The following is a 72,089-nucleotide window of genomic DNA, read 5'->3' as shown; positions in this document are numbered from 1 at the left end:
GGTGGTTTATTTAATTGGCTTATTCCAGATCCCACTTGTTTGAAGGTACCTTCGTGATTTTGAAATTGAGACGATAGGACTGAAGGATACTCCAAGGCGTTGTTCTGATAAGAACTGTGGAGCTAGATTAAAAGACACAGTTCTTGATTGGGAGGTACGTTTCATATGTGCTGGACTTAAGTTATATTTATATTTCTTTGTTAGTGGGCCATACTTGCTTAGCCCTTTAGCCCATCTGCAACAGATTCTTGCTTTTGTGTTTTTTCCAAAAATTGCCAAGGTGGGTGGTTCATTCGTTGGCAATTTGGCCATAAAAGCTGGCTTTCTCCAATTCAACACAAATCAAATTTACAAACAATGCATGCTTAGGGTATTCACTGTGAAAAGCTTTAAGCTGTTTTACAGACTATTATGTTTTTCTTACGACTATTATTCAACATGATATCCTCTGTACGTTCACTATAACAAGAAAATAAATAGAGAAGTTGGTTAGTGATGTGTTTGCCTTGTTATCAGTTAAGTAGTGGTGTTCTGAAATGCTATCTTGTTCTCATGTCTTCGCTCGCTGATAGATAATGAATAAGTGGGTAAGGACATTTTGCAGGATGCTTTACCCCCTGAGGAGATGGATGCTGCCAAGGAGCAGTGTCAAACAGCTGATCTTGTCCTATGTTTAGGAACTAGGTATTGGCCATGGTACCTGTACACACTAGCTAGAATTGCTTTCACGTGGTTTTATTTCATTACTGAAATTAGTGTGTTTACACGCAAGTTCTGTGATTCTATCTCCTGCAAACTTAATTTTAAGAATTTGGTACTTCCGTACTTTTGCGAATGGCGGTATTCTGGTGTGATGTGATATCATTGTAAATAGTGGCAAACAAATAGCTGTCACATCATTGTGTAGAAAAAGTGGCAAACAAATAGCTGTAATTGCTTTTTTAGATGGCTTTTCTAATACTTTTAAATTAGGGAAATTTGCCATGTACAACTTGGTTCTAGCTGTTTAATAAACATACTATTATAGAAAAGATTGGACCCACAAATACCACAATAGAACCACATAGTGACCTTGTTCACCAGTATATGGATTTATGGATGTCAAGTTGGACTACCATAGCAGGGGAAATATGTACTGGAAACCACATATCAGGTGGGTGGACGACTGCCAGGTGAACGTCCATATTGTTCCTGCCACTGTTGCCTGATCCAATACATTACCTCCTTTCTCAACAACATTTTAACTTTTTAAGAAAGGATGACTGTTTGCTTTATTATTATTTTTATTTTTGTAAAATAAATGGAAAGAACATGTTCGATACCTCTGTTAACTCCACAGCAGGGGCATAGTTATGTTGGGCAATTGGCTGTCTGGGTGAGGATAACTTTAGGATTACTATTCAAAATACACCTTAAATTTTGAATTCTATACTAAAATGTGGTACAGTTTTTCTATGTTTGAACTGGAAGATCAATGGCTAGACAAATATTTCTTTGTATTATCTTTATGTTAGAAAATTATTACCTGATCAAATATGCACTTGATGACATGTCATAAACTACCATGTAGTTCTTCAATAATTGGGATCCATTTACTCTAGATGCATGGAAGTGTGGGTTTTGCATACTGCTCCTTTTATGGAATGCTTGGCACTAGGAGTGAGCCCCATGATGCTGCAAAAGCAGTAAAAGCATGTGTATATTCTACTCTACAGTTGCACAAATATGGACATGTAACACAAGACTCAATATTTCCTTATAATGCCTATGCGACATCATGGACTCATTGCTGTAAGACAAGAAGTATTCCATTCACTAAATCATCTCAACTTTGAAAAACGGATCATTCCATGAGGAGTGGTAGGTCGGTGTTGTAGTGTCTCTTAAGGCTATTGTAAATTGGTTTGTGCATCCATAGCATAGTGAGTCATCTGGGAATGCTTTATAGGTGGGAGCTGTAATCTGGATTGGTCCATAGCCAGATTCAGGGCTCAGAAAACCAGGGTAACTTGCTGGTTAGCACCCTGCAAACCTTCAATCGGGCTGGTTCATTTTTTTTCCTAATCTGAGCAGTTCACGCTTTACTACTCACTCAAATTAACTTCAGTTGGAATAGGTACATATAGGCTTCTAATAGATTTTTCTCGAGAATCTTAAAAAAAAAACTTAAATGGTTTTCGCCTAATACTTGCCAACCAGTCAAGTTCCAATTTCAGTACTGATTCTGTTATCTCAAACCCTGTTATTAATATGTTATGCAGCTGCTTGCTTTTGATTTGTTAAAAAATCAAAGGAGTGATCTTTGACTTGTCTTAATGAACTGATCAAAATCGCTTTGATATGAATTCATTAGTAATGCTCTTGATATACCGGTAACCATTCTTCAATGCCCTAACTATTTGACATTTTTGTTGAACAACTTTATGTTAATAACGGGTGATGTCTCTTTGTCCCTATCCTTTTCTGATTTCCACTACTGTGCAGTCTGCAGATTACTCCTGCTTGTAATATGCCTCTGTTGTCACTGAAGAATGGGGGGAGGGTGGCTATTGTAAATCTTCAGGTACGTGCAACTAAATAACAATATTAAGTCTTGAGAAGCACTAAATTGAATGCACGTTATGGTTCTTCCTTCGTAAGGTCTTTCTATGTAGCACTAAACTATGACTCAACTCATGGATGTTAGTATTTATGGCTACATATAAATTATTAAAATATCTTTTGGCATGTTTTGGAAATTTCAAGTTTGTTATATGGCTGTTTCTTTATGCTTCTGACAAAATTTGTAGTTTGTACTGCTTCAACTTGTATACTTAGACTTGGGGTTTATAATTGGATTCCTGATTCATTATAAAGTTAGAAATTGCAAATATGGTATTAACATGCACATGGTGTACAATTGATGCAACTTTTGCTCTCTCCATTTTTGAATATTTGCATTCTAGGTTAATATTTTGTTCCCAGATATAAATCATACCATCACCTCAAGACAACTTTTTACTTGTCTGTCCTATATACCCCTTCCTTCATAATGCAATGTTATTTGAATTTTACCTTCCCAAGCATAACCATCCAAAGGGCATTTACTAGTATAGACTTAATCAGGTTATGTACAATCCAAAGAACCATAAATACATGCTTTCCATCCATATTTCTCAAATATTCGATTACACATGCTCATGGGTTCATTCATGTGCTAGTTTTGAATGTGCAGCCAACTGTTCATTTCAAATAGGCATATGACTGAGCTAATGTCACGACCCAAGGCCATGGTGAGATAACCACCGCCGGGAGGATAACTGGGTGGCGTCGGCTCGTGGAGAAGGGATGTAGATTTAGGCTAGGGAGAAGAACATTACAGGAAGGGAGATATTAGACTAATTGATATTCATTGCTTAATTGATAATAGACATAATCCCATCCTTTTATAGATGGTACAACTTGACCCCTAAGTAAGATTCAATCTTATCTTATCTCTAACTTAACTGGTATGGGCTATCCATGGGCCTTGGCCTCATGACCTAATGCCCGTGACAGCTAATGAATGAATTAAATGATGTTTTGCCATGGCTGCATGGAGCCATATTAGACGGAGCTATATGAGACATGGTGCAGTAGGAGTTATCACACAGTAACCAGCAGAGGTGTTATGCCAGTTAAAGGCAGGAGAGAGGGCGAGTAAGTTAGAATTTAGAGACCAGTTATTGCTTTATTATATATTTTGGTTAGTTATTAGTTGCACTTGCACAAGTTGTTACCATTCTTCTTTGATTTGGAGATGCCTAGGACAGAAGGTTATTGTGACACACTTTTGGGTAACAAGGAATGATGGATTCTAGTTTTCCTCTATTCTCCAATACGGTCTAGTGCCTTTAGCTGGTGACTAGTGGTTTGGAAGAGCTCCTGGCTGGCTGAATGGTTGACCAAGGGCAAGAGCCCTAATTCTAATCTCGGTCTTCAGACCCTAACCCTATGATGCTCATAACAATGAAGACAATTTGGTCTTTTACACAGGTGTCTTGGCTGATGAGCAAAATCCTAATACATCATCTATTAAGGATTGGAGGGAGTATTTTTTAAAATGTGAAATCTACTAAGTGGTTATACTTCCAGAATTTTCAAAATACAACATTGGCCATTTTGCTCATCTTAAAAAAATGAGCCTTTTAATGGTCAAGATTGTAATATAATAATTAATAAACATAGATTACATTGTCATATATGGATATATGTATATTTGTAATGTAGATAAATATTGAAAGTTTACAATGACATGTGATAAATCCCCAAAAGAGATGCAGACAGATATTTTTTTTTTCATTTCTTCTCTCCTTCGTATTCAGGCAACTCCGAAGGATAAAAAGGCAAGCCTTGTCATTCATGGATTTGTGGATAAGGTAGGTATGTTAGTGAGTTTCATTTGTTTCTATTTCATCCCCTTGCGGTAGCTATTTAACCGTGTTAGTGCAGGTCATTGCTGGGGTTATGTATATGATGAATCTGCGTATCCCTCCATATATTCGTACTGACTTTGTTCAAATTAGTCTCCGGAACTCGGTCAAAAGTACGATCATCTCACCATCTCTCGCATTGTCATTCTTATCTAGTTTTGAACATTGCTTTTAGTTACGTACAACAAACTGAGGTTAGTTAATAAAGCTGAATACTGTTATCATTAAAGCTGTATCATTAGTTAGATGTTGAACAACAAGAATTATCAGGTTATTTCGAACTATAGTCTCAATATCATAGGCATACTACCAAATGTGATACACGGTTATTTTATGTTGTGTCCATCCATAAATAATAGTATTTTTTCATAGGATCTTCCTTAGCAACTCTCGGTATCATCTCAACAACTCGATGGACAAAATGATATTTTAGCCTGTTTTATCCTAGAAGATAGATTTGAATTGCTTATTAACTCAAACCGCACCACTGCTTTTGTTTTGCAGAAAAATGCGTGAGATGGACTCTCCGAGTAACAAGCATTCATGGCTTGCGAGCACCTTTGCCATTTCTTCGATCAGTTGAGGTTGTGCAATTATTTAACTGATAGTACATCAACATACTCTTTGATCAATCGAGAACAAATAGATTATGGATAGCTACTCCGTTCTCATTGTAGACTTATTCATAAGGATAAAAAGGGTAGATTAAATGAAATTTTGGCCATTCATTTATACCATGTTGGAGAAGAAAGATCATTTGTTTATGACTGAGAGCATTTGTTTAGCAATGGCAAGCAAAGTTCTAAATAGCATATAGCAGGGTCATAGCAGATTGGGGTTGATATAGAGGCTAGCGGGTAGAGGGTACTATATTCCAGTGGTGGAGTTAAAAGAAAAACTCTAGATTAGATTTTGAGTTATTCATGAATATACTCATGACTTACCTTACCTCAACATAGTAAAATAGTGTATGCAAGTTTACAACACAAGGAAAAGATAAAAATGGACATGTATTATGCTAATTTATAACAAGCCAACAAGGTGTTCAAATGAACAATCAACACAACTCAGCAAGGTAACACAAATTCAAGTTTCAAATTTCATTCTAATATTGCAAACTTAGTAGACAAACAACTTTCGGAGAATGAACTCTCACATTAGTCTATTTTGCTGTAAGTTGTAGTTTCATGGTTGTTAAGGCGTTCGCCTTAGTGTTCCTAAGGCGGTAAGGCACTGCCAGGGTGTAAGGCGTCCGCTCCACCTCACGTTGCCTCCGCCTTGCGGGAAAAACTAGAGGAGAAAGGCAAAATCAAGGGGATAAACCGGTCCTGGAGAAGCAGGCGGTAGTAGGGGAAGGGGTAGGAATGAAAAGAGCTGACCTACATCGTCGTCGCTGACGTCCCCAACCACTGGCAAAGCCAGATCCACTCTTAGAATTGTGTATTACTCTAGGTTAGAGGCATAAATTATCTTCGAAATAGAAACTAGTCACTAAAAGTAGATGGTTATATAACTACATAAGGAAGAAGTAGTGAACAGCCATCTTGAAATTTCTAGACTGACATATTTGGGAAGAAAATAGCAAGAATGACATGTATCTAGTGATGGTAGAAGTATATTTTAGTAGCTGATACTAACAAAACCAGTCATTTTCTTCTGAAATAGCATGGATGTTAGAAGCTAATTCTCAAATTACCAAATATATATGTGTAAAATATTTCTCCATTATATTATATGGATATAGTGATATATGATTAAACTATTCTGACTTACCAACAGGTTTCCTTTCCTGAAAGACCTGACATGAAGCCTGTAGTACTAAAGGAGCAACCATTTTCTTTGCAGAGGTATGTTGGAGCATTCAAAGTTCCCGAGTAGACATTTGAGGTCTGTGGCATATTTCACAGCAGGACACTTGTTACTTTTGTAGAGAAACATCAATGAATAGACCGTTTGTCATGCTATTGACATTCAACTTTAGTGATGGTTGCGGCTGTTCGAGCTCTTCCATTGAATGGCCTGTTGATTTTCTGGTAAGGAGATTCTGGCAAACCTTCATCTTCAAATTTCTGTTGCCTGCAGTTGGCAATATGTTAGAACCTCCAATTGAACTTTATTTTGTGTAGGGTGGGACCAATAGAATTTTGTTCAGGCATCTGTCTAGGTGGTGATGGTTGACGCTAGATAGTATTTGACTTTTCCTATATTTTCAAGTTTTGGTCTTATTATGAGAAATAGCTACATAGTACCCTGCTGTTCATATGGACTGGATCTGTATTGTTGTAACGTGCTAAGCATTGCATGCATTAGAAACTCGATTTCTTCCATTTCTGATAGCTTGCCAGGTGCTCAGAATTGGCCAATTTAGGGTGTCTCATCACTTTTTCCTGTTTCTGTGATTTTTCAGCAATACTTTGAGTCTTAGTCTTCTCCCATCCCATATGACTGTTAACATCATCTTAGGGTGTGATTGTTTTGAGGGTGATAGGATGGGGCGATCCATAGTTTTTGGGGCGATCTATGTTAGATGTTTTGGTTGGGTGGACGGGATGAGCCAGTACCTTCTGACTTGGATTGGGAAGGCCTGTAACTGGTTGTGAAGCAGGAACTGGCTGTTTTTTTTGCCTTTTGCTTTATTCCTGCATATGTGACAAATAGATAAATCATACAATGAACCAAGCTGTTATGATATTCAATACGTGCTAAAATATACTATACTGGTAACATGAAGAGGACACCTTTTTGTTCTTGTTCCTTCCGATGAACTTGAAGTGATGGATTAGCCATAGAAATAGAAGTTATTATGCATTTACTTCTGTCCTCAGTTAATTTGTACCTTCTGCATATTATCCTCTTAAGACATGCATAAAATCAGCTCAACGTGTTAATTAACATCATTGCATCAGATACACGTCTTTCCTTACCATATTTCTCACTTCTCAAAAATGTCATTATACAGAAGCAAAAAGACAGCTTTGTCAGGGATAGAAGTCTAGTCCTGCAAGAGTTGCAACATGCTGCAGAGCATCGATCACGTGCAGGGCAGCATGCAATTCTGGAGAGGGAGGGTGTGCCAAGAGCTGAAACGTCAATTCATGCACTTGTGACCAACATCGTCAGGTATGATACTGAAGATAGCAAGGCGGCAGTTCCCATGGCTACATGGATGAACAGCAACGGCAGCCTTTCGAAACGGCATATGGATGCCATTGGTTGCAACCCAGCATCGTCAAAAAAGCAGAAGTTGGTTGCTACTCGTCATCGGCGAAAGGGCTTGAACCCTGCTACTCAGAAAGTTTGATGGCTGTTTGTTCTAGTTGTCAGACTAGAGTTAGGATAGATGCATGAGATGTTCACAGTAGCTAGAGTAAGGTGTTAACAACTTCTAGTGCATGTGAAAGCTGGTAGAATTTTAACTTGACAAGCCCAACGTAATTCAGCAACCATCTCAAAAGAAACTGGTTGTGGGGCTTGATGGTATGTTTTGTAAAGCTCGGGAAGATGAAGAAACCTCTAAATCATTAAGGATGATCTGAGGAACTGGAGGTAAAGTGAACCGTACAAAGAAAATAAATGGAAGGCGAGACAATTTTTTATTGCTGCAGAGAAAGTTACTTTCAAGTGGTTGATATCTCTATGGTTCGTGGTTGTATCTGTGGACGGTGAGTGCCTGATGTTCTTTTACCTGTGATGTTATTGTGGATGGCAGCATAACATTTTGTTAAGGGATTATCATCAAACTTACGTGCTCGGTATTACCGTGGATGATCTAGCAAAAACCTGCTTGCTACAAGCCTCTATATAATCTGTTAAATTTGCCTGATTACGGTGTGCCTGTTAGGTCTTCTGCCATTAACAGTCTTTTACTGCGTCTAACATCGTTTTCAACGCGAATTGGTCTGACCGTTAGGAATGAAAGGATCATGGCGAAATTCTGTACACGGCATTATCTTTGTAAAATTCTATTCACAGGTCCGTTTTGATGCATTCAACAATAATCAACATAGGTGTGAATTCAAGTGAGCACGTATAAACCTCTCTGCTGTCAGTCTACCATAGCGAAAAAGTCCTACTGAAAAAGAAATTCTGTAAAAAAAAAAGGAGGGGCCAATAAAGGAGGAGATTTTCTTCAATTCTTGGAGAAGTAATATACCGCCCACTATTTGAGAGTTTTTAACTAAGGCCTCCTTTGGAATTGAGAGCTTTTGGAGGAATTCAACTGAAAAAGTAATTCATGTTAAAATTCTATAAAATTCAAGCGTTCCAGAAGAGCCCAAAACTTGTTTGATTTGTTGCTCTTATGTAAGACGAACTAGCAAGCATATATTATATTAAGTGATGATGTGGTGATGACGCAACTTGTTCTGTTCTCAAATGAACGTTCCGGTGGTCACAAGTCACAACATGAAGTTTTGGACATGTAACAAGTCGAACTTACAAAAATTTCACTCATAAAAAATGTTTCGACTGGATATATATAAAAAGTATATGTATACATTTGTCTCATTATTTTCGTAACACCATAATTTATCCGCTTTTTACATATTTTGAAATAGACAATAAGTGATCAGACCAACATTTTGAAGAGCACGCTGATAGCCAAAACGACACGTCATACGTTACCATGAATGGAGGGAATAGACGAATAGTCAAAACTGTGCTGCCAGCCAGAATTTGATTCCCACTGATCACAACTCACCGTTATTCTTGTGCGTACTGCACAAGATATCAACATATCCAGGAAAGGGAGCTGGCCATCAACTGGATAACGATCGAGACATTCAATTTGCGAAAGAACACTTCAAAAAACCGGCTGAAAAAATTATTTAACTGTGGGAAACTTGGTAATTCTAAGTGATAATTTACAGATTGCTTGTTAAATTTGTTTCTACGAATTAAAAATGATACAATTTGAACATATAATATCATTTATGATGAAATGGGATTATTGAAAGGTTGACGTTTCAAGTTTAAAGATAATACAAAGGCGTCACAATACAGTATGAAAAAAATTAACGAGGACAATAGTAACTTAATGGTGGATCGAAAAATATAAAGGAATATTTGCAAACCTTGTCATTGGCATTTTTTTTTCCAACTCAAGCTGTCGTTACTATATACATCATCTCGACATGTAAAAGTTGCGTACTAAAATTATGTTCAACAAAAAATGTATTTAACTCTTGTAACAAATTAGTAATTGATATGAAGATAGAAGTTCAACTTTGAGATATATCAACGGACTGGTAAGGTCAATTTTGATTGATAACATATTTTTGAATGGACCTATCAGGTCAATTCGAGAACATATGTAAGATAGTAGTTTCTTCAATACAAGTTCCAAAGAGACTAATAATTAAATACTTCCTCCATTTTATATTATAAGTCGTTTTAATTTTTATCTATTCAAACTTTTTTAAATTTGATCAAGTTTATAGAAAGATATATCAATATTTTTAACACAAAACAAACATATTATCAAAATTTATTAAATGTTAGTTTTAATAAAGCTAATTCGATGCTGTAGATGTGGTTATTTTTTTATAAACTGGTCAAACTTAAGTAAGTTTGATTAGGAAAAAGTTAAAACGACTCTATTGTAGAACGAAGGGAAGTAGACAATATTTATACTGTTGCAAATGACAATCACTTGCGTTTTTCGATCTTGATGCGATTGCATTATTGGAATGAAAACAAAATGATATTGCAGCGAAAAAAGGAGTAAATGGAGAACATCAGCTTTCAAATGGTCTGAAATCAAAATTTCATTAGGGACATGAAAATTGAATTCACACAGTTGCAAAAACGAAAGAAATTAATTTGAAGGTAGGAAAGCAAGGTCATAAACTGCCTTGCCATTAGGGTAAAGAGATAGTAGTTCCCTGCAAATCCATTGGCAGGTAGAAGGTTGCTCCTAGCAGTTCTATGTACGTAGACGCGTAGTATGCTAAATTGTTGAATCTTTGTGATCACCTGTTGCATGGCTATCTATTCAGGGAAAAAAAAGAGAGAGAGAAAAGCTTGACATTATGTTGAAAAAACTGAAGGATGATATGCTAAAGTCTAATTCTGGACAGCCCAATGCGGACAATCATCTTCAACCATGACCTTTGAATGTTGGGATTATGCTAGTGTGTGGCAAAAGGTCCTGTAGGCTCCAGCATTAATTCTTCGTTGCCAGCTCTTCCACGGTGGATCGTGAGGTGGATGCCTTCGTGTCTGACATGTTTTTGGCTAGTCGGTAAGCTAGGATGCTAGCTCTGGTTTCTTTTGGGTTCGGATGTGTGTTTTTCTTGTGGAGAACGTCATGTGCCCTTCACGCTCTTTTATTTTCTTCCTTGTGTTTTCTCCTATGTGTAATACTTATTGTAAACTTGTTATCCTTCTATTTATCCTCGAGGGCATTTAAACGTTTTGGCAGTTAATGTTTGCATGTGGAAATCTCTCCCCTGATGACTTTTCAAAATAAAATAAAAATTGAAGAGTAAATTTCAGAAAACTGCAACTTTAGTGACAAAACTATCAGTTTGCTGCAACATTAGCGACATGTTTCAGTTTGCTGCAACAATAGCGTGGGAAATTATCATAAAGCTGCAACTTTTACGTTATATGATACTACAGTTGTCATCTATATGTATTGTAGCAGCATATAACATAAAAGTTGCAGTTTTGTGATAATTTTCCACGCTATTGTTGCAGCAAACTAAAACATGTCGCTAATATTGCAGCAAACTGATAGTTTTGTGACTAAAGTTGTAGTTTTCTAAAATTTACTCAAAATTAGATGATGACAGAAATTGGTTACCTATGGTGACGGTGACTCTACATTGATTCACTATAAATACTACGTTTGTCCCAATCAAGGATGAGTTTATTACGAGGAAAAAGCACTTATAACTATATATAGCTAAGCTGTTGAATAGACTTGACATCCATTAGAGTGACAGAGCGTGTGTAAATTTCAACCTAGTAGTCGCAAACCTTAACTCCAGGGACAGTGAGACGCTGAGTGCACGTTGATCACACTAGCAAATACTCCCTCCGTTTCAGGTTATAAGTCGTTTTGACGTTAGTCATAGTCAAACTGTTTTAAATTTAACTAAGTTTATAAACAAATATAATAATATTTATAATACTAAATTACTTTCATAAAATCAATAATTGAATATATATCCATAATAAATTTATCTTTGATTGAAAATGTTACTACTTTTCAAACTTAAAATAGTACATTCATAATAAATTTATCTTTGATTGAAAATGTTACTACTTTTTAAACTTAAAATAGTTTAACTTTGGCCAAAGTCAAAACGACTTATAACCTAAAATGGATGGAGTAGCAATTCCTCGGCATGCCTGGGTGGACTGGGCCACAATACGTTTGATGGCTTGCATGCCTGTGAAACGACTTGCATAGTTTTCCGACGGTTGTAAGGTGTTGATAACGTGACTTAACATAGGCTGTTTTATAGAGGTTTTATTTATGTGCTTATAGTGGGTAAATATCAACTATAAAGAAGAAATAAATTTCAACTTGTGTAATAAATTATATATATATATATATATATATATATATGTATGTATGTATGTATGTATGTATGTATATATACACACACACATAGGCGCTCGCTCACCAAATATGAGTGTCCGTGCTAAGTTTAGAACTTCATCCCTGGTAAATTGGTTCTAGAAAAAGAGTCGTAACCAATTAAGATACGCTCGCATCGCTAAATTATATGTATTAGGTGAAATCCTGCATGTTGTTTTGGAGTTTAGTATGATAACAATCAGTAGAAATAATGCGTAGGATAGCTAGATGACATAAGCTTATATAGTTGATGTGATTTATGATAATTTAAATAGTATATAAAATAATGATATAAATTTAAAAGTAAGATGATGTGACATTATGAGAGAAGAAAAAGAAATAAGATAATTTGGACCATAGATTAATCATCTAAGGGCTAAAAATTATTAAGGTGATATGACTTAATGAGAGAAGAAAAGAAGAGAGATAATTTGGACCATAGATTAATCATCTAAAGGGTTATTAAAACAATTAATGTGATATGGCTTAATGAGAGAAGAGATAAATAACATTGTAAGTGAGAATAAACTATATAGGACCTATATAGGATACTATAAAAAATAATGGAGAGATATATTAAAATATTATGTGGGATAAAGATTTAACATGCTTTTATTTTAAAGCTCTAAAATTTTATAAATTATACATAATACATATAGCTTGCTTGCATAATGTTTAAGATATAATAATTGTTAGTAGACGATAATGCGATATTTTTGCATATTAAACTTTAGTGGGTTGCAACGTAGAATTAAATTTGCTTCACAACACTTCAAAAACCGGCTATCACTTATTAAATTTCAACTTGTGCAATAAATTATATTCAATTTGCTAAAAGAAAACACACTGCAAAAACCGGCTAAAATTTGTTAACTTTCTACTTATGCCATAAATAAATAAATCACATATAATCACAGCCAACTGACGCATCCTTGTCTCCGAAACACGGAGCGGTTATCGAAATCGGACTCCGTGTCCATACGTTGGCGCGCCTTCAAATTCCAAGTGGAAGAGAAACCATCCCCATGAAGCGACGCCACGTCGAGCGCGCGTCGCATGCAAAGCCCTAGGCTACACCCCTACACGACGCAATCTTAGGCCTCGCCACTGCCGCTTCGCTTCGCCATGGCTGACACCGACCATCGCCGCCGCGGCGGCGCCACCCGCGCGCACGTCGTCCTGTTCCCGTTCATGGCGCAGGGCCACGTCGCGCCGTTCCGGTGCATCGCCGCGCTAGTCCGCCGGTGCCGCCCGGACGCGCGCCTCACCGTCGTCGCTACCCCCGGCATGGCAGAGGCCTTCCGAGCCCACCTCGTCGCGGATGGCGTCGGTGATGGGCGTCTGGCCGGCGTCCACGAGCTCCCGTTCCTCCCCGCGGAGCACGGCCTCCCCGCCGGCGCCGATACCTCGGCCAGCATCGGGTTCCAGCAGCTCATCACCCTCTTCCTCGCCTCCGAGTCACTCCGCCCGGCGTTCCGGCGCTTCGTCGACGATCTCAGGGCGGCCAACCCCGGCGACGACATACACGTCATGGCGGACCAGGGGCGAATCCCATGTGATTCATGGGTATTCACCTGAATACCCATAGAATTTAAAAGAAAATAACTATATATAGGTATGTTATGCATATATACATGAGAAATTAGAAGGAAGTACAGCATGTATAGCCCAAATGAAAAGAAGCTCATTTATTCGCAGCAGACCATACATTCCTCCCCATCTTGGCCCAACGAATAGGCCCACTGGCCCAAAAACGAACAAAACCCTAGTCCCTATCCCCCGGTCAGCCAGTCCCCACCCCTTCTGTCGTCCCAGCCCCAATCCGCCGCGCCTCCACTCATCCCCACCAACGGGCGACGGGGCATCGAGAGCTCGACGCTCGGCGGCGCCGGCCGCCGGCTCGGCGCGTCGCCAGAATCGCCACCAGCCTCATCTCCCTGGACCCTGGTCCCTGGGCCTGCTGCTGCGGAGGCGGCGTGGCCTGCGACGACGCCGCCGCCTCCTCGGGGACGGGCGACGCTGAGCAGCTGAGGTTCGCACGGACGGCGGTGGCGCTGCGGCGCACGGCGGCAGCCGGTTGCGGCGACGCACCCCCGCGTCGGCGCGTCCCCTTGGTCCCTAGACAGCTGGACAGTGGACTGGCACTGGTAAAATAAATCCTCTTGTCAAATTCCCCAAGCGATTGGCCATTGCTTAATTGCTATTGCTTAGAAGTTAAATTAGTCACAAATTTGAACTGTAGGTCTTGAAATTTGAAAAATGAAGAAGAAGAAGACAATAAATTTGAAGTCTTTGTGGGAAAGGTCAACCAAGTCTCAGAAAGTAGCTTCCACCTCTGATCCAAAACCATTAACCATTGAGAGTGAAGTTCAGATCCCAGAAAATGCCCCTTCTAGTCCTATTCAGCTACTACTTGAAGCACCCAATGCCCATGATAGTGATATGTCCCCAAGTGTGCAGTTGGAGATAGACATCTTGACTATTGTGCTACTGTTTGTATCTTTAAGGCTTTAAACATGTCATTACCACTCCTGTATGATTTTCCCAGTCCAATTTTTTGAGTTCTGTATGATTTTTTTTCAACTTTGAATACCCTTTGCTCAAATCCTGGATCTGCCACTGTGGCGGACATGTTCTTGGGATGGGCGGTGGACGTCGCCCGCGACACCGGCGCGTCAAGCTCCATCGTGCTCACCTGCGGCGGCTACGGCTCGGCGCTCTACTTCTCGCTGTGGGACAGTGTCCCGCTTCCGGTGACAGCTTCCCCCGACGACGGCTTCCCGCTGCCGCGTTTCCCGGATGTCCGCGTGCAGCGCTCGCAACTCACCAACCACCTCGCGGCGGCCGACGGCAACGACGCCTGGTCCACGTTCATCCAGAGGCAGATCGCTGCCTTCTCCCGCGCCGACGCGCTGCTCGTCAACACGGCGGAGAACTTGGAACCCAAGGGGCTAAGCATGCTCCGTCAATGGCTTAACGTCCCGACCTATCCCGTCGGCCCGCTGCTCCGCGCGCCGGCGCCCTCGCCGGAAGCCAAGAAGACGAGCCCCATCCTGGAGTGGCTCGATGAGCAACCACCTGGCTCCGTGCTGTACATATCGTTCGGATCGCTGTACAGGATCACTGCGCCGCAGATGATGGAGCTCGCGAGAGGGCTCGAGCAGAGCAGCCATAGGTCCGTCTGGGTGATCCGGCCGCCGGCGGGGAACGACGCGAACGGCGAGTTCTCGCCGGAGTGGCTGCCTGAGGGGTTCAGGGAGCGCGCGGAGGCGGAGGGGCGCGGGCTGGTGGTGCGGTGCTGGGCGCCGCAGGTGGAGATCCTGGCGCACGCCGCCACCGGCGCGTTCCTGACGCACTGCGGCTGGAACTCCGTGCAGGAGGCGCTCGGCCACGGCGTGCCGCTGCTCGGGTGGCCGCTCTCGGCGGAGCAATTCTACAACTCCAAGCTGCTCGCGGAGGAGACGGTGTGCGTGGAGGTGGCGCGCGGGAGCGCCGCCGTGGACGCGGCCAAGGTGGCAGCTGCCGTGGAGGCGGTGCTCGGCGAGACGTCGATGGAGCGCGCCGCGATGAAGCGGAGAGCGGCAGAGATGAAGGAGGCAATCGACGCGGCGAGGGACGGCGACAAATCGTCGGTGACGGTGATGCGGAGGTTCTTGGACGAGGTGTTGCCGCCGCGCGGCGCTCAGTTCATGGCCTCATGGGCGCTCCAATCAGCATGCTTTCGGGACGGCGCGATGAGTCATCAACTCCGGTCATCTCACCCAATGATGTAAAATACGGAATAATATGATTGTTAGATGAATTAAGGTATTGTAAAACGGCTAGTTGAAATAAATTAGAATTGCGTGGATTAACTGGTGTTTCTAGTAATTTAGGAAAAAAAATTGGTGGAGACCGGATGTAAACCGGCTCCCGTGCAGTCCTGACCCCGATGGTTGCCGCGTGGACATTCTCAGAATCGGACGTCTAGCTCGTTGCGGCTTCAAGCACAACGCAAATACGGCAGATGAGCCTCGCTCGACTCGGCTCCCGGGCCGTCGGCTTTCAGGCTCAGATCCCTCTCCTACCGGTTCCTCCGCAGCCGCCGCCGCCGCTGGCGGCCAGCGGCGCCTTTCTCATCTACTGTCTCTCGTCCGTCGTCACTCCCTTTCTCGAACGTCGTCCACTCGGCGGTGATGACGAGGGCAACCGGCTCGCTGGCCACAACACCACAATCGACCCACTGCGGCAACAACTCCATGCATGGTTGGTCGTTTCGGCAAGAAACTTAATTACCGGTAAGGAGATTGAGGTTGAGGATGATGACGCGGAGGCTGTACACATCGGTCTTGTGATTTTCAGTTTATATATATGAAACCCAAGAAATGTAGTGTGAATCTGGAGCAAATTTGTTCAGAGACAACAAGGTAGTAGATAATGTTAGTAAAGCACTGTTGTTAAACAAATTAAAGTCTGCCATTTACTTTATCCACTGTTCACATATTGGCCGGAAAACCGTATTAATTTGTTCAACTGAACTTGACACTCTTTTACTGAAATATATGCACTGACCAAGTGACCATGAAGAAATGAAATGCTCAAATCTCCAAAATCTTTAGTATGTATCAAATCTACATGGTAAAGGACCAAAATCAATATTAGCACTTTATCAAATCTAATTAGAATCTGCAAACATTCAGACTACGTACATCCATTGAAATGTAGCAGTTAACAACTATACTAAAGTTTGAATGCAGAAGCCCAGATCAAACTAACTAATCAAATCAATCCTGCACCATGGTGAGAAAGAAGCCTGTGAGCCTGTGATTGGGAAGAGATAGCATAGCAGCTACTGCCCATAGGAAGATGGAGTACATCTCTGCGCTAGCCGCCGGCAAACAGGGCTACCTCATCGTTAACGTTGCCCGAGGCGGCACGTCGTCTTCGTCCTCAGCCAGGGCGGTCACCCTCGGCCACTCGCTATCGCCGCCATGCGGACAGAGGCTGCATCGGCGACAGTGGCTGCTACTGAGAACAGATGCCGATGTGGGAAACTATTCTAATCCCTCCAGAGATGTTCCCTCGTTTGCTCAAAAACCATCTAAATGGTTATGAAAAATTCTGGAAAAATTTGACAACATTCATACAACACATATATACAACTTCACAAAATCTTAAATCCAAACTCAACTCACACGTCGAGATATAAAAAAGACAAATTCAGCGTATGAATAGTAGCGTACTGTTTATATCTAAATTTGTCTTTTTGTTTCTCGATGTGTAGATCGAATTTGAACATGAATTTTGGTGGACTAGTAGGTATCATTATAATCTACATTGTCAATTTTTTTCAGATTTTTTCACAACTATTTACATTGAATTTAGAAGAAAAAGTTATACGAGGGGATATCCCTTGGAGAGATTAGAATCCACTCCCATGTCGATGTGATCTGAGCCGGTGAGCCGACGGGCCCAGAGCCATCAAGCGAGTCGCGATTCCTCCGTCCTGTTTGCGCTGCGCTTGGAGCTATGCACAGCGAGACGTTCGATCCTAAGGTTGTCCACGCGGCAACCATCGGAGTCGGGGCTGCACGGGAGGCGATTTACACCTGGTCTCCACCAAATTTTTTTCCGTAATTGTAACTACTGGCAAAATACCGTGCTTTGCAACTTGCAACAGGATATTCAAATTATGGATGAAGTGTGTGATTACTCTGGTGTTCAACCTCTCTCAGAATCGTGCAGGCGAGTTCTGTTGGATTGTATAGAACGATGTTGGCGTTGGGATCTTGGGGACGACATCTTGCGAGTTGACTTTCGACGGTTGCGTGGTGGACGAACTCGGAGCTGGGGATGCCTGTTTTCGTTGCTTGCAGGCTTGCAGTATTCTCATTAGCAGCAGCATCATGATCATCCTCATCTTGCATCAGCTCCTCAACAATATCAAAAGAGAAAAAAAACATCATGGATCGGATATCATCTTCAGACAACTGGAATCATCTTCCGTCGGCGGGATCAGACGGGATACGCCGCAGGGGCGGAGCCAGGATTTTGAGCCACCGGGGTCATGATTTTTAATACTTACGTCTTGTTTGAAACTCTAATTATTCTCGAAGCTAGATATTTTTAGCTCAAAATTCCTTTGGAGCTAAAGCTATGAGTAAGTTGGTATTGTTTCATTTTGCGAAAAATAAATGTTTAAAGTCTATTCTATAAGAATTTATGAGGTTTTTAAGGTCCAAAAAAATTAAAAGTTGAGGCTATATACAACCCGGCATAACAACCATGTGTTTTTCAAGACATAAAAGTATGTTCTATTACTCCCTCTGTCTCAAAATATAACTACCTACGTCTCTTTAAGAGATTAATGTTAGGGTGTGAAATAATTATGATTGGTTAAAAAAAGAGTAGGTGAAAAAATTAAATCGGGGAATATTGTGATTCATTGAGATGGGATGGTTCATTGAAAATAGCTATACTTTAAAGCAAATTTAAATGTTAGAAGTAACATGTTTTGAGACGGAGTGAGTAGCTTAAAAAACACAACTAACATCTAGTAGTTAATTAGCAAAACTACAGGCCTATATACACAGCACATAGCTAAAATAAATAGTTGGTTAATAGATCAAATATGTCTAATTGTAGCATTAGTAGTGGATTGACAGTAGCATAACACAGCTAACAAATTGTGCTTTCAAAGAAAGAAGCTGTATTCTTTAAGCTTTCATGAGCTCCAGCAGTTTAGCCGGCTGGTCGGGGTCATTAAGCTTTTGCTGCTGGGGTCATTAGCTATAAAATACTGAATAATTCACTTGATTGATCGAATGCCATCGGGGTCAGATGACCCCGATGATAGTACTGCAGCTCCGCCGCTGATACGCCGGCGGGGCAGCACCAGGAGACACATTGTTCTCGATAGCAGCAGTTCTCGCAGTAGTGCATACATGGAGCTGTGAACTGAGCCGACCCACAGGCCGGACGTACGTTCTCACGTACGCGTTTGGAACGGCGTGGAATGGAACTGCACATGCACGGTGTTTGCGAGCTCCGTCATCGGATGATCGGACGTATAGATGTCCATATGGCCCACGGCCCGACGGTGCGGCCCATGGCACAGTCCTTCGGGCCATGCCTGGGCCGTTGCCTTGGCACGGTGGGCTAGCATGACATTGACGGAGATTGAAGATTTCAGGGTGGCACAATAGACTTATTTTTAGCCATATGTATAGCACGGCCCCAAGAAAGAGCGAGAGAAAATAGACTTATTTTAACCATATATAAGACACCGCCTAAATTGGAGGGACACAAAAATAGACTTATTTTAGCCATATATATTGCCTTGGCACGGTGGGCCAGCATCGCACGGCACGAAGATTTCTAAAAGGCGAAATAGACTTATTTTCAGCCATATGTATGGCACAACCCCAAGAAAGAGTGAGGAAAAATAGACTTATTTTAGCCATATATAAGACACGGCGCAAAAAGGAGGGACACAAATTTGACTTATTTTAGCCATATATATATCACAGCCCAAAGAGGGAGGCGTTTATATACTTCTAACAAAGAAAGCACGATAGATTGCCGTACCTTCGGGCGTAGGTGGAGCACGTGGCCTGGCACGGCCCAGCCTGACCGATCTCGGGCCGTGCCGGGCCGAGCGGCCCATTTGGCCATCTATAATCGGAAGAGCGTGGTTGGCTAGTCCTTTCTCTATCCTATATAGGCAAAGCAGGAGTAAGTAGGAAAAGGCGTGAAAGGTATGAAGTGCATGTACGTACTATTTTCTTTTCGGTTATGTAATTCTTAATGTTTTGGATAACATTAAGGTCAAAACTTTTATAACCTTGACTATCCATAAGTTTAAAATATTTGGTTCAGAGGTACATGAACAACATATATAGATTTATATTACAAAGTGAAAATGTATTTATTTGTTGTATATATTATAATAGAATACATTCAATATGCATATTTTGAATATTGTTTAAAACGTCAAAAACTATAGAATTAGAGAGAGTATTTATATAAGTAGTTTAATTCACATTAGGAATCTGAGGATGTTGGTGGTTCCCGCGGCCAGACGCAGCTTCGGTTTGTGCGGGAATTGGACGCAGGCGAGTCATGACATGGATGCTTGACTAGTTCGAGCAGATCGCACTTACAACGCGATGGGCTGGTTCATGCTGGTTCGTGTGGGAAGCCAGGAATCAGATCAGGTGGACGCGTGGATGTCGTGAGGTGTCCATCAATCATAGTCAGATGACATACTACAATCCCGACATAAACACTATTCATTTTTATAATAGTACCGAAGAGATTTGGTCATTGTTGCTTTAACACATTTTATTATGATTTTTCTTCTGCAAGACCTTTTCTTCGATAATCAAACCTAATAATTAAACCCCTCTTGATCCATTATTGTTGTCGAGTTAATTAATTAGGTTGAGGGCTTAGACCAAATTGTAGATCAACTCAAGTACTTTCTTGGTCATAAAGATCTGATGTTGAGATTTAACTTTTAGACTAACTAGGAAGCCCGTGCATCTGCGCAGGTAGTTTATTTTGTTGTTTGTAAGAAGAATACTAAAAGAATTTATATCACACTATATTTAATATAAAAGAATCATAGATTATCTTATAACCGTAAAAACGAAATATGTATAACATGAAATAGACCAAAGACTTTCGTATACTAAATGACAATGTCTTATCATATTAAAAAACACTTTATCCTGATTATATGTAAACTTGCCTATTATTCCTTCCCAAACATTCGAGTTAATACGGGTTTTTTTTTCCTTTATTATACAACGATTCACTTATGCATGTTCATGAGGCAACATACAATGGAATAATCCATGTTGTTAAAATTATTTTTGCTAATTATTTACACTATTTTTAAGATAATGACATTTACGATTGTATATACGCATGTATGTTTTTTCTAGCGATTACGTACGTTTTTCTTAGGTTTTCTCCGGACAAATAATTTTTCTTTCTTAGGGGTAGGGTGTGTGTATTCATTGCGTGGGTGTGCACGTGTTTATATTAGTGTCTGCAATTGCCTTTTATTTCATCGTTAGTAAAAAAATACTTTCAAGTAAATAGACGGGATAGCATACAGAGGTGCTATGGCGGTGTGACTTCTTTGATAACATTACCAGGATTGGTCACTACATATATATATGCACAATGTGAGGAAAATCTTAGAGCTACAAGGAAAGAAAGAGAAAACTACCAAACAGGGGGAACATATACACACTCTTTTTATTTTCTTTTTGATATTTCCTGTGTACGTATGTACATATGGAGGGATTAACTGGTTTTTAAGAGCGAGCAATTACAATATGCCACCGGTTTAAGTGTAAATCAATGGCTAGATGCTTTATTTTCTTTTTTGTTATTCTTTTAGATTTTTTTAATTTATTAAGCGTCACATGGCATTTTAGAAGTGATTGTTGGAGTGTAGGAATATTATTACTCATAGTCACAATGTATTTGTAGTCAACTATTGTTGTTGTCACTTAACGGCATCATCCACTTACTTATCATTTTTTATGATTTTCTAGTTAATAGCGACCTTTATCCTCGATACTTGATGATACACGTGCTCATTGGATATGAGCTAATTATTAGGTGCACTGTGTAGGGTATGACTCGAAGATTGATGGATAGTGATTTCTATACAGAACTTATATATACGGTGATTAGTAAGGACATACAATTGATATTTTAGGCTATTACAGATTAACAAAGTATATTACATACTACATATTAACCATTTTAGTACCTAAATAATAAAAGTGCTTATCGAATTGGCCACCCCTTATTTATTTATTGTAAGCAAACTTACCGAACTGCTAAATTGTGTATGTTTTGAAAATAGTTTCTATATAAAAGCATTTTAAAAATTAGATAAATCTAATTTTAAGGCTTGTAATATTTAATACTTAATTAATCATATGCCAACGACATAAGTTGTTTTGCGTGTCCTGATATAAAGGACATCGATACTATCAAAAGAAAAACACATAATACATGAAAATCATTAATGGTAAATTTAGTAATGCTATTTAATTATATCAGTATTTTTTTATAGTAGGGGTGAGTAGCTTTTGGGAATGTTACTCTGTGTTTTTTTATTTTTGAAATGCAAGTCTAATTTCTTAAGTGATATCTATAACTAATATAAATATTCGTATTTTCCCTTTCATCACATCTAATTTTCGTCCGCGTTTTCGTCCGTACGTAATCTGATTTGGTTAGCAATAGCCATGGAAATTAATTGCAAAAAAAAAAAATCAGCTGGCGCCGACGCCACCACCGCCGCTGGAGGGAGAAGAGAGGCGGCAGAGGGAGTCGCCGCCGCCGGATCCGCCCGTGGTTGCCGCCACCGCCGACGGATCCACCCGCGGACGAAGCCGACGCCGTCGCCGCCGTCTTTGTGAGGGGGAGAGGGAGCGCGGACGCCGCCGACGGCGTTGTTGGGAGGGAGCCGTCTCCGCCGCACCCCACCGTCGCCACGCCGTACCGGCGAGAAGGGAGGGAGAAGGGAAGGGAAGCTGTGCCTGTGGGGGGAAGAGACGGCGCCGGTGGCGGGGGAGGTGGCCAGCTGGGGGTAGTGGGAGAGGCGGGAAAGGGGGAGAGGGAGAATAGGTGGCGAAGGCCCTTGGCGGACTGGCGCCGCCGGAGGGTAGGGGAGGGGAAGTGGCACTGGTGGGGAGGGGGGGAGGGGGAGAGGCGGCGTCGGGGGTGGGGGAGATATCTGCAAAAATGGGGATTTTCTTTGTGCACGAAATTTTCTTTGTGAACCAAAGAACTGAAATAATATAATCCTTTATGCCAAAATTAACTCTGAACTAAAAATTCATAATAACTATAAAAATGCCCATCTAGCAGGGCATCAGCCTCCCCAGATTCAACATAGACATTCCACCGTGACAAGTTCAATTATAAGAAAAAATGAAGATCTAGCTACCAATAGCTAAGTTAGTTACAAGAAAAAATAATAAGAATTACATATGTAACTAAGATATATTTCCACTGTAACTAGACTGTAAGTGGTGATGAGTTGAACTGTAAGTATGATCTAAGTTATACTAGTGATGAATGGTGCTGCATGAAACACAAGGCAACACAGATAATAGAAAATAACGGTACAAAACTTTGCCTACATTACTAACTAGCAAAAACAAGTTCGTGCCTAGGGTTCCTCAAACTACAAGTTTGTGCCTAAGAAAATGAAGATGCCTAGGGTTCCTCAAACTACAAGTCCCTCAGTTTTCACACAATTCATTGATAAAACCAATATAAAAAAAGTTACAATCTAATTACCAACAGTTAGTTACAGTGAGAGATAACATAAATTACAACTGTAAATGAGGTATATTTCCACTGTACCTGTACTATAAGTGATGATGAGCTGTACTGTAAGTGTGTTTTAAGACTACTTGAAACCTAAAGTATTGACTTCATCTGATAAACAAAATTCATAACTAAAAATACCATTTGAAAACTTAACTAAATCACCAGATGTAAGAAGAGGGCATCAAATACAGATTTAGATCAGCCATTCAAATGCCTCAAGAGCAGCGGCGGAGCTGCAGTACTATCATCGGGGTCAGATGACCCCGATGGCATTCGATCAATCAAGTGAATTATTCAGTATTTTATAGCTAATGACCCCAGCAGCAAAAGCTTAATGACCCCGACCAGCCGGCTAAACTGCTGGAGCTCATGAAAGCTTAAAGAATACAGCTTCTTTCTTTGAAAGCACAATTTGTTAGCTGTGTTATGCTACTGTCAATCCACTACTAATGCTACAATTAGACATATTTGATCTATTAACCAACTATTTATTTTAGCTATGTGCTGTGTATATAGGCCTGTAGTTTTGCTAATTAACTACTAGATGTTAGTTGTGTTTTTTAAGCTACTCACTCCGTCTCAAAACATGTTACTTCTAACATTTAAATTTGCTTTAAAGTATAGCTATTTTCAATGAACCATCCCATCTCAATGAATCACAATATTCCCCGATTTAATTTTTTCACCTACTCTTTTTTTAACCAATCATAATTATTTCACACCCTAACATTAATCTCTTAAAGAGACGTAGGTAGTTATATTTTGAGACAGAGGGAGTAATAGAACATACTTTTATGTCTTGAAAAACACATGGTTGTTATGCCGGGTTGTATATAGCCTCAACTTTTAATTTTTTTGGACCTTAAAAACCTCATAAATTCTTATAGAATAGACTTTAAACATTTATTTTTCGCAAAATGAAACAATACCAACTTACTCATAGCTTTAGCTCCAAAGGAATTTTGAGCTAAAAATATCTAGCTTCGAGAATAATTAGAGTTTCAAACAAGACGTAAGTATTAAAAATCATGACCCCGGTGGCTCAAAATCCTGGCTCCGCCCCTGCTCAAGAGATATTTTTTTCTGTGGTATTTTCCTAAGAGAAAACATCTAAACGTTGCAACAGAAATAAAAAAAAACATTGATAAACCATAAAAGGCACAAGTTCTCCTTTTTCTGTTTGAATGAAAGGAATTAATAGACACATAAGAGTTATGTCCATGCAACACTTGTTATGCAAAAATCAAGCAGAATCTACGCAAAGACAAAGAAAAGAAAGTTAATGTTGGTTGTATACACTAACAGGCAACATAAATGAAGTGGCCTCACACTTGCAATGACGCAAGAAGCCTAGCTAATTTCAGTAAAAACATATAACTAATTCAAAAATGGATGATGACCCTACACAGCATTGATTGGAAAAAAACCTACAACACAAGGGGAAGCAGTGCAAACTCACACATATTCTAACTTTTGGATGCACAACTGACAAAAGGAGTCCCTAGGGTTCCCAAACAACAAGTGTCCTAGTTTTCACACAAATTAGTAATAAACCAATGTCAATCAATTACAAAATCTAACTACCAACAACAGTCAGTTACAATGAGGTATAACAGAAATTACAACTGTAAGTGAGGTATATTTCGACTGTAACTGCACTGTAAATGGTGATGAGTTGCACTGTAAGTATGTTATAAGTTAGAATTACTGTAATTTCATACTGCATAAAACACAAAATATTTAAGTTAGGTAGTCTACAACATGATTCTAATGCTTTCAATTACATACACCAACCATACTTGTGTTAAATTACATGCAGGGGCTGATAGAACAAAGGCTCAAGTAACAAGGACAGTTGAAGGTTAGAATATCATGCTTACCTATTATTATGCATCATATCTGATCTTCATAGAAAATTTCATCTAGCACAAATTTATATATAAAAAAATTAGTCATGACACATGTAGTAAATAAAAATAATCTAACTATCTACATTCAGTTACATTGAGAAACTACAAAAGTTACAACTGTAACTATAGTGCATATGGACTGTAACTGGACTATAACTGGAATCATGCTTAACTTTCTCCAAAAATTCATTACTCATGCAACAGCATCAGCAAAAAATCAAGTATAAAGAATAAAAAATACTGAAAAAGGACAAAAATAACTTCTAATTGCTGAAAAACTTAAATCACTTTTGCTGTATTAATTTTCCAGGAGAAAGTATATGGGTGTGGGGCTAGCAAAATGGCAAGCTTCAGGTAACTAGTGTATACAACTATCAATCTTTACCAAGTAAGTACAATATTGCAATGGTTCATTCATAATAAAGAATAAAAAATATGCAAGCATGCATGCTGCTGATTTTCTGAATGATGAAATACATCTGAACTTTATATAGAACAATAACAGAAGGGAATTGTAACAGAAGCACATGGAAATCATACATCATCTTGTTTTGCAAATTGAACACAACATATATCTTTAATCAACGCACAGTTTAGATGTAAGCTTGCTGCAGCCTGCACAGGGTTGCTCAATCAAGATTGTACTGTAGAAGGGATCTTCATTGGTTCTATCGTATAAGACACAATGAATGGAGCTCTAAAGGTGCTTGCAACTTAACCAGGTGATCCATTCAAACAAGATTTAGGTGTATAATTGACACTGCTTTGTTTCATAAAACAAAGAATATGATAAAAGCTTTTGTTATTCTAAGGTGGACACATTTACAATTTATTGTTAACAAACACAGAAGGAGACGTACATGTTAAGAACAGAGGGAAAACACAAAATCCCCTGTACAGGACAGAACAAAACAGAGGGGGAAAAAGATGCTAGCAAACCTGTAGATCTGCCAAAAGCATGTCCAATTTACTCCGAAAAATGCAAATCACACACAAAAAAAATCCCCATCTACCAGACACAAAATCGAGCTAAGCGACAAGACCAAAAAAAAAAAATCCAGCCATCGTTTCCACTGATGGCTAGTTCGGTGGTTACAATTTATTCTATTCCCAAATCACACAAAGCAGATGTACTTAAAAAAAAAACAGATCAGACCTAGAAAATTTCAAATAGTGTGTAGCTTTACCTATAAATAAACAGATCAGAGCACTACTCACCTGGAACTTAACAAAATAAAAAATCAACAGCTACACAATCTCATCAGCATGACATAGAAATCAACAGATCAGGGACTAATCAAAACAAAGGCAGGACGGAGGTGCTCCGCGTGTTCAGGTTCCATGACATAGAAATCAACAGATCAGGGGACTAAACCAAAACTACCGATTCCAAAATCTAAAACAGTTAAACAAGCATCAGATCCAAACATTAAGAGCTACCTGAAGCATCAAAACCTAGCCGGAATAAGATTGAAAAAAAAATCAACTAATGATGCAAACAAATAGGAGACAAGGAGAGAAAAATCAGCAGAAAACTCTCCGGCGAGCTGAATCACCACGGCGACCTACCTCTCTCTCACGCGCCGGCAAGCCCTCTCTCTCTCACGCGCCGGCAAGCCAGCTCTCACTCACCAGCGAGATGACTCTCTCTCTCTCTCTCTCTCTCCGGAGAAAACAATGAAGAGAAAAGAAAAAAAGAGAGAAGGAAAGAGAGCGAGAAGAGAGCTGAGGAAAAACAACGGCTACGGAGCACAGACAGAAAAGCACGGAGCCCGAAATTTGACAGGGATGGCCCACATTTTACTACAGGCGCGGTCTGATTACACGTGACGCAGCTGCATCCCCACCCCCGCATGCGCACGAATCGTAGCGCAAATCCTACGGTCAGAAAAATGACAAATATTAGGGGAGAAATTTGATGACAAATATCTAGCAAAATCGTTCCCGGTATACGTCCTCTCCCCCTTCCTTCTCCCCTTCTTCTCTTCCTACTATACCATAAATTTTAAAATAATAAAAAAAACAAAGTTAGAAAATTTTATGTATAAAAATACTATATATAAAAATATTTGAATTCAAATTTAAATTTGAATCGGATATATAAACTTTTTACTTATAAACTTTGGGTCTATAAACTTTAGGTGTATAAACTTTAGGTGTATAGAAATACTATATATAAAAAAATTTGAATTCAAATTCAAATTCAAATTTGAATCGGGTATTTAAACTTTTGACTTATAAACTTTGGGTCTATAAACTTTAGGTGTATAAAAATACTATATATAGGTGTATAAAAATACTATATATAAAAGAATTGAATACAAATTCAAATTAATATTTGAATTTAAATTCAAATTTGAATCGGGTATATAAACTTTTGACTTATAAACTTTGGGTCTGTAATATTTAAGTATATAAACTTTATATGTGTAAACTTTAGGTGTATAAATTTTAGGTGCATAAACTTTATAACTTTAGGTGTATAATGCGGTGCCAAAAAGGAAGGTGGAGGGATGGGAGATTGATCGCCCGAAGCTATTGATCGCTCGTTAGGATTCTCGGAGGCTCGGCGTGCTTACGTATGAACCGTACCTTTTTTTTTTCCTTCCTACTTATCGATCAGTGGCCTAAATGTGGCGGTTTTGGGATATATTTAATTGGTGACTTTTAAGAATGGTAAAAACAATGGGTCTACCAGATTAAATGAAAATCAACCGTACATGTTTTGTTTTTTTCATACAATTTTTAGAATTGATTAGAGCGTCATGTGGTGGTTTAGAAAAAAAGTCATTAGATGTCTAATTATGGAGCTCAAATTGTTAATTTAATTAATAGAAATACAATGGTGTAAACTTAACATAAATTGGATGTTAAGTTTAAAAGGTCATGGTTAAAGATCGTTTATTTAACAACCTAAGATCACCAATGAACCGCATATGCATCACGGTACATGGGACATGCATCAGAATTTCTTCCACAGCCGGTTTTGCCTCCGTGAGACAAGTCAAGGAATTAAGTTGACCATTATGTATATTAATCTGTAACAAATCATGGATTAAATCTTAACAACCGTTACATAGAAAGAGGGGTGCGTACGTTTCTGCCTGTAGATCGATTGGGATAATCTAAACAATTAAAATAATGGGTCCACGAAATTAAAATCAATGGTTAGATGTTTTTTTTTCTTTATAGATTTTTAAGAATTTTTTTAATTTATAAGAGTGTCACATGGCGGCTCAGTAGCATTTATAGGATGCCATATGGCGGCTTGAGAGCGTTTGTAGAAAGTTTAATGGATTTTTAGAATAATAATAGATAGATAATAGATAATTCATGTCATGTTAATTAATATATCAATCAATAATTAAATAATATGTACGTGTAGTGCCAAGATAATTTTTTATGGGTTCGCCACTAAACAATTAAGTTGGTACAGGCCACCAATTTTATTTAAGAAAATTTGGTGGTTATTTTTTTCAGCGGTATTTTTTAGGATTTTCTTTTTTTAGTGATTAACTTAATTGCCGTATGGGGCAAATAAAAAAAGAGGTGACAGCCTGTGAGGAGGGAGCGGTCTTATTGATCGGCAGTTTTTTTATTAAGATATATATCTAATAGTTTAAAATAAATTACATCGGTTTGGGTAAGAAGATTTTTTTTCTCGGAATCTCTTATATTTAGAGCATCATGTGGTGGCTTAGAAGCGTTTATAGAAAGCCACGTGGTAGCTTGAGAGCATTAGTAGGACGTTTAATGAAATTTTAGTAAATAATAATAATAGATAATTCATGTCATGTTAATTAATATATATATATATATATATATATATATATATATATATATATATATATATATATCCAATTGAAGGGTATATCTCCAATTGATGTCCCATTAATTTTTTTTCTGAGTTCCCACTGAAAATTAATGATATATAGATCTAAGTGATGTATTATAATTTTTTATATAGAAGCATATATACAAAGAGAATATTTAGCTATCTAATTAAATTTTTATACTATGTATTGGTTGTTAGCTAGAAAATAGGAAAGAAATAGGAGAGATGAATGGGGACGGAGGGAGTACGTACATACATGTGCACAGATATTTTTTTCTTTTTGAAACGTATTTGGTGAACGTGTGAACGGAGAGGGAAAAATATTTTTTTTTCTTGAATATAAGATTTAGTGGTGAAAATTAATAATTTAATATGTAAAAATATTGGGTCCACTGGTTTAACTGAAAGTGCCACGTGGCAGTATATGAGCGTTTGTAGGAGTGTCACGTGGCGACGTAGAAGTGTTTTTATGAAGTTTAATGGACTTTTAGTATATAATAGAAGATTTCTTAAATACCTATTTTAGAAAAATGGTCAACATAAAATTGCCTTGAAAACTACTAAACTATTACTCCCTCTGTCCCAGAATATAAGAAGTTTTAGGGTTAGACACGGTTATTAAGAAAGTAGGTAGAAGTGAGTGGTGGATGGTTGTGAGGCCATTCCCAACCCAATGACTAGGATGGTGTCCATAGCATTAAATAAGCTGCCACTTAGTACTCATGAAAAATGATGTGGCAAGTGAATAAATGAGGAAAGAGAAAGAAACCATGTCTTGCATGAGACATGGTTTCTACACAACATCCAAGACATCATGTGAGATAAGTAGCATTAAATTTAAGTATGAAATAGTGGTGTTTTGCATTGGAAGAGTAGTGTCTGGTGCTAGCTTGTTGATGATGTGGAGTTTGTGGAAACTATATCTAGTGTCTTGGGTTGGGAATGGCCTGATTGGATGAGTAGTGGAGGTAGGTGGGAAAAGTGAATGGTGAAGGGTTATGATTGGTTGGGAAGAGAATGTTGATGGAGAAGTTGCTATATTTTGGGACAAATCCTGAGGGCTAAAAGTTGTTATATTTTGGGACAGAGGGAGTAATATGATAGTATGGCCAACAGTATCCGAATATCATTCCCAATCGTAGAATTTGGAGATTTTCTTTCAAAATTGCAATCCAATAGAATCCCTACTGATGCTTCTTGAAAATCCCAAGCCCGAATTGGTCATTCTCCTTATAAAGAGAGGATTACCGACAACTCCAGAATTCCTCCGACTTCTTCTACTCTACTCTCTCCCTAATTCTAGTATACAATAAAGTACAATAGAACCTCTTATAATTCAGCTCAAGCTTGGAGTGTGTGAGTGAAGTGAGAATGGGATCTCTATTTATAGGCGGTTATAACTATGCGAATTGTCGTAATTACCCCGCAACCACCATCAGGAGACCTTTTGGAGCGTCGATGCCAAACCCTAACCTGAACGACTGAGATTGGGGTTCGGCCGAACCCTGGCTTGATCCATCAGGCCCCAATTTTGGCCTATTGCTCCTTTTCATCGTGCCTTATCCATTTCTCCGATAGTTTGGCCCATTTTCTGATGTTTTGATGGAGCTTAGGAGCCCAACTCTTGTATGGATAGAATTCTTCTTCACCTTAGTCTGAATTTCCTCCTAACTTTGACGGTTTATTACTTGCATCCAAATATACAACAACACTCGTGGAAAATATTAGAATTAAACCCTACCACTATGTAGGATATATTATTATAGAATAATTTTCTTGTATACCCTTGAAAACTCACCCAATCCCTTTCATACCCCTGAAATTTACTCAATCCCTTTTATACCCCTGAAATTTCAACTTGATCCTTTCCATACCCCTGCCGTTACATTTTCCTTCATTTCGCTGTTAAGTTTGGTTGCAAATGTCTTTTATGCCCTTGATGATTTAGGTTTGAATATAAGCTTGAAAAATGATTCAAAATTTTGTTTAAGTGCATAATATGCGCACTTTATGAAACTAATGGGACTAAATAATTAGTGCAGAAAATTTTGACATAAATTTTGAAAATAAAACAAATGTAATATATTAATTTTTTATTTGAAATTTTAATAGGACAATAGATTTTTTTTGATTGGGAGCATTCATAAAAAAATATCATGAGCATTGGTAGTTCTATCTTAGTATGAATGCTCCTCATTTTTCATAACTTTTTAAAACATAAAATATATACATTGTTTTATTTCATTATCTAAAATTTTTTTTTCATAAATTATATACCGCACAACAAACTCATAACTATAATAGTCTGATGTTCATTTCTATGTTCATAAATTTCATAAATAAACTCACAACAAACTTTTACATTTTCAATAATGTAATTCATAAATTTCTATGTTCATCCAAAGGGTAAAATGTTCATCCGACGACGAGGATGGGCTTGACGACCTTGTCAAGAAAGGAGAGGGTGGCTTTGAGCGCGACTTCGAGGCTGGCCTGGTTGGAGAGCCTTGGGGAGAGGAAGTAGGGGATGGGGTCGCGAGAGAAGGTAGGGTGCGGGACTTGTCACGCCTAGAAATTTAGCCCAAATTTTCAGACTATTTTGTGTATTAAGTCCCTGTCCAGGAATCAGCCATGGTACACAAAACAACAAATTAATATACAAATCCAGACATAAAATAAAGCGTAAATATTTACAGAAGAGGCACTTAGTCCTCACACCGAAAGAAAACGGCGGCAGCGGAAAAAGGCGATCCTAGCGGGGCTTCAGCTCCACTCCACAGGCAAAACTCAACTGGGGTCTGAGTCTTGGTCCTCTAACTTCGTCTTCAGCTCAGAAGCACTACACTTCTCAAAAATGGGGAATAATAGCAAGACTGAATACAACCACTCTACCCTGCAAAGCCACACTAATGATGCATACGTGCAAGGGGAGACAAAGGGAGGTTTGTGGCTATTTGCATAAAGGCGGTTGTAAAACATTTATTGTTGAAAACAGTAAAACAGTTGATTAATTAAGAAAAGATTAAACATCCACCGAACAATGCTACACCACGTTGAACAGGCCCTATGTTGGTATTTCTTACGATCACAGATAAGATCCACAAGCGCACAGATATACCGATGTAGCACTTCCCCTACGGAGTATTCTAAAGGTATCGAATCGAAGGGAACGTTTGTGATTATCTCCTCGTCGGGTTCATCCAAGGACACAAAGCAAATGTAGGCAGAGGGCAGAGAGGATTTCCTAATGAGAAACAGTGTCTAGGGAAAGCTTAAGTTTAATCCTAACGCATTACTTCAGGCACTAGCAACTCGATGTTCCCACATGTCGCTCTACTACGTACCTGAATAGGGAGGACTTAAGTGCTCTTGAGGGTTGTCACCACCTCTACATCCACCTCAAACGTACTGTGGGAAACGCAGCAACCATTGGAAATTAATTACCCAAACACCACGTCTACGCAATTAATAACTACTCTAGCGCCGATCAAACACTAAAGCAATCACTATAAATTAATAGACTATAGTGAACAATGATCCCGTATACTAATTAGGAACTAACCAAGAAGTAATTCTCACTAAGCAAATCTTAATTATTCAGAATGATATTTCTATTAAAGCAGAGTAATTAACAAGATACAAAAGTAGGAGGAGATTACCGACAACTCCGGAATTCCTCCGATTTCTTCTACCTTACTCTCTCCCTATTATAATATACAATATAGTACAGTAGAGCCTCTTGTAATTCAGCTCATGCTTTGGTGTGTGTGTGAATGAGGGAGAGGAGAGGGGTATTTATAGTGTGGAGGAGACTTGAGAGAGTGGAGATCCTCCAAGCATCCAATGAGCATCTTCATCCTCCTAGTGCCAAATGTCCATTTGGATGACGGTTGGAGCGCCGGAAACGGTCATAATCGTCATCAGGAGAGCGTTATCTACCGGATGCAACTTGGGCCTAGGCCAGCGGCCTCTGTCAGGGTTCGGCTGAACCCCCTGGCCGGCTCCGTTGGCCCCGGTTTTTAGCCTGGACACTCATTTCGGGCCCCTCAATCCATTGGTATGAACGTTTGGCCCATTTGGAGATGTTTAATGGGGGTTTTTGGGTCCAATACTCCATAAGTTCGGATACGTGTTTGATTCTCCTCCTCCTTCATGTATATTTCCTCTCAACTTTGGTAGTTTGTCACCTGCGTGGCTACGTATGAATATACACCAACACTCTTGGAATTTGTTAGAAATAAGCCCTACCACTATGTTGGATGTTTTATATTTATGGTTTTATGTAGGTATTGACGGCGAGAATTTGGTACTTAACAGCCGTCAACACCCTACCAAACCACCTGAACTACACCAGTTCATTATGTCAAGTTATAAATAAAGTGGGACTAATCACGATGAAACTGGTCGATCGCCCATAACCGCGGGCACGGCTATTCAAATAGTTTTACTCTGGCCAGAGGTGCACAACTGTACCCACAAGACACAATCCACCGGCTTGTTGCCGTGCCTGCGCAGACACGTCACCGTGCTGAGTGATTGTGACAAAACTCTTCGCATAACCCTCCCATAACAATCCACACCACGCTGAGGTTTCACCCCCACCCCTAAACCGGAAGTGGGTAGTCCCCCCGTGCGCTGCAGTGAATTTGAAAGCTGGACAATTAGACACCCCGGCCGACCCAACTCCATCACGCCCACCCTCACCACTGGTGCCTAGGAAAGGGTCGAGCTATACTACAAGTCAAGAAGTTACCCATTCCCACTTATGGTAAGCGCTGCAAGTCTTTCAGGGTTCCCACGAACCAATCCTTAATTGCCATGGGTGCGACTAGCAAAACCATGCACCACATCCCACCGTTCAGTCGCAGTTTAATTGGATAATTACGACCAATGAAACAAGGCCGGATGTCTCGAGCACGCAGCTCGTCATGATACTAAGTGTCTAATAATGTAATTATCCCATTATGTGAGCTAGTGGTAAATAAGCATGGCTAAGCATAAATAATTCTAGCTAGGTCAACATAAGTAGTACAAGCTAGTCAAATTATCACCTAGGTTTAATAAAGAACGGATGTCAAGTAAACATGGCACAAGCGAGCAGATAGGTAATCTCATAATCCCATGTAATTAGCAAGACATACAATTTTATTTGCAAACAATAAAACATTTATAAAGTAGGCTCAATATGCTAAAGGAGAATGTATGACTTGCCTTGCTTCTTCAAACAATCTTCCGAACTCTTTCCTCGCGACCGCAATCTTCCAAAACGACGAAATCTACATGCTAGCTCGCAAAATGAGGAAAAACTCTAATAAAAACCAAGTAAACAGTACATGAAAAGTAAACAAACACGTAGAGCTCAGTTTTAGATGAATTTTGCAAGTTGAATGGCTCAATTTGGAGTTCGTATGAATTAGTTATGAATTTTAGAAGTTTTGAGCCATTTAAAAGAGTTTCTAGAATTATTACTTGATTTATTGCGCAATTAATATGTTATGACGTCAGCCGAGCGGATAGGTGGCACCGGCAAATGGAACCCACCTGTCGGTGACTCAAAGGCTTCGGTCTACCATGGACCGAGTCCACGGAGGCACGGGCTGGTGCACCACGTGTTGCATACGTGGCGCCAACGCGGCACCAACATGACGGTCACGTGGGCGGAGGCACGGACGGCCCAGATCCGTGCCGGGGCAGATCGGACGATCGAGGTGAGAGGGAGGTTGCTCACCGGCCGGCCAAGCATGCGGCAGCACAGGGGCGACGTGTCGGGCCTGAAGGCCACCGGCGGTGAGCGGTAGCGGTGCGGGATGCGGCGATGCACATGGGACGCGGCAGGGAAGGGAGAGGGGTGCTCACCAAAGGGCACGGCGGCGAGACAACAACGGGGAGGGAGGCGGCGGTGCTCCAACGATGGGCGCCGCTCGGGAAGAGGCAGACGGGCTCGGCCACAACCTGGGGAAGAGGTGGCTCGAGATGGTGAGAAGTGGCTCGAGACGGTGGGAATCGCTGGCCGGAGAAGGGGAGATGGTGGAGCTCACCTCACGTGGAGGGGATGGGGTTAGGAGGGTGCAAGGTGAAGGGAGAGATGGTGGAGCTCACCTATAACATCCCGGCCTAGGGCTTAATAGGATTAATAGAATACTCATATCAACAAGTTGCAACTTCTTTTCCGGAAGCCGATTTTCAAAGAACTCCAGGGTTAAGCGTGCTTGGCCTGGAGCAATTTGGGATGGGTGACCGACCCGAAAATTCTTCCTGGGTGTGCATGAGTGAGGACAAAGTGTCTAGAAAGAGAGACGGGTCGTTACAAAATGGTATCAGAGCCGACTCTCGCGGTTTCACAGGCGTGTATGTCGCAGGTGCGCAGGCATGGTGCGCATGGCTGGTGTGGACCCGGAGTGGTCACACGGCATGGCACATGCACTGACACTGGACACACGGGCGTGGCCAAGAGGGGACGTTCCTGGCCTGGGGTTGATCGATGGGGGCGTCGATCTCTCTTAAGGGGGTGAGGAATTTCCCGGGTGCGCACGAGTGAGGACAAAGTGTGCAGAAAAGACTTGTGTTCCTCTGTGAGGATAGTCTATAACCTATGAAAGCTGCCAGATGTAAGCGGGCCCGGCCTGCGGGCCTGGCCTAGAAGAGACGGGTTGTTACAAAATGGTATCAGAGTCGACTCTCGCGGTTTCACGGTTGCGCAGGCATGGTGCGCATGGCTGGTGTGGACCCGGAGTGGTCACACAGCATGGCACATGCGCTGGCACTGGACACACGGACGTGCCCAAGAGGGGACGTTCCTGGCCTGGGGTTGATCGACGCCTCCCGGGCGCGTATGTCGCAGTTGCGCAGGCATGGTGCGCATGGCTGGTGTGGACCCGGAGTGGTCACACAGCATGGCACATGCGCTGGTACTGGACACACGGATGTGGCCAAAAGGGGACGTTCCTGGCCTGGGGTTGATCGACGGGGGCGTCGATCTCTCTTAAGGGGTGAGGGTGTAACTCTCGCGGTTTCACGGGCGCGTATGTCGCAGTTGCGCAGGCATGATGCGCATGGCTAGTGTGGACCCGGAGTGGTCACACAGCATGGCACATGCGCTGGCACTGGACACACGTACGTGGCCAAGAGGGGACGTTCCTGGCCTGGGGTTGATCGACAGGGGCGTCGATCTCTCTTAAGGGGGTTGAGGGTGTAACATCCTGGCCTAGGGCTTAATAGGATTAATAGAATACTCATATCAACAAGTTGTAACTTCTTTTCCAGAAGCCGATTTCCAAAGAACTCCAGGGTTAAGCGTGCTTGGCCTGGAGCAATTTGGGATGGGTGACCGACCGGGAAATTCTTTCCGGGTGCGCACGAGTGAGGACAAAGTGTGGAGAAAAGACTTGTGTTGGTCTGTGAGGGTAGTCTATGACCTATGAAAGCTGCCAGATGTAAGCGGGCCCGGCCTGGGAGACGCGGGTCGTTACATCACCTCACGTGGGGAGGACGGGGTTTGGGTGGCGATTTGCGGATGAGAAGTGGGGGCCGAGCTTGCCCTTGTGGCCGCAATAGGCGGTAGGCAGTGGGAGCGGCTTTCAGGCGGTGGAATGGAGGAGCGGTGCAGGCGGCGTAGCGTGGCGGTGGCTCTAGCGGCAGTGGCGTGCGACTGGAGCATGTCGGCTAGCGGCGGCGAGAGGGAGTAGCGCGGGGGAGAGCGGGCGGGGCGCGGGAGCTCGGGGAAAAGAGGGGAAAAGAGGGAGGAGGCTATGGGAAGGGTTTTTATAGCTCGGCGAGGTTGGAGATCATGGCCGTGGCGGGCAGAATCGGCCGGCAACGTGGGGTGGCGACGTGGCAGCGGGAGAGCTCCATCTGGTGGCGAAATTTGGGGAAAAGTGGAGGAAGAGGTGGAGTAGTGGGCAGCGAGTAAAAGCGAGGGCGTGGGGTGGAAGGCACGGATTTGGCGGCGGAGTGGGCGGCAATGGCGGTTGCCGGCGGGTGGCTGGAGGTTAGGGATGACAGGTGCGGCCGAGGGTCCCACTTGTCGGAGAAAGGGAGAGAGGAGATGGTTATGGAGGGAAAATAGACTGCGGGGGAAGAGGGGAAGCGAGCATAAATAGAACCGTACTCCTTCCGTGCGCTGAACCGTACTCCTTCCGTGCGCTGTGGAGGAGTCAGTACACATGCATGCATTTTTTCCCTTTCTTACAGAGTTTTCTTTCAAATTAATTATTCGATCTATCGTCCGATTACACCAGTATTCATTGCAATTAAATCTTCGAAATAAGATCTTACATGATTATACTACGATGAAAAAAATATTTATATTAGTAAATTACTTTTATTATATATGTAAGTTACTTTTATCATATATATATATAAATTACTTTTAGATTTGACTAAATTACTTCTTATATATTCATAATGCTCTAAGTCGATTATTTTTTTATTATAGTGTTTAGTCAATTCTATAATTTATGGACTTTAAATTCATCAAAGGTTTTATCTTCTTTTCTCATACTACATGAAAAAAAAAAGTGAAAGGGAAAAAAAACATGTGCATAAAACAGATTTATAGAAAGTTACTTCTGAACCATGCAAAAATTACTTCCAATTAACATTGAAGTTACTTTTAAAAATTATTAAACATACTTATGCTGATATGTACTGATTAAATTTAATTTCTAGATAGAGTCATATTTTTATCCCTACAACAAATTTACTTCTAATGTTGTACCTTTTGTTTTAAGTTACTTTTATAATATATGTAAATTACTTTTAGACTTTATTGATACGTCTAATAAGTAATTTAGTGAAATCTAAAAATAATTTAGATATATTAAAAAGTAATTTGTAAATTTTTTATCAAAATATAATCATATAAGATCTTGTTATAAAGATTTAATTGTTTACGAACACAATGGTGTAATCAGATCGTAGATCGGATAAGTAGTTTAAAAGAAATTTTTATTTGAAGCATACGTGGTTCCTATTTGGTTGATGGACTAGTAGTATATTTTCAATAGAGTAATGGCTCAGTAGGCCTCGCTGATTAGTTAACATGGAGCAGTGTGTCAAGCGATAATGCTATTGTGAGAGGTTTCTCTGATTAGATTTTAGGTATTTTTAAACATAATAGGATGGTTGTAGATAAAAATTGAATGACTTGTTAGGCGTGGTTTGGCATAAGATAGACTTCTTTTTGAAAGAGCAATGCTACATGTACTAAACTTTTACTAACAATCATCTCAACCGTTTGATTTAAGTAGATGAAAGTTACAACAAATCTAGATGCACTCATAGCATGACACATCAGTGTTAGTAAGAATTTAGTAAGAAAAAGTTAGTACGTATAGCCCTTTTCCTTTTGGAAAAATGCAGTTACGAACAATATTTTACCACAGATCTGAACCATGGACTGTGAATCGGACGACTTGGTTGATGAACGAAAGACAGATGTGACAAACAAAAAAAATACTAATATTTTTAAGTAGTTATTATTATTAGTAGTAGTTATATGTAGTATATTATTTTTAAGTAAACGGAGTAAGTAGTCTGTTTTTGAAAAAGAAAAAAAAAATCTACCCCTTAACACAGCGAGGTACTGTATATATATTAACGTGACCACGATCTCCAATCGGACGGCCAGAAGCAACCTACACAACCTTCCAATCCAAGACCGATCAGATACCCCGATCCTCCCAAACCCCAAATCAGATCTCACACGCTTTGGAGCGAACAGTCCAAGGAGCAGAGCAGCCTTCCTCTTCCTCTCTTCTCCGATCGGAAGCAGGCGCGGCGGCGGAAGCGGAAGCGGCAGTCGCCGTAGGAGCGGATCGCGATGGGAGCAGAGTGCAAGTACGAGGTGGCGCAGGTGGCGTACGTCAAGCTCGCGCTGCACGCCCTCAAGCACCCCGCCGCCGCCGTCAACGGCCTCCTCGTCGGCCGCCTCCTCGACGGGGCCGCCTCCCCCGCCGCCGTCGTCTCCGTCGCCGACGCCGTGCCGCTCTCCCACCACCCGCACCACCTCCCGCTGCTCCCCACCCTCGAGCTCGCGCTCACGCTCGTCGAGGATCACTTCGCCGCGCAGGGCCTCGCGGTCGTCGGCTACTACCACGCCAACGCGCGCCGCGACGACGCCGACCTCCCGCCCGTCGCCAAGCGCGTCGGGGACCACGTCTTCCGCAACTTCCCCCGCGCCGCCGTACTCCTGGTCAGTGCGTTGCCGCCTCCCCGATCTGGGCGCGGTTTGGGTCGGAGATCTCTCGCCTGCTGCTCAACTGCTGACTAGTTTTCTTCTGTATTTGATTAATTGAATAAGCTTGATAACAAGAAGCTGGAGGAGGCAGTCAAGGGGAAGAGTCGCGAGCCAGTCGTTCAGGTAATCGTCCCAATCTTTGTTCACTCCAAGCAGAGAACTTAGTTTGTTGTGTGGTAATCTTTATACATCTATGTGTTAATAATTAAAAGTTGTCAATTGTCAAATTGACGCAAACATTCACTATCTACACGGTTTTGTTCTAGAGCTCATTGTTAAAGTTAAATACTTAAATTCTTTGTAAGTTTGTGTTGTTTAGATTAGTAGAGGTCTAAAAGAATTTTAAACCTGGAAAGCTCCCCTTGTTACTTTATATATTGGACTATTGCATGGTGTAGCTTAGATCAATTGACTATTTTCAAATTGAACCTAGTTGAATCCAGCTTGACTACCTCGTAGCTCATTACAATAAAAGATTAAGGACAGGATTTGGCTGGCTTGGAGGGAGCAGTATGTCAGGCACTCCACCTGCATCATAGTAGAACACATCCCTTGGAAAATCAGCTTATGCAACAAAAGTAGCATTTAATTTGAATAAATCATGAAAATCCTCTTGATCTTTTGAGAAAATTCAACTGCCAAACATTAGTTTGCACAGTGATATCTGCAAAAAGTAAGACAAACAAATCCACTCTGAAAACAAGGCAATGTTATGAAAGGATATTGGTCTAGAACATCAGAGAAACTGATCACAACAGAAGTGACGGAACATACAAAGGACCATCTTGCAGTACAGAAAATCATCTGGTTCAACCATTCGACAAACACAATCTGTTTCTCTAAAATATTTGATAAAGACCACTGAAAAAATGATAGCTTTTGCTCATCCAATAAATTTTGTGGGGCAAATTCGAGGTAGCATCTACAATACACCTAACTGGAAAAGCACGGTCATTGTTGGAGGATGATACGGTAGGACTGTACCATCGGCATAAGCGCAAGGCGGCCTTGCTGGCCTCGATGTCCAGTGCGGCCACCGCATCCAGCACAGAGTATCGAGATGCCAAGCCAAGTTCAGATAAGAATCAAGACTTCCCCAGGAGAAGTAGAATAGCATATGATCTATTTTCTATTAGTCCTTGTTATTTTCAACTCACTGGTTTGGTTTGTTACGACACATGTTAATTGGAGATCAAGAAAGAAAATAGTCCATGGCATCCAGGCCCTTGTTCCTTTCCTCTCTTCGTTCAGGGCACACCCTCCTGGCCCTTGTTCCACACCATGGCATCCAGGCGATGAGGTCCAGGGTCTTGTCCAGCCATCCAACACTGAACTTGTAATTGGCAGGCCATATTTAGTACTTATCTCAGCAATGGAGTTCTCAAGCTTTAGACAGATAGAGGAGAGGAGGAGGTTCATTTAGATGGTTTTGAATTTACAGGCAGGTAGACTCGGCCAATCCCATAGTTCACGGGCTGATCATGTCATCATTTTTCCCGTACCACTTTATATAGCATAGACATATTGTCTTAACTAATACGATATGTCTGGTCACATTTGCAAAATATTTGATCCTTTTTGTCGTGCTTACCAAGCACTGACATTGTTATTGGAACTATGGTAAAAGTAAACTTGTTGATTGTGTAACCTTGGATAGAATAGAGAAAATGGATTAAAATTATTTATGCCAATGTATAAATTGAAATTTAGTTCAGTTTGCTTAAAATGTGCTACAGCACAAAAACAACACAGAGTCTCGAACAAGGGAGATTACAGCGAGGGCACAGTGGTGGCCCTTATCAGAACATTAGAGTAGATCAAACAAGATAAGCAAGCCATTATGTGTGATTTGCAGAATGACTATTTATGAGTCTCATAATCAATAAGACAACACATGGAGCTTTAAAGATGAAAGACACTGTTACCACAGTATTATCATACATATAGCATCTTGTGTTATGTGCTATTGAAAGAATGAAACTTGTTGTCCTTAGATCTTTCCTGAAACTTGTTATACATATCATCTTGTCATACACAGCTCTGACAATATTAGATCTTTCATGGTAAAATTGCATTTTGGGGCGTTTAGATTGCATAACATGCTTTAATTGAACTTGCAGCTATACACTAGGGATTCATCAAAAAGCTGGCGTCAGGCTGGATCAGATGGAAGTAGTCAGCTGACTTTAAAAGAACCATCAACCAATATGGTCTTAGCCGATCATGTTACAACGAAGAAATGGCAGCAAGTTGTTGATTTCGATGACCACCTCGATGATATTAGCAAGTAAGTTGAAAACTCAACACCTTAAACACATACCATGATCTATGTTACCCAGATACGGGGATACGGACACGGATACGCGATACGGCGACACGGGGATACGGCATTTTCTAAAAAATGAGGATACGGGGATACGTTAATATATATGAAAAATAAAGAATACAGAAAATTAATAAACTGAAAAATAGTATTGATATAGCTGATTGGTGATTCTAATGTAGCGAATCTTCTCTAATTCTCTGGTAAGTAAAGTTTTTGGAGTGGTTAGACTTATATTGCTTCTAGCTGTCAATAATATTTAAGAAGAAATAAGCGTATATAACTAAAAGACTAGTAAATTGATACATCATGCTTGTAATTGTAGATTTGTAGTAGCATCAACCACTAAAGTTACAAACAACAGAGGGAAAACATAGATTATAAATAAGTGCAAGTTTTTACCAAAAAAAAAGTGCAAGTTTTCATGTTGCTGCACCATCAGACAATTCAAAGCTACCTGGCCGTGAGCCAATGATGACAGCGCTGGAGCTCGTGACTCGCGTGAGGCGCGTCGGGAACAGATGGAGGCGACAAACCAGATGGGCTGGGTCAATACCCCACACGGCCCCACGCGGTTTGAGGGTTCGAACGTATCGGGCAAGTGTCAAGATCGTATCGGAGACATATCCAGAATTAATTTATTTATCTGAAAGTCATGGAAATACCTGATACATACTTGACACGTATCCGGGCGTGTCAGACACGTATCCGTGTCCATTCGCGTGTCCGACACAAATACGCGACTAGATGGCCGTATCCGTGTATCGTAGACCATGATATTACAATATCTATAAAAAGTGTTACTAGTGGTGATATCCATTCCCATACCCCTTACCACTGACATATGGGCCCCACAATCTATATTATTCCCCTATTTCATTACCGTCTCCCCTAAATTTCAAAATCACCTACTTGTTCAATAAGAAAAATCATAGTATTACTTGAACTAAATAAGTTCTTGTTAATTGATTTAATAAGCTAGAAACTCAATTTGTTTTCCGTTGCAACGCATGGGATCTAGGCTAGTTTATTTATTAAATGGTTTCCTTTCTATTCTCTGGTTTGCTTACATTATTCCACACTTTATTTTTGCAGAGATTGGTTGAACCCAGGGCTACTTGCTTGAAATAATTATGTGCTTTGATATTTTTATACTTGTTGGTACCAATATGTTGAGGCTCGTCTCACCAGATTATTGCGGTTCTCTCTATAGCTAGACGAGTTATTTGACAGGGTTCGTACTTAAATATGGACAAGTAATTTTTGTAACAAACTGTAGCATGTGAAAATGCTTAGATCTGCATTAAGATTACTGGCGTTCATGCCATTTCTTCCCTCTTATCTCTCTTGGAAAATTGGTATCGGAACATTCTGGTTCTACAACAGGTAAGACGTGCATTATTTCTCCATGTATAATTCAGATTATAAATATTACTGCCGGAACACGTTAGGATTCACGCGTTGTATTTGTCTAATGCGTATCGGAAATATTGCAAGCTGCTAGTGTCGCATTCCTTAGCCGCGTTAGCTTATTTGCTTATGATCTGAAGTTCTTACTACATTATTGAGTAAAGTGTCCTACCGGTCCCTAAACTTCATCTGAGTCATCCATGTCACCGAACTGTCAAAATATATTTTTAGGTTTCCTAACTTTGTGTAATTCCAATCTCAAATTACCCCTTTTGAGATCTTACGTGGTGGCACTGACTCATTTTCTTTATCTCTTTTTCTCCAATTTTCTTCTATTCCTCTTTCTTGTTCGTGAGAAAAAAAAAGAGCTCTTTCTTGTTCGTGAGAAAAAAAAAGAGATGGAAAAGTGTTAGTGAAATAGGAACCAGGGTACCCTTTTTCCGGGAAGCCAAGGTTATATTCTTGTTAAATAGAAAAAAAAACATTGATTAAGTAGTGATTGAAAATGTCCACATGGCAGGGCAGGGGACTCGAGTTACCAACCTTGTACTTTTCCAGATCCAAGTAACATCGAGAAAAAGAAAACCACGCAAAAGTAGGGTGTTACATCTACGGTGGCCTAAACCCGTATAATTTGCATGTTCCTTGTGTCTTGGGATAATTTTTGGTTGATTTCATCAGGTAACCGCACTTCCCTTAGTCGAATCTTCACTAGGGGAGGGGTTTGCACTTCCCCGCTATTGGAGGACTGCTCCTCCAACAAAAAGGTAAGAAGAAAAGGAAAAAAAGGAAAAAGAAAATTTAAGAGTAAATTTCACAAAACTACAGGTATTTTACATAATTTATCATAAAACTACAGATTTAAGAGCTTGTTTTACAGAACTACAGATTTTTTGTCTCTGTTTATCACAAAACTATATGTACTTACAATCTATCACAAAACTACATATTTAAGTACTTGTTTCATAAAACTATAGATTTAGTGTATTCGTTTATCACAGAACTACACATTTGGTATATTCGTTTATCATAGAACTATACATTTAGTGTTTTCATTTATCACAAAACTACATGTTTTAACAATGGTAAAACTTGTAGTTTTATGATAAAGAAAACACTAAACCTGTAGTTTTGTGACAAAGGAAGACACTAAATCCGTAGTTGTGTGAAACAAGTTCTTAAATATGTAGTTTTGTGATATATTGTGTAAAGTACTTGTAGTTTTGTAATAAACGAAGACACTAAATCCGTAGTTTTGTGAAACAAGTTCTTAAATCTGTAGTTTTGTGATAGATTATGCAAAGTAAATGTAGTTTTATGAAATTTACTCAAAATTTAAGGATCGGAATATACATGTGGTATATCACTTTTATTGTTCATGTGGCATGGCATGTTAAGAGCCATATGTAGGATCCCGGTCCCGGGGGGAGGGGGGGTCATGGTAATTTGGAATAGGAATGATACACTTAACAAGTTCGGAACCTGAAAATGTATTTTAAAAGTTTAGGAACCTAGATGACAAATGCGAGTAAGTTTAGACACCAACGATGCACTTTACTGTAACATTATTTATAGGAAAAAGGAGGTTCATGAAGGGCAATCGCTACCAATGTTAATACAACCCAACAACATTAAACATGGAAATTGATGTCAATAACTGGATCTTAGGTTCGATTGAATCGGAGTGAACATTTTGAGGCTTTCCGATCAACTGATCATTTCCTTCGAAAAGATGTGTCCGACATCATGCCACTATCAACCACACTTCCGCATAATCGACGAAGTCTTACGGCCTCATCATTTGGCTTTTTCCCTAATAAGTCAAAACAACTTATTAGGGAATAAAAATTAATAGTAAAACTTTTATATATATGTTCTTGATAACTTAAAAGCCAATGCTGAAAAAGGAACTACGTTAAAAATATCTCAAAATTAAGTTTGAAAATTTAAAATTTGGCTTTTTCTTTGGCTGATTAGGCCATCCGATGGGAGCCTTATTGTTATTGCAAAGCAATTAAATACACAATCTTGATTTCACAAACCAATCTAGAGGCAAAACTACAAAGTAGCAAGCTAATAAAAAAACCTAAACACTAAACGCAACAACGGTTGTCTATTTATTAGCTACAATGCGTGAGAGACATGGATCAGCCGAATATGACTCAATTGCAAGACCTACGGCTTAAAGTTGACTTGACTGAAAAATGTACTTATTTTGCATAGTCGAATGCAAGGGAAAGATCATTTCTACTAATAGTCACAAGATCCTTTTTATCAAGTAGTGGGAAGACTATAAGTATATTCCTTTAGTTACCTAGCGGCGCTCTAACAAAAATATCAGTATGCACCAAAAACCTTAGGTTACACGGGGTAAATCCATTAAAAAGGAGAAATTTTAGCGAAGGGGTCTTGCTTTAGGAAAAAAAACGTATTAGCAACTTATATGCCATGGGAAGATTACAATTTTGAAGACGCAATATTAATTAGCGAATGTTTGGTATATGAGGATATTTATACTTCTTTTCACATCCGAAAATATAAAATTCAGACAGATACGACAAGCCAAGGCTCTGCCGAAAAAATCAGCAAAGAAATACCACATTTAAAAGAACATAAGTAGCTCATATACTACCTCCAACCCTACCCTACCTCCAACCCTACCCATATTATAGCTGCCTCTGTTAGTTCTGCCATTAAAATTTGAATAGCAGATACAACTAAAATTTGGAATGGAGTTGTTAGAAGTCTCAAGTGAAACCAAAACCATCTATAAGGAGTCAACTGAGCATCTTAGCGGTGGGATTGAATACAGGGATCATTCGGTTAATCTCCATGAAAAATGGTTCGGGGGTGATTTACTTCTACACCTCAATAATTACAGAATAAATTTCTTCTAAATCTCCTCAATTCCCAAATTTCTTCTAAATCTCCTCAATTCCCTTAATTTCTTCTAAATCTCCTCAATTCCCTTGAAGGAGGGATTAACCAAACAGATCATTGGTTCATCTTGTCAAACTTGTTATGAAACCAAGTTGCATGGGCGTAGCAGAGGAAGAGATGTCCTCATCAGATTTGCATCTTCAAAGGTAAGCATCAACGAAAATCATCTTCAAAGGTAAGCATCAACGAAAATGATACTACCTCCGTCCTAAAATATAAAAAAAATTCTTGGCCTAAGCACATGTATTAAGAGCAGGTACAATAGTAGACTATAAATAATCTATAAACATATTTCGAGAAGATAAAAAAGGAGAGGGAAGAGCAGCGAGCTACAATGCATGTATGACTGATGGAACCAGATATTAGTAGCATAGTATATGTTTATAGATAACTATTATATGAGAAAGGAATGTAGGTGGATAATTTATTATATTTTAGGATAAATGTTATTGTTTGGCAAGCTACTAGCGCCAAGCTCGGTGTAATTAAAAAAAAAGAAAGGTAAAATATATTAGATCGGCTCCAAGGACTAATGTCAAAACCTATACCGTTTCGAGAAAAGATTTGACAGTCACCAGTCACTACCTATGTGCTTCCAGTTGAGAACCATGTTCATACAAATTAGTGATAAACAGTGCTGCGTATAATAAAATACCACCAGATGGCACCTCGAAAACATACAAGAACCAAAATGGTTCAGGTGGGCATATCAAAATTTTGTTTGTTCGGATGCCCGGGAGGGGCAAAGGATTGTGCACACGAAAAACCTTTGCAACACTGGTATTCAAATTGGAAGGTTAGGGCAGGGATATACCCATACTGATTTTACAACCTCACAACCATGTAACAAGAGCTATAAATTATGCAACCCATCTTAATAATAACAGCTATGCCTAAATGATTGATGATTTTCAAGCCGGGCCGGAAAAAATGTATGCTCAAGCAATGTCATTGCTTCCAGAAGCTCTCAAGAGACATCCTGTCATGAAAGACAGTTAAAAAGTATGTACTTTCCATTTTGCAAACAACTCAGGATTAGAAAACTACTCACCATCCTGTTCAAAATTGACTTAAGCTGAAAATGTTGGGCTGCCAGCTGGTGGAATAGCAACAACCTTCCCTACAGCCACCGTCTTACCTGCAATGATCAGTAATCAATGGTCAGCATATGATTTGATAAGTCTAATTACTAGAAATAGAAAACAAATTACTTCCTCCATTTCATATTATAAGACTTTCTAGCATTGCCCACATTCATATAGATATTAATAAATCTAGACATATACATATGTATAGATTCATTAATATATATATGAATAAGACTTTCTAGCATTGTCCACATTCATATATATGTTAATGATTCTATACATATATGAATGTGGACAATGCTAGAAAGTCTTATAATATGAAACGGAGGGAGTACTAAGAAAAATAACAACAGAGCCAGTCAGCGACATTTTGAACATAGTTTCCAAAATGCAACTTTTACCGATAGTTAACATAATACATTATGATGAAAGCACTTTTTTCAAGTCAAGTTAACAACATTTTCAAAAATCTAATGTAAATACTTCCAAAATCCAAAGTGGTTCAGGTTCAGAGTGCTCCGATATTTTGCTGACTGGACTGCTGTCAACAAGTTTTGTTGAGCTAAAAGCCACACACAACATTGAAACATGTCTAATTGCATTCCACATCAGTGGAAAGAACCATGGGAACAAAAACAGACCATTGAAATGGGTAGGGGGTGCTTTTCCAGATTAGGAAGTTGTGGGTGAAAATTAATTGGTTTTCATTTCCAGGAAACATGGACTTCGAGCAGAGTTAGCAGAGACAAAAAGGGACTTCACCAAAACATTTATAGGGATATTTGCAGTCAAAACATAAGTCTGACTACACGCAAACCTAAACCTCTTTTTTTTTTTTACTGGAGGGAGTACATGGTAGTGGACACATTCCTTAAGAAATGGAAGCAAATGGAATATATGCAACAATAAACAAAAGGACAGCAGTAGCTGGCTTGGTTCATTTTGATGCATAGCACACTATTCTTTATTCATAAAAAAATTGGAAACCTAATGTATTTCAATGCATGTATACTTGCCTTCTGTTCGAAGTGTAAACCTTCCAAGCTGAGGAAAATCAGAGAAGTTCTCTATACAAATCAAATTATTCACCTAATTGCAGAACACATTAGAATTAGTTGAATCCTCAATAACTAGTTACAAACGTGTATTAGTGCTTTTGCAAAAAAAATAACTTGTACCAGTGAAATTTATGAGAATACCTGAATGCGGCAAACTACAACCGCACCATTCTTCACAAAAAGAGGCTTCCTCTTTGGTTTTTTCTTCTTTGGATCAGCTTCTTTCTTTTTCTTCATATCAATTTCCTCTATAAGATCAACAATCTCACACTCTTCAACAACAGAGTGGATATGCAACACTGCCTTGTAGCCAGCTGTGAAAATAGCCTAGCACCAGCAAAATAAGTAAATTATTATGAACATAGAGAGAAATAATGATGCTAATTAAATGCAATCAACAGTGGGAGAAAAAAGAGCTGCCATGAATCTACAAAGTTGTAGTACTCCATCCCAAAATATATCTACTTCCAGCATTCAAAATTTGTACCAAAATATATCTTCTCAATCTACACTCTTTTCAACCAATCACAACCTTCCCCCATTTAATTACACATTTCTTAATACCCGTGTCCAACCCCAAATGTTCTTATATTTTCTGATAGAGGTAGTAGAGCTCAAATATTGGTGAAAAGCTAAAATATGACATGAATATCATAAAGGCGGGCAGAAGATTGATGTGTTTTGGAAGGAGATATCACACGTATAATAAAATACGTTCCGAGTATTAGTACTTGAAACAAGCAAGATTCAAATTGAACAGAGATTGCCAGGTTAAATTTTACTTTAAAAGATCTGTTTTAAGATCAAATAAAGAGCATATGATTTGCGATACATTAAATTCCAACAGAAGTACCAGTCAGGTACATTAAATTTGTATGCATATTCCAGTTTACAGTGCAAACCAGAAACCGCGTACTGTTCTAGCAACCACGATAAGCATTAAGTAGTTTACTATATGCATGTAACAGAACAATCAAAAGACACTTACATTGTCAAGCAACTCTAGAATCTGCAACTGAGCATTAAATTCAGTGACAGCACCAACAGGATTACCTGAATGGATATACATTATTAGAATCAGAACAAAATGCAAATTAGGAAAGTATCCACAACTAAACATCTTCCACAAATGTATGCAAAAGCAAATTATAACAGCGTAACAGATGTATTGAGATGGACAGCATACAATAGATTATAACAAATATCCACACTTCAAAATATTGTGCCGGTAGTTAATCATATTATTATCCCCTTAATAATGTTAATTATCAATCACAAAGCTCATCATCTCAATTACTCCTAGCCTTTGGTTGATTGATCTGGCAAATTGTCTGTCCTCTACAATGAAACAACAATCATCTCAATCGTTTCTAGCCATTGGATGATTGATCAAAGGTACAAATTGTCTATATCCTCTCATTAAGCCATACTCAATTTAATTAGTTCTAGCCAGTCTAGCTACGGCAAATCCACCTTTCTGCTCATGTGCGCCATTTTCTCATGCAACTGTCACATAGCACCATGGGGTTTCTATATAATTGTAATATAAATCTGACCAGATACACTACCCTTTCAATTCCATTATTGCGCAACATAAAAACAGTCAAAATCAATTTTAGGTTTGAACCTATCCAAACCTGGCTTAAATTACTATATTGTTTAATATAAGAACTAAGCAAACATTAAAACGAAAACAGAATGTCATATTTAAATGTTCTAGAGGATACCTAGTAGAAAAACCTGATAGGAAAATACTCTACATTACTTCTCTAGAAGAAAATACTTACCAATGCTTGAGAGCACAAAACCAGCCATAATATCCTCGTCTTCAATCCCAGACAATTTGACACGGACATTCTCAGCGGGTCCAGCACGGCGTACCTTGTGCTCATCCAAACTTATGCCAATGACTTTCACGTTAGTCTGTTAAAACAAGACATTGCACCAGAAGTGAATTTAGACTCTAAAGGGCACCCAAGTACACCATGAGTGTTACATTAGAGAAAAAAAAACAAAAAACGAAATACCTTGTTTGGCATGACCAACAAACTGTCACCCTCTCTGATGGTCCCAGATTCTATTTTTCCCATCACTACAGTGCCCATATCTTTATACTTATCAATTATTGGCATCCTGCATTATTAATGCATATACTGTAAAGGTTCCATCTAGCATCTGAGTTAGTGCACAGAAATACGAACAGAAAATAATAGGAAAATATAGTGTGTGAAATAGTTCATTCAAGCAATGTGAAAAACAAAATCTATACATTGTCAAGTAATTAATGCTACAATGTGAAAAACAAAATCTATACATATTAGTATGTAAATTTATCATTATGAGTAAATTTCACAAAGCTTCATGTACTTGGACAAAACTATCAGAAAAGACCAGAGTTAAGCTATATATCGCAAACTGCACGTTTAACATTAAATATAATATTGGAGAACTTGTCATATTCAAAATTTTATTGACTGTTGAAAAAAGAGAACATAATGTACAGTTTAAAATGCATAATGTACCTGACTGGACCTTTGGGGTCACGCAAAGGAACTTCAATACGATCCAGGACTTCAAAAAGACATGGACCATCCCACCAACTACAAATGCTTTTATCCATCCTGGTCTTCATATTGCTTCCCAAAAGACCAGATATTGGCAAAAAGTGAACATCTGATAACAAAAAGGGAACAGTAAGAAATACCATACAGGCTCAGTTTTTGCAGTTGCTATGATGCGCTGCATTGTACTTATATTTTAGTTAACGTACATACTAATTATTATATTCCCTCTGTCCCTCCGTTTCAGGTTATAAGACGTTTTGACTTTGGTCAAAGTCAAACTGTTCTAAGTTTGACTAAGTTTATGGACAAATATAGTAATATTTATAATACTAAATTAGTTTTATCAAATCAATAATTGAATATATTTTCATAATAAATTTGCCTTGGGTTGAAAATGTTACTACTTTTTCTCTACAAACTTGGTCAAAGTTAAAGCAGTTTGACTTTGACTAAAGTCAAAACTTCTTATAACCTGAAACGGAGGGAGTACATAGCCAAACCTATGTCCAGATATATAGCCAAAAGTTGCATATATAGCCAAAAGTTGCTATATTTTGGGACGGAGGGAGTAGTTTTTTTCACACATCAAATTAAGGTTAGATAAAATATGTTATGCCACTGGCATATCACCCACAGTTGTTCCATCCTTTATTATTATTGTTTGCAACTTAAATTAGAAGAGAAGTAGTTTGCCAAATGACAAAAACCTCTGTGGCGCCGTTTGATCCTAGGTTTTGGGCATGTCAGGTTCTAGTATTTAGGGTAGTTGGCCAAGTATGGAATTTGGAACACATGATTCTAAGAGGGTGGACTATTAGAGACAGTTCTTCAGGATAAAACAGAAATCAGACAGAATCTCTGGCTCTTCAGGCTGGTCTTGTTTTCCTCACAGCCCCTGTTCTCCTCCCTGATGCTTCCCCCTTGCTCTTGGATCAACACCATTGCCAAGCACCATGCCAGCCTGTGGTCATTGTCAATGCACTACCCTTGTTCTTGGAATCCTGGCAGTCAGGGTGCGGATGGTGGGAGGCTCCTCGCTGAGATCCTCTGCAAGCTCTGCAGGTATTGGAGCTGCTCTCTGAACTGACTCTTCACTTCCAATTTCTTGCTTATGTGATCTCCTTTGATTTGGCTTTGGGTTGTACTCAGCTACTTCTTTGATTCGAATGCTATATATTTTTTATGGTACTTCTCTTCATATTGACTAAAACGATGGCTATATATCTCCACTCAGATCTTATTGTTTGCTATACAACAAGTATTATCAACCTAGAGGGAGTAAAACGATTGCTATATATCTCCACCCAAATTTCAGTTTTCAATTGTCACATCAAAACAATGGCTTCAACTTGAAATGAGTGTTTATAGTAATCAGTTTATGAAGTAACATCTAATAAGAACAATACCTTTTTTGACATTGTACCCTGAAGATCTGAGAAAAGGAACCATCTTTGACTCAATTTCATCATACCTATACCAAATAGTAAATTTGATTATTTTCTTCCAGGATACCCAGTATTTAGTATTAAAATCCTTTGAATTGTTGAATACAATGAAATGAGAATGTCTTATCAAGCATACCTTTCTTTAGACCATTTTACAGTTGGTTCATCCATCTTATTGATGACAACTATCAACTTAGCAACACCTAAAGTTTTTGCAAGCAGTACATGTTCACGAGTCTGTCCTCCTTTTTCGTAACCAGTTTCAAATTCACCTTTTCGGGCAGATATAACCTATAAAAAGAAAAGGAAATGTAATCATTACCAGAGGAATAAAAGGAAAGCAGAAGTTTAGCAGAAAGAACAGAAGCCCCAGGTCATATAGCTACCAGAACACCGATGTCTGCTTGAGATGCACCACTTATCATATTTGGAACATAACTTTTATGACCCTGCAAATTTAAACCACGAAAGTAAACAAACAGCATAAAAGATACAAAAGTACAGTTCATCAAAAAGAAAGAAGCATCATCACAAGAGATGACAAGACAGCAAGACACTTGATCAAAAACAATAATTTCACATTATTGGAATTGATGGAATTTGGATGTGTCATTTGACAACTTCTAAAAGCTTTTTACTGATCTTAGTTAGGAATTTGGATGGTTAGATTTTGGTCTAAACGGGGGCATACTTGGATATTTTGTCTAGAACATGGTATCATCACATGAGTCTATTGCATCAATTAAAGCCCATGAAATGACAAGATATTATGTGGCAAATTACTTATTACTGGTGTGAGACCAAGGGAGGTCCAGTTCATTATGCAGGGGCTGCATCAGAATAGGTAAAGAGACAAGAGACTTCAGTTCTATTTAAGCTAAATCTGTTTATTGTTTATTTCTTAGCTGAGAACCTGAGATTGTCTTTCCAGATTTGGTTTATTTCATTATTTGGCCGGCTATATATGCCTCATGCCCTCATACTTCTTTCTTTAGTGATTAAGCAAAACTAAAGCAGGATATAACCTTCATCTTCACCTGTACGCCAAACAGCAAAGTTACCAACATGGCATCTGGGTATCAGGTACAGGGGACATCTCGTGGTCCACAACTACAATCCCCAGAGTATTGCAAGTTTGAGCACAAGACAATCCTATTTAATAATTATTTTTATCAGGTATAATAGCATCTAGCAAAATTATTCAAGGAGAACCACGAGCACTTAGGAAGTTTCCTTAAGCAATTTAGTCATAACTAGAAAAAATGCCCGTGCGTTGCAACGGGAAAAAAACTAATGTAATGATCATGATTAGAGTTATTTTCTAGTTCCATGGGAGTTATATGAGATAGTTCTTGACATAAACAATGAATTGAATCTATACCTAACCCTAAATTTATTCCCCTTCTCTACCACCATGAGCATTTCCCCACCCGCTCAGTGAAATAATATGATATAGTTAGATTTATTTTTTTATTAAATTAACCATGATTAATAACACTATTTGAAATTTTGTTGGAATTTTCGGAGCTTAATTGCTAATTTTGATAATACAAACATCATTTCAACATTTATTTAAATAAAAATCCCAATTGTTAGAACTTCAATGGTTACTCTCATTGAGAATAGGATGGCACTCAGAGTGGGGCAATTTTCTGGTTTTCTTCATTCACAAACTCAAAAGCCATACCTTCCCGAGGGAGGTTGGATACATATATATAGCCATAGCTGGCTGGATGTCTGCAAGCTAATTGCTGCCCACACTAGTCTAAAAATTTGAACGCAATGCTGTCCTAGAGAGCATCCAAACTGAATAAAGCATAAAGGTGATGGTCCTAGATGCTGTCCTAGAGATGCTAAAAGCAAAACTGAAAGGATGCTGTCCTAAAAGGGAAAAACAACCAGCAAGAGAGGGACCACAAGGACCAAAGACCACAAGGCTTATTCCATCACCAATTTCTCTATGGGCCATTTTCAGTCAATTACTATGTCAGCCCGCAAAATAAGTCTAATTTGCCTCCCCCAACTCATCCTCTTATTGTGTTGTGTTGGACCAGCCGGCCTGCCCTCGGCATTAAGTGTTGGCGGCCCGGCAATGGAGGCGGCCCGACGCGCAGGCGATCTGACCCGTCCGATCTGATGGACGGCTTGGATCGCCTCTGCACCGTTGAAGACGCGGACGGCCGGGGAAGCGCTAACCCTAACCCTCGATTCTCCCGTTCTCTATCCCGATCCTCTCTCCCGGCGACGAGCAGCAGCGGCGGCAGCGGCGGCAGTGCGCGAGCAGAGGCGGCGGCGGCAGCGCGCGAACAGAGGCGGCGGCCTTCCCCCACCGCGAGCGACGGCGTCGGCTCGGACCGGAGGCGGTGGCAGTGGCGGCAGCGGCGGCGCGCGAGTCGAGGCGGCGGCCTTCCCCCGCCGCGAGTGACGGCGTCGACTTCCTCCAGGAGGATCCGATGGCATTGGCGCCCGCAAGCGGCGGCGGCGGCCTCCCCCCTCCGCGACCGACGGCGTGAACAGCTTCCCGCGGGATTAAGATAAGATTTTTGCACTTATTATTATTTTTCCCGTTCCTTTTCTCTTTCTTTGGATTGTCCGATTGGATTTCAATCGGATCTACGGATGAAAATTTTCACGGACGACAAACCCGATTTGGTGCGGACTTGGATGACGTGAGAGCGAAGGACACTTTTTTTTTTTACGACGGACGAAAAATTTTACCGGAATACATAAATAGCTAAGTGTTTGTACAGTCCAAACTAGAGTTCCAGACAAGTACACAACAATTCTCTTATACACTATATCAGGAAAAGCATAACACAATATGAAAAAGAATAAACAACCTAACAACTACAAGGAAACCCATGCCCTTGATGGATATCAAATAAATATAACATAAGTTTTGAATTAAAAAAATGCAAAACATATTATGATCGTATCTAAAACATTGAATAAACAAGTCACATTAGATCAGTAACCTGCATATACACAAGGAGAGGATGCAAATCCAAATCCTTTAAAAATAACCGACGTCTACATAGTACAATCTACATAAGATTTTTGGCGAGTATGAAGGGTAAATAGAACACACAAACTCTTTGTTTTAAGTATTCAAAGACAATCTGAAAGAAAAGTACCACTATAACAGTAATACAGTGAAAGAGAAATACCGGTGCATCCAAAATAGTGAATCTTGTAGTTTCTGTCTCAAAGTGGGCTCTACCAACTTCAACAGTTTTCCCCTAAAAAAACACAGAAACAAGATCAAAGTACAGTAAAAATCAGCATCATCATAAATTCATAATACAAAAGCACCTTCAAAAGATCTGTCACCTAGGAGAATGAAATATTATTTTGTTGACTAGAGTGTACAGATTGAAGTATGCATCAGGTTATTCTAGACTAACAAAGTCATATAAACGAATTATCCCTTGATGAGGTATTTCAAGAGCATGCCACTAATTTTGTACAACTAAACACAATATAGATGAAGCATGCCACCTATATGGAAGCGATACCTTTAGCCGCTCTTCCTCATTTGTGTCCATAATGTAAGCCATGTACCTGCAAGTATTTCAGATCAGGTTATAATGTCAAGCAGTATCGAAAAAAAAAAAACTTTACAAAAAGTACAGGAAAAGACAGTGTTTCAGGTGTCTAAGCTTGTTGATAGTTTTTAGGAGTTCAACTTATAAAACAGGTGCGAATTTAATACTAAACTCTTAACTCGGTAACATCCTTTAGTCACTCAATCATATCATATAGTGTGTCCTAACCAACAAACAAATTAAAGCCCTTGTATTTGAGATATCTTCAACAATAATATAGCAAAAAGAAGATATACTACCTCCATCCCAAAATGTAGCAACCTATGGACATATGGTATGTCCATCCTAGGACACATCCTAGGTTGCTAGATTTTGGGACGGAGGGAGTAGTTCGTAGATATTTCCTCTACCGCCAGTCTGACACTATGAATCTTCTGTACTAGACAGTTATTGCTCAAACACTTGTAAGTTTGTAGCTACTTTCTAATAGCAGTTCCAATGTAAACTTTTTCTTTCCCTTTAATCAGAGCAAGAACAATGACAGAATTAATTGCAACTATAGCAAACGCTAGACTAGTTAATGCAGGGTCAACTCAAACTTTGCTTTATTCATATGGAAAATCAAGCAAAAGAATATAAGCCGTGAGTTCGAAAAAAGGCATCTGGTTTATCCGTCTGGAAGAAGGAAACGATAGAAGTACCCACCAGCTTTCTCGGCTTTTATCTTTTGCTTCTTTTTCATACTTCTGGATGGTCCTGTCATCGACTTGACCACTCAAGAAAAGTATTTGCCCTCCGGCAGTTGATTTTCCAGCATCTGGGAATATGAAACAACAAAAATAAAATAGGAGAAGCAACAGATCTAGAGAATCAACACATTGTTAGCAATAAGCTTCTGTAACTGTACTATATGACTATTCAACAAGCAACAAAAATATGTAAAAAAGAAAAACATGCAACATATTTTGAAGCCACAAGCTAAGTAAGCAAATTTAACAAGCTCAATCAATTGTTTTCTAATAGACAAACAACATATGGCACACGAAAGTTGTCTAAAATGGATGTCCAATAGTAAACTGATTTTAATTAAAATAACAAAGTAGTTTTTAGAAGAAAAAACTACTGCAAACAAAAGAATTCATACACAATGTCATCAAATATCCCACAAAAAAACAAGTAGAACAGTGGCTGGTATAGTTAGTATGAGTATGGTACAACCACAAACACCTTTTTAACTGTAAATCTTTTGAAATTCTTCTCTTCTATAAATTCCATAGTAAAGTCTACTTTATGCACCCCCACCCCACCACCCCCCCCCCCCCCAGTGCGAAAAATTACTATCTAAATACACATATGCCCAACTCAAACTATTGTTCATCATAATCAAAACCTGGTCTCAACTCTGGTCTCAACTCTGCCTTTTGCAAATGTTGGTATCCTAATCATCGTAATCAAAACCCTAGTAGCTGTCAACCGCAATAATCTGGCCAACCAAATTCATCACCTGGCCAAATTACACAGTAAACAGTACCCAGCTAGCCAAACATGTTACGTATGAGTAAAAAAACATATTATCTCAATGCCAAAATCATGAAAAACACATTACCAGGCTGCATTGCTTTTTGGTGGTGGTGATGGGGTGTGTGTGTGTCTGTGCGTGTGTGGTGGTGGTGGTGGTGGTGTTTTTATAGTTGGTTGTAATCATCACCCACACGTATTAATGAAATGTATTAGCCTAATAGGATATAAGCAAAGGCATTTCTTGTGTATTCTCTCCAGAAATACAGTTCAAAAAGCCTTGACATTTACAGAACCATTCCAAAAAGAATTAATTCTAAATTCTTAATGAACTTCAGTACAATACCTTAACCTTTCCTCTTTCTATAGTTCCATTTCAGCAGGGTTCGCCTATTATGTTTTTCACTATGTAGAACAAATTTAGATTTGAATACTACGACATGAGACATCTATTTTGCGCCAACATTTTTTGTTTTATTACTTGAAACTTACTCCCTCCGTTTCACAATGTAAGTCATTCTAGCATTTCCCACATTCATATTGATGTTAATGAATCTAGACATATATATCTATTTAGATTCATTAACATCAATATGAATGTGAGAAATGCTAGAATGACTTACATTGTGAAACAGAGGAAGTATATGGCAATTCACATGTTATGGGAATGGTTGGGGATATGGGCCTTTTAGGCCTATTCGAGGGGTCCCTAGACCCAAGTAATGCGACGGTGCCATTGAGGCAGCCGCGCCACGATGCAAGAGAAAAGAGGAAGACTAAAGACTCTTGTTTATTTCTTGCTTAATGAATACAATACAATCCCAATTCTTGCAGTATAGATGGACTAACTTGACTATTAAGAAACCTATCCCTGACATGAAGGAAAGAGCTAACTAATAAATCTCTCTACTCCAAACATGTTAACAGCAACCATGTGAGTAATGTTCACGCAGTACCACCAGCCAAACAGAGGTTGACTGCTCTTTGGGCCCTAATGGGGTGCACATGACATCACACCATATTTTGAAGACAATACATCAGAGATAAACCTGAAGGTGGAAATTGGCATAGCCAAATAATTTCCTGGGTCTAAGCATAGTAACATTACAATCAATATCATGGATGTTGTATGACCCTGAGATAATAGATCCTCAATGTTATGTCAAAACATGCTCTGATAGACACACTTGACACAGATAAATAAGACAACAATTAATAAATTTTCTATGAACATATCTGTCTAACACTGACAAAGAAAATTGAATACAAGGCACGTAAGTAAATAACCTACCAACATGACCAATGAAAACCACATTCAAATGCCGCTTTGTTTCCTTTTCCTCCTCTACTACCTCTTGAGCATCCTCATGTGCAGCAGCTGGACCAATAGAAAAGTTGTATTTCATGCCAAGAGGAAGAAATAAAAAAAAATCAAACAGGAAACTATCTGGGCCATTAGGGTCCAGAGGAAGTTTTGTTCATTAAACTTAGTACTACCTTTACATGAAGACCATAATCTAGATTAACACAATAGTGAGATGGGGAATTGAATCCTCTAACTACTTACAGGTAGAATGTTTTTATTACATGGAGAAAACAGATAGCCCTTTGCCAATTTGAAACAAACTGAGCAGAAAAAAATTAACCAAAGGATGCAAATTTCTTATTCAAGTGCTAGGTAACAGTAACTACAACAACAGCTTGAACAAGGATATCACACATACCATTCGTCTTCAACTCCAAGGACTGTAGTGATGATTGAATTTCTGTAACATCTGACAGGACAGTTCAAACCACAGGTTAGTCCATAGTGACCAAGAACTTCAATGGGGCAAATAAACAATAGCCTCTTCCAAAATAAAGAGATACTCCCTCCGTCCCAAAATATAGCAACCTTAGTAATAGATTAGAGACCACCTAGTACTACAGATTCCTAGTACTAGGTTACTGTATTTTGGGACAGAGGGAGTAACTATGAAAAGAAAAAGGTAGAAAAATTCCAAAGAAAATAAACTCACATGGACGTCATCCTAACTACTAGTTACAAAACAAATACATAAATATGAACATTCTAGATTTTCTCAGCTCATGCCATAATTCAGAGAGAGAAACAAAATATGGTCAGTTGGATATATTGTTGGGTTCATTGAAATGGGCATAGCAGTTTAACCAAGCCAGACATTGGGCTGGCACAGGAAGAAAAATTTGAGAAAGGTCAGTTGGATATATTGTTGGGTTCCTTGAAATGAGCATAATAGAAGTTCTTATACATTTTCTGTTATTTTTTATAAATGTTTTTCTACAAGAAACTATATAACAAAGGCCGACATACGCTTGGATTCCAATACCATAAAACTCCATTCTATGGAAAGCTAGAAGGCCATGAAAGGTACCAAACTCATCATATGTGCAGATATGCCCCTATTTGCCATCCAGGTAATCTAATTAACAAGGGATTACCCATTTAATAATGTCATGAAACATCAAAGCCATACGTGTAGACTAACCAAGCACATGGTAAAGTAATTTATGTGTTTCAGGTGCAGGACATGGAATCTGGACAATGACAAAACCCACAAAAGTACAATCAGCTCCATAACACTTCTCTTAGGCCTCAGATAATCATCTAACTGGCAGAGGACCAAAACATTGCATATTCTAGTTATGCACGTAACTGTCAGCCGGAGTGGCTAGCACGAAGCACGATAGATCTAGTGACTCAATTTCTTGTTGCTCTTCTTCTAAACCCCAGCTGAATCTGCAGAAACCGCCACTATATCGTCCTAAACGCCCTTATCCGCCACATAAACGTTGCTGACCCTCCTAAACCTACACGAGGACGCAATCAAAGGCGTCCATGCCACAGATCGGCGAGGAACGAGCTCAGATCTAAGTGCAGAAGCCACATAACAGCCAGCACAGCGGGACACGCACAAAGTGGGGAAAGGTGGGGGGAGAGAGAAGAGGAGGAAGGATGAGGAGGAACCTTCAGCCGGGGCCGCGGGAGGAGCGGCATCCGCCACGCCCTCGCCGTCCTCAGTGGCGGTGGCGGCGGCGGCGGCGGCGGCGTGGTGGGGATCCACGGCCATCGGCTCGGTGTCCTCGTCGCGCGCCCAGTCGTCGACGACGGAGGCGGAGGCGGAGGCGTCGCCGAGCTCCTGCGCGGCAGTCGGCGGGGCGTGCGCGTCGTGCTCCATCCCCGGCGTCTCGCGAGCTGGAGCGAAGGCAAAGGCAAGCGCGTGGCGTGGAGGCGCTGGTGGTGCTTGGGGACAGCGTGCGTGCTGTTCCTAGGGTTTTCGCGGAGCGTCCAGGATTTGGAGTTCTCTCGGTGGAGAGTGGGCGACGATGCTGTGGCTGGATGGCTGGGATGATGGGGGAGGAGAGAGAAGGCGGCGGCTGCTTTAAGCTGCACGGACTCCTTGCTTTCGGCTCCAGTAGTCCAGTGCCTCAGTTCCGCCTGGGCCCGTGGTATCGTCACTGGGCCATTTCAGCCCATGAAGCTCACTACTCCATTCTCAACGGTACATTTATTTCGACACATCCTTCTTTCTATCAAGTCAGTCAATTTTTCAGCTGTAAGAAGTTTCTTCAGATTCGTGCTATGCTTTTTTTATACTCGGTGAAAACACATTTTCATGGCTCCTTGTGTACAAAGTACTATATACTATTCCTGTGTTAAAATATAGAGCATTCATCTTATTAAAGAAATACTCTTCTAATTTTTAATAGATGACGCCGTTAATCTTTAATATCACGTTTGACCATTTGTTTTATTCAAAAATTTATACAAATAATATTTTTATCGTGATGTTTTAGAATTAACGAAACTTTAAGAGTGACTTATAATAAGATGAATGATTAAATGTTATTCTAAAAGTCAGTGGTGGCATCTATTTAAAAAGTAGAGGTAGCATGTAAATATCATTACTTTTTGTTGTTGTGACATTTTTATCAACAGCGTTTTAATTACTTGTACTTTTTTCATATTTGCACTATTCTTAATAAATCAAATAGTCAAATGTTATGTCTAAACATTAATATTTAAAAATAGAGAGTGGCATATAGGTTTACTTAAAAGCCATGGGATTGCTGGAAGATTAGGAGCGCCACGTTAGCAATTTTTGCAAAAAAAAAAAAAAAAAAACCTGCGCTTTCGGTTAATTATGTGCCGGTCCCCGCTGTTGTCCACCATCCGATCTCACCGTAGGGTCGATCTGGGTGTCGACGTGTCCCGAGTGGCGGCCCTTCCGCACCCGTGGAATCGTCGGATCGGGAACGGACGGCTTAGATTTCATCAGCCCACACCCAACCCTAGCCGGTTCGCCCCTTTAGGCGCCTCTCGCGTGCGTCGTCCCGTCCCCTCTACACCGCCGCCGCCTCGCTCTCCTGCTCCCCATACCGTTGCCGTCTCGCTATCCTCTCCAGCGGATCCAGCTACCCAGAGGAGAGGGACGCAAGCCGCTGCCACGACACTTCTCCCCCTTCATCTCCATGCCACCACCACCTCCCTCTTCCTCGCCCTCCACTCCTCTTGGTGAGGTGTCAGATCTTGTTCGAGGGTCGTTGGAATCGATGGTATCGGTCTCCCCAACGGTGGATCCGGTCACCCGGAGCGACGGACGCAAGCGGTTGCCACCGCCCTCTTCTCCTCTCCCGCTCTGCCCTCTTCCTCTTGCCCTCTGCACCTCTAAGTGCCAGGACTAGCTCAAGGGCTGCCGGCGTTGGGAGTGTAGGGTGGGCAAGGCTGAGAAAAAGAAGGATGGATAGCGGTGGTTGCTGGCTTCATGGATGTGCCCGGTTGGTTCCAATCTCCTCTTCCCCCCTAGGTTTCTTCGGTAAGTTCTCTCACCTTCCTCCCCTTTGCATTTTCATCTTTCTTCCATTGGTTGGTTTCCTTTCTTTATTTGTTACCAGTGCTGTCGCCTATCTCTTGCTTCTTCCTAGAGTTCAATCGATCTGGTGTGGTGGTTGCTCTATTGTATATTTGTATTGTCTAACTCAACAGATTTGGAGGGCCTCTTTTGAGCTCAAAATAATGTTCATGCGGTCTAATCAATTTGTCAAGGGGTATATATGTTTACTCTAGAAGATCATGAGAGGTTGCAAAGACCGGACAAGATTATCAAGCCGACGATGGGGTATGCCATCTGCAATGCTATGGATAATTTCTCCGTGCTCTTATCTTGAGAAGATCCTCTCATCCTGTGTGGGACAAGAACAACATGTTCTTCAAATTTATGAACATGGCATTTTTCAGGGTATGCATAACATGGACATCACAACTAAATTATTTTTCCCTATTTCTTTCAAACAGTATTCACGGATTGATGGTTAGTTTAAACAGGTGCATCATTCTTTGCTTTTCCTAGTGTTGTAATCAGGCAAATAAGGAAGAAGAGTTAGTTTTCCTAATTTTCTTTTGGTTATGTCTGCATAGACAAGTTCAGATCGCATAATACACATAATGGAGCTATGTTTCAGGTCAGAACTTCCAATCTACATCCTTTATTGTTATGTTCAGCCTCAAATTTGCATGATGTTCAAATGTGCTTAGAAATCAAGAACCATAAATAGAATACATTATTAAGCTAGAAACAAATTACAGCCTTGCAGAGTTATAGACTTAAAGTAGTTGACCATGTCTCAAGACCCAACACTTTTATCTTAGAAATGTTAATTCAAAGCTTTTTCAATGATACTATTTTCCATATATCAATTACTCCAACTCATCTGCTACTAGCTACTGTATATGCATAGTGAACAGTTAGTATTGCTTAAATAATGTCTGGGACTACCACGTGTACGCCACGTAGACCAAAACCACCGCGGATTGGGTCGAGAGGGGTAATTCGTCCGGTATTCATAGTTGGGGGTGAAAAATGTCGGTTTTGTGGTTCGGGGGTAATTCGGACGACCGCGATAATTCGAAGGTGTAATTCGTACTTTTTTTCTTTCTTAAAACAAAGGGGAAAAAAATGAATATGCACCAGCGGGGTATTGAACCTAAGACGTTAAGCGTTCCCTCCTAAAATGCTCACCATGACCTCACCTAACCATCCGAACATATGCTACTTAATGATCATGGTTTGCAAAACTACATTATTATTATTATCGTTGTTATCTAGTGACAACAAAAACCGTATTTTTAGCACTATCGTTGAACCATCAGCCCACTGGGCTCAACCTGCAAGTCCCAAAGCCGTCGATAATTTTGGACTGAACGAATAGGCCTTGTGCTTAGTGTGAACAGTTCCCATTGAATTAAAAATTAAAAATGGAATAAGTTCACTGGCCGTCCCTCAACTTTACATCTAGTCTATATGACATCCCTAATCCATAATATCAAGAAATCTTTACCCCTAAACTATGCAAAACCGTATAATTTGGGTTCTATAGCGCTGAATCTCTGGTTACGCTGATGTAACATCCTAGTCAGAAAAAAATAGAAAAATTATGGGACCCACATATAAGTGAGTAGGAAAAAAATTATGGTGTCCGCATATCTTCTTTCTTCTCTTTTCTTTTTTCTCTTCTCTTCTCTTCTTTAGCGAGCGCGGCAATTGGCAGCAAAAGGGGTAGACGCCGGGTGGGGTGGCGGGCGAAGCAGGCAGGCGATATAAGCTATAGCACTTAGCGACGACGGTGTGGCATTGGCGTTTCTCCGATAAGATGAGCTTCGACGGCTCAACAGAGCCGAGGTCCTGTGCAATGATGATGGGGGCGGCGACGAGCCCGTTCGTGTTGTGGAGGCAATGTATGTCATGCTATATGGCAACGAGGACGGAGCAGCGATGACTTTCAGCAAGCTAATTCCTGCAACAATAGCATGGTGGGTTGGTGGCGATGGACCCATTCACGTTGCGGGCGCGTAGGTTGTCCAGACGACATGCGAACTGTGCTGGGTGATAACAAAGATGAATATGCAGAAATGATTGGTTAAGATTGTTAATTATGAAATGTGGAACTTCGAATAAATCTAAAATTATTTTAGTTTTGTATTACTTAAAAATAAATTTTACTACTGCATTTATAAAATTGTAAAACTAGTTTTAAGGCAAATTTTGCTACAAGACACTGTGACTTCGCGGTTTTAGCTATAGAACACCGCACGGAGTGACTTTTGGGGAAAAATACTCTCAAAAGTTGGATATTTGCTGGTGGACACCGCACCCATTAAAATAATAATTTCTGTATGAGGAGGAGAGAGAAATCACGTAAAATGTCAAAAGAGCCCTTAGGCCCACATGTCAGCTCGGCTATTCCCCTCTCTCCAGCCACAGGAACGGGTGGCGGCGGGACGACCCCGTCGCGCTACACCGGTCCAACGAGTTCGTCGTCGTTGTCATGTCGAAGAGATCGGCGAGCAGCGGCACAAGCCACCGTGGCATGCGAACGCGTCGGCGCCGACGCCGCAGCCGAGGAGCCTCAAGTTGGCCTCGACGTCGTCGCTTGTAATCACCGGCGCCTCGGAAAGCGCGCACGGCGCCTGGGTCTGGCCACCGGAATGGTCTATGGCCGTCGCCATGATCGGGACAGAGCTGCCTGCAGACGACGACGAGCAGGTCGCCACGGCGAGAGCCGCGGCGGCGTCGTGCGCGGACATGGCGCCGCCGCCGCCGGACCCGGCCGAGGCGATGGTGGAGGCGGTGGACTGGAGGAGGCACTGTAGGTACTGCATCTTGGCGCCCTGGATGGCAATGTCGGCGCCACCACCACCGGCGCCCTGCATGATCTGCGCCGCCGCCGCCGCATGCCGTCCCGGCGAGGTGGTCCCGGAGGGTGGCGAGCGCGATGAGCTGCGGCAGCACGGCGAAGAAGTTGGTGCGTGGCCGGTGCGTCATGGGGTCGAATCCCATCTGTATGAGACGCTTCTTGAGGTGCGTGTTCTCATTGTCCGTCCTTTCCGAAAGGTGCGTCGCGATCGCCGCCGCTGTTCCCTGGTGCTGCTGCCTAGCAGAGCTGACATGTGGGCCCAAGGGCACTTTTGACATTTCACACGATTTCTCTCTCCTCCTCACCCGTAAATTATTATTTTAATGGGTGCGGTGTCCACCAGCAAATATCCAACTTTTGAGAGTGTCTTTCCCCAAAAGTCACTTCGCGTGGTATCTTATAGCTAAAACCGCAAAGTCACGAGGTCCTATAGTAAAATTTGCCTAGTTTTAACTGTTTCTCACAAAAATAAAATAATTCCAACAAAAATAAAATGTGTAGAACCAGACAAATCGACATTAAATAACTGTCCCTCAATTCTTCCCCTCTTGTTTTTTAATCTCACAATTTTTCTCAATAATCTTTCGCTAGAGAAAATCAAGCTTAAATATAGTTGATCTAAATTTAACATTTCGTTTTTCTCCAAAAATTATTTTGCTCTCCCTCCATTATTTCCCTCCTTTTTTTCACTCTTAGCAATTCTTTTCACGTCTTTTGTGATCGCGCCATTTATTCCCTCCATTTTACCCCCTCTAAGAAAACAAACGATAGCTAACCGCCCATGAAAATCTCTCCCCTCTCTCTCATGAGCAAATAAATCCTGGATTTCCTCTTTTCCCATTATCATCTCTTCCTCTCTCTCCTGCCATTCTGCACTTCTTCTCCTCCCCTCAGCCGGCGTCAATCTGGAGGTTCTAGGCACTCTGCTGATTTGCTGGCCAACTGCACCGAGCAGGCGAGCTCGATCCCCACGGCTGCTGAGGCCCATGCGGTGAAGCCCCATGCCAGTGGCCGTGTGCTGCACTGCTGGTGAGGTTTTGCCTCCGCGGCGCCGGCCGTCTACTCCGTGCCGCGCAGCCCGTGCCCTGAGGCCTTGCTGCCATGCCCCTGCATCTCCATCTCCCTTCCTAGTTCCTGCATATTTTACTGCCTCGCAGAGTTGTCAAATCGCACTCAAGCCTTATTCCCCTTCAGCATTAAAATATATTACGGATTTGATATATTCAGTATTCAGGTTCTGGAAGAGATGCACCCTTACTTGCTGGACCCTGGTCTACAAACGATTAGGCTTGAACAGCACAGTAAGCAATCCAATACGTAATCTTGTTTTATTCCTCTCTCCTAGATGTTGCAATCTAGCCTTAAGCACTTTTGCTTTAAATCGTTCACTGTCCATCTATGTTTGTTTATCTCCGTTGCAGCCAATTAAATAATGTTCTTTCCATCAATTACTTATTCAAATTGTTGGTCTATTAAAATGGACAAAGGAATTAGTGATTGGCAAATAAATCCAAATTGAACTCAATAAATTTATTGTTAAGTTTTTAATGTTTTCACACCTCTATTTGAAAATTATTCACTAGCTAACAGAAGAATTTAGTAAGCTCCGTAGTGGTACTTTTAGGATAGCATCACAGCAGTAGAGTAAAATGCCTAAAATTGTAGTCAATTCTGAAATTATTCTTCTGTAGGATCACTCTGTTGTTCCTCTTTCCAGATCCAACTATACAGAAGAAGGTAAGTATTCACTTTACTCTTTGGTAGTCAAAGCCAACGTCAAGCATCAAAGTTATTTGATACCAATGTTTGAAAATAGCTTTCTGAACATATAGAATTAGCAATGTTTTGTTTTTTATTAGCAAAATGACACTAACAAATAGTTACCAAAAGAACCCACCTAATAAGTACATTAGCTGTAGAATTCTCTGTTTGGTCTATCTGTTTCTATTTCATAGTTAAATTGCAGAATCAGGATCCAAAAACTATGTTTGCATAGAAACGGGCAGTGCAGCGCAATGGACTTTATCACTGACAAAGTGACAATTTGATGGAGGTAAAACATGTTAAAGTTCTTACTGTGATGTTCTTTTCGATTCTTAAATTACTTGAATGCTGATCGATATGTATTTATGCACTAGATTGGAAATAGAATATTCTTAAAAAGCTGGAAAACCTTAAACACAAATGTGGCTCTTCCTACAGTTGTAAGCTGTGATCCAACTTGCAAAGTTGGATGTTTTGAGCTAGGAAGTGAATTCTTGATGGTCCATGTGGATGTTCCATAGGTGAGATCTAAAGAATTGATTAGGCCATACAAAAACTACAAAATCGTTGGTTATGTCATAGGACTTGAATTGCGTGGCCTTCAATTATGGTAAGCTGTTATTTCTTTAGTTCTTACTTTAGAGATGTGATCTTTTTTTTCCTCCTGACGGTGCATCAGTGGTTCTGTTTTTTTTTTCTTTTATAGTTTGATAGATAAGTGGGGTAAGATGATGACTTCAAGGTAGAGAATGGTGGCAACTGTAGATGTTGTATGTATATAGTTTAGATCCTATTTTCTTTGCGTATGATGTTCTGAACAACGTTTTTAGTACATGAATTATGAGGATGATTATCTATGTAATAAAAAAATTCTTTGTACAATTGGTTATTATGATTGATTGGTCTTTTCTAATTTGTGCATGCTTTGATTTTGTGGGTCCCTAACAAAACATAATATTGGGCAAAAGCCAGCTGGAGCATGTCAAGACCATCCCGGCCCTCGGCTGCCTTCATCTCAGACTGACTGGTATGTTCATTTCTTGTTTTCGCTGTTTGTGGGTTGATTTCCATTGAGAAAAATGATAACTTAGTATGATTTCCCTTCATCTGGACATGCTTGGAGATTTGCTTCACTATGTTCTTCATGCCATGCCTGTAAAGCAGAGGATCTAAATAAATGATGATTGATCTGTGTGGTTGTTGATGCCTTGATCCTAGCTACTGCTTCTTTTATTAGTTGTACCCAAATGACCTATGCTTTCAGGTCAGTATATATCTGCAGTCAAATGGAATATATGACTAGCGCATAACTCTTGTTTTGTTGATTCACAAGAAGAGCTCATGTAACTTGTTCTGTTGTTGCTTTACTAATCTGTTTGTACCAATTATTCCATATCAGCATTTGCTGAACTTTGCTTATTTATATCCTTGTGTAGAAAGCACGAATTGTTTCCATAAGTGAAAGGAAAGAATTTGATCTAGACACAAGCTCTTGTTGCTGAATGACAAATTGGGACCTACTGACAATCCTTTTGTCAAGTACTTATGTTACTCATGTATCTGGACATGGTTGGTTCTTCAGTTTCTGGAAACTTGATCCTCACCTTTCCACCTCTAGCCCTTTCTTTCTACCTCCATCATTTTCATTTGTTAGATCAACTGGATTAAGGTAGACAGTTGAAATAGTGAAGCAGTGGTGGTTCATGAAAACTGAAAAGTTGTGGGTGATGGAGGAAGCACAGCATGCCACACAGGGATCTCTATCTCTCTCTAGAGTTTAATTGATTCATCTTTATTCTAGACTTCAATTTTCTTAAAGATTAAAGAGTGGTGCTACCATTTATCTATAAACTAGGTGTTTTCTGATTTTGTTTATTTTTGAGTGGAATATATTGATCGGTCTGCGGTCCTTTAGGTACATATATAAATGTAGGCTTTCTGAAGATATACTTGACTTTCTGCAGTAGTGCTTATGTCAGTTTTCATAATGATTTGAGCCATTATCGAATTTGATCTTTTGATAATTTGGTTGGTTCAGCGCTAGCACCAATTGCTGCTGAAGGGTGATGCTGATTTAAGAGGCAAGGCAAAAATATCAGTCATTTGCATCATACTGAAGCTTTCCGTCAAATATAGGAAGCTTTAAACCTTGAAAAACTTAAATCACATGCTTATATTCAATGCAATTTAGATTGGTCAAAACCAAATAAATTTACTAAAATTTCCCCTGCTTTTGTTGAGAAGGTACCTTGATTCATGTGACGCTACTGACAAGCTTCAATTAGCTACTGGTGAACTCAAGATCACAAGCTACAATGTGGTCTCAAGATGTGGTCGATAGGAGAAAATTCAAACCCAATCCATCTGATTCTTGTTTTGTATAATTCAACTCAGTATCCCAGATGATATGTTAGATTGACAATGGATAGGCATTTTGTAAGATTATACTGCACATGCAAAAATATATCATCCCTATTTATGGATGAAATCTATTATTGATATTCGTTTTCCAATTATGTGATTCAAGCTTCCGATATTATATATCTGGTTGATTCCAATTATTATTAAAATTGAAAATTACATAATATGCATAGGAAAAATAATAGTGATGATTTATTGATAGTAGCAACGCATAATAATACTATACGAATAGAGCTATATGATGCTATCTGTTGCAAGCTTGCAACAAATATTTCTATTTTCACCAACACATAAGCATGTATTGCTACCCAGCCTACCCTTGCAACGCCAGCATAGGCAATGCATACTAAATGTGTTGCTGTCGACACTTGCAACGCTTATATGGGCTTCTAGCAATACATAAATTCGTTGCTAGAAGGGGTTCCTGTTGTAGTGGCATATATTTCAATTGTTTTCCCATATGCTTTGTCAAAACCAGATAATGAAAAAAAACCCTGCTCTCTATTGGTTATTTGATTTTCAGGCTTTCAAGATATTAGACTACTAGCCCTGCATAATTTGAAATCCTATTTAATAAACTACATATGTATTTAAATGTTCAGAAATTTAGTTCCAGTTTAAAATTTCAGGTGTATGCAATGCTGATGAACCACCAAATCTGGGCATTTCCTTCCAAACAACTTCTTTTAGATGAAATAGATTCCGGTCGGTTGTTTCTTCCACCGTCCGTCCTTCATTATGTTTGTACTCTTTACACAAGAATGTAGTACTACCATGTCATTGGTATCATGAAATAATACGTAAGTTAGTTCTCACATCTAAATTATCCTATGTCAAATGTGTATATGATTTAGTTCACAACTAAATACATCTAAAGGCCCAACACCAGATCTTCTGCAGTAGCTGTGGCCTAACATCTAAAGCAACTAGGTGAAACCCCGCGCATTGCTGCGGGAATTTAGTATGATAACAATAAAAAAATAATGTGTAAGATAGCTAGATAACATCAGATTAAGTAAATTAATGTGGTTTATGATAATTTAAATTTAAATAGTATGTAGAATGGTGATTCAAACGTAATAAGTAAGGTGGTATGACTTTATGGAAGAAGAAAAGTAGGGAGATAGTTTGGACCGTAGATTATTCATCTCAAGGCTAAAAACAATTGATGTAATATGACTTAATTAGAGAAAAAAAAGGAGAAAGATAATTTGGACCATAGATTAATCATTTAAGCTCTAACTAAGTAAGGATGAACCATATAAGTATATAGGATATCAAAAAACTTAATAAAGATATACATTGAAACATTATGTGAATTATGTTGGATGATAATTTGACATGTTTGTATTTGAAAAGCTCTTAAATTATAAAAACTATAAAGATATAGCATGTTTGCATGGTGTTTAAATGTGATCATTGTTAGTGGATGATGATGTGGCATCTTGTTAATTAGTGGATGATGATGTGGCATCTTGTTAGTGCATGATGATGTGACATCTTTGCATGTTAAGCTTAAGGAGTTAGTGGGAGATAACTTTATAGTAAGATAGGATTAGTAGTACCCATGTTTTTTAGTCCATATGTTCTGGTATTGATGTGGTGATGCTATAACTAGAAAGGTTTATGTGTGATACAATTACTAAAATGTTAACCATAGAAGCAATACAAAGGTTGTGCACTGTGCATTAATTGGTACTTTATATTTTGTTGTTTGCGGATGCAGCAAAAATATATTAGAGTACAAAGGGTAATTTGTCTTGCCATAAGAATAGAATTGATTTCCCTATCTTAACAGGAGAGAATTGAAGTACATAGTCTCTTCTAGGTAATTGCTTTCAGTGTCGTCTGGGATTACAAGCAGTCGATGCCCGATGCCACAAGTGTTAGCATTATATTATGTAAGTGAGAAACTTACGAATACATAAAATCAAATGCTACTGCTGAACCTGCAATTCTGTTCTGAATTCTGATGGGTTTGATGTTTTTGCCTAAAAGTGCAGAAAAAACAAGGTTGGTATGCTGCACGTCTTCAAGATGTTTCGTGGATTCTCACTTTCTACCACAGATCTATTGCGCCATTTAGTGAAAGAGATGTATCTCTGAAAGATAATCAATTTATTAGCAATTTCAGTGTTAGGATAATCAATTCATTAGCAATTTCAGCGTTAGGATGTTTTTAAGAGAAAACAACAAAACAATTTCAATGTTATGCATTTGTGTATTCGACAGAAGGCTCAGTTATGTGCTCCGTGGAGATATTCTTATTCTCTTCTCAAATTGTTGATTGGAGTATTTGGTCGTCCATGTGCATGGTTTAAAATCTTCAACAATATTGTATCGAAGTGGTTATTTTCTCATGTTAGACATAAGAATTCCTTATAGCATGTAATTGTTAATTTAAAATTATCAATAGCTTTGATTTTTTTCTATAAATGTTGCATCTTGCAGCCTTATTTGGTAGAGTGACACACTGCGTAGCGCGTGCCTCTTGCTAGTTTATTTGTTGATCTCAAAGTCCTTTTGTACCATGAATACTTCAAATCTTTTAGGCAAATTTTGCTACAGGACACTTCGACTTCGTGGTTTTAGTCATGGGACATCGCCCGAACTCACTTTTAGGGGAAAACACTCCATAAACATTGTAATTTGCTAATGGACACCGCGCCGATTAGAATAATAATTTCCGGTTGAAGAGGAGAGAGAAATCGTGTGAAATGTCAAAAATGCCCTTAGGCCCACATGTCAGCTCTATCTCCTATCTCTCTTCTCCTCTCTCTCTATCTTCTCTCCTAGAGGGGCATGGGGCGACGTCAGTCGCCGGGGCTCGAGCTCGTCGTGGAGGAGGTGAGGACGGCAGGAGCAGCCGCCGTGGCGCTTGCGGCGGGAGCGGCGGAGGACGGCGAGGAGGGCCGTGTCGTCGTCGCCAACTG

At 39.9% G+C, this 72,089-nt stretch overlaps 4 protein-coding genes, 1 long non-coding RNA gene and 1 pseudogene across 7 annotated transcripts in view; 4 read left to right on the top strand and 2 right to left on the bottom strand.

Moving 5' to 3' along the window:
• The window catches only part of LOC127770248 (NAD-dependent protein deacetylase SRT1), a 12,424-nt gene extending 4,363 nt beyond the window's left edge, over nt 1-8,061 (top strand). For both annotated transcript variants that reach the window (XM_052295910.1, XM_052295911.1), the window contains 9 exons: nt 46-154; nt 605-684; nt 2,485-2,563; nt 4,344-4,397; nt 4,471-4,564; nt 4,956-5,035; nt 6,231-6,298; nt 6,382-6,484; nt 7,411-8,061. In XM_052295910.1, the coding sequence (XP_052151870.1) occupies nt 46-154; nt 605-684; nt 2,485-2,563; nt 4,344-4,397; nt 4,471-4,564; nt 4,956-5,035; nt 6,231-6,298; nt 6,382-6,484; nt 7,411-7,752 (1,009 nt within the window). In that variant the 3' untranslated portion in view covers nt 7,753-8,061. The remainder of the gene's footprint in view (nt 1-45; nt 155-604; nt 685-2,484; nt 2,564-4,343; nt 4,398-4,470; nt 4,565-4,955; nt 5,036-6,230; nt 6,299-6,381; nt 6,485-7,410) is intronic.
• Nucleotides 8,062-13,164: 5,103 nt separating this feature from the next.
• On the top strand, nt 13,165-15,812 carry LOC127770743 (UDP-glycosyltransferase 92A1-like). Its single transcript, XM_052296555.1, has 2 exons — nt 13,165-13,568; nt 14,660-15,812. Exons 1-2 carry the CDS (start codon nt 13,165-13,167, stop codon nt 15,810-15,812), a joined length of 1,557 nt encoding a protein of 518 aa, XP_052152515.1.
• Nucleotides 15,813-38,791: 22,979 nt separating this feature from the next.
• Nucleotides 38,792-43,029, top strand: LOC127772196 (ER membrane protein complex subunit 8/9 homolog). Its single transcript, XM_052298200.1, has 4 exons — nt 38,792-39,322; nt 39,431-39,490; nt 41,488-41,654; nt 42,786-43,029. The coding sequence occupies exons 1-4, from the start codon at nt 38,951-38,953 to the stop codon at nt 42,814-42,816; spliced, it is 630 nt and encodes a 209-aa protein (XP_052154160.1). The 5' UTR covers nt 38,792-38,950; the 3' UTR covers nt 42,817-43,029.
• Nucleotides 43,030-45,701: 2,672 nt separating this feature from the next.
• Nucleotides 45,702-60,641, bottom strand: LOC127770195 (uncharacterized). 2 transcript variants are annotated; one of them, XM_052295860.1, is made up of 17 exons: nt 60,245-60,641; nt 58,983-59,033; nt 58,550-58,636; nt 56,446-56,557; nt 55,711-55,756; nt 55,363-55,434; nt 52,582-52,644; nt 52,332-52,486; nt 52,157-52,221; nt 50,709-50,859; nt 50,214-50,319; nt 49,974-50,109; nt 49,175-49,239; nt 48,328-48,513; nt 48,145-48,217; nt 47,092-47,178; nt 45,702-46,248 (listed from the first exon to the last, which is right to left on the bottom strand). In XM_052295860.1, the coding sequence occupies exons 1-16, from the start codon at nt 60,453-60,455 to the stop codon at nt 47,111-47,113; spliced, it is 1,647 nt and encodes a 548-aa protein (XP_052151820.1). In that variant the 5' UTR covers nt 60,456-60,641; the 3' UTR covers nt 45,702-46,248; nt 47,092-47,110. The 2 variants fall into 2 exon arrangements, with proteins under 2 accessions (XP_052151820.1, XP_052151819.1); XM_052295859.1 differs by lacking the exon at nt 45,702-46,248 and adding an exon at nt 46,666-47,019.
• Nucleotides 60,642-64,514: 3,873 nt separating this feature from the next.
• Nucleotides 64,515-65,700, bottom strand: LOC127770742 (uncharacterized; annotated as a pseudogene).
• A 65-nt stretch (nt 65,701-65,765) lies between these two features.
• On the top strand, nt 65,766-69,182 carry LOC127769951 (uncharacterized). Its single transcript, XR_008016864.1, has 3 exons — nt 65,766-66,000; nt 66,206-66,272; nt 66,663-69,182. It is a non-coding gene; the product is annotated as an uncharacterized LOC127769951 (long non-coding RNA).
• The last annotated feature ends 2,907 nt before the right edge of the window (nt 69,183-72,089 follow it).

Source organism: Oryza glaberrima, chromosome 4 (genome assembly GCF_000147395.1).
Source record: "Oryza glaberrima chromosome 4, OglaRS2, whole genome shotgun sequence".
Classification (NCBI taxonomy): domain Eukaryota; kingdom Viridiplantae; phylum Streptophyta; class Magnoliopsida; order Poales; family Poaceae; genus Oryza; species Oryza glaberrima.
This window is presented reverse-complemented; position numbering and strand designations above follow the sequence as displayed.

What these genes read in the sequence shown, in the direction of transcription:
- LOC127772196 (XM_052298200.1), top strand. Translation starts at nt 38,951, where the DNA reads ATGGGAGCAGAGTGCAAGTACGAGGTGGCGCAGGTGGCGTACGTCAAG. An exon ending in CCCGCGCCGCCGTACTCCTG is followed by an intron (nt 39,323 to 39,430) that starts GTCAGTGCGTTG and finishes TAATTGAATAAG; the next exon opens with CTTGATAACAAGAAGCTGGA. An exon ending in CACCTCGATGATATTAGCAA is followed by an intron (nt 41,655 to 42,785) that starts GTAAGTTGAAAA and finishes TTATTTTTGCAG; the next exon opens with AGATTGGTTGAACCCAGGGC.
- LOC127770743 (XM_052296555.1), top strand. Translation starts at nt 13,165, where the DNA reads ATGGCTGACACCGACCATCGCCGCCGCGGCGGCGCCACCCGCGCGCAC. An exon ending in CCCGGCGACGACATACACGT is followed by an intron (nt 13,569 to 14,659) that starts CATGGCGGACCA and finishes TGGATCTGCCAC; the next exon opens with TGTGGCGGACATGTTCTTGG.
- LOC127770195 (XM_052295860.1), bottom strand. Translation starts at nt 60,455, where the DNA reads ATGGAGCACGACGCGCACGCCCCGCCGACTGCCGCGCAGGAGCTCGGC. An exon ending in GACCCCAAAGGTCCAGTCAG is followed by an intron (nt 50,320 to 50,708) that starts GTACATTATGCA and finishes TTAATAATGCAG; the next exon opens with GATGCCAATAATTGATAAGT. An exon ending in TTTTGTGCTCTCAAGCATTG is followed by an intron (nt 49,240 to 49,973) that starts GTAAGTATTTTC and finishes ATATCCATTCAG; the next exon opens with GTAATCCTGTTGGTGCTGTC.